Genomic DNA, 63,711 nt, shown 5'->3' with positions numbered 1-63,711 from the left:
GAACCTGGGGGAAATATACACAGACATTTATTTATCACATGTGATTACCTCTACTACAGACAGACAGACAGACAGACAGACAGACAGACAGACAGACAGACAGACAGACAGACAGACACATCCCCACTCAAGATCCCCACTCAAGATAAAATCTCAGTGAAGAACAGAAGCTGTGAATCATTTAGTGACATCTCTTTCCTGTGACTATGCATTAATGAGTACAAATCGATCATATCCCTCTTCAGTGTTAAAATCTTTCCTCTTCTCATTCAAAATGCATTAAATGCACTGTCACCACAAATGTCTTACAGAGATTTAGTTAAGTGATTTCTGAGCAAGTGTATTTTCAGTGATGATATTGTTAGAGCAGATTTGATGTACTAAGTTAAAAGAGTCAAAGCGTTAAACTGGGTCTGAAAAGAGAGGCCTACATTATTTCATGTGATGCAATCAAATGGGAAAGTCCTAACCATTCTGTTGGTAGAATAAATACAGTCTGATGCCTTTGCCCTCTCAAGAAATGTAATCTAGTTGTGAAGGTTGGCAGGATGTGTTCTATACATTTTGTGTATATATTTGTGTGGGATGTTACCTCCACCAAAGTGTGAATAGTTTGCCCAGTTCTCAAAGCAGAAACATACATCAACTCTTTATATTATGACCCACGTCGCAATGGTGCCTTTGAGCATTATCATCCATCCACAGCGTTTGAATCACAAGTAACCCTGTGACCTTGCTGTCGCGTAATGCAGTCAATGAAAAGCTCTTTGGAGGATCTGATGGGAAAGAGCTTCTTGATGTGTCTTTAATGAGCCTTGACCATACAAGCTGCCCCGATCCTATCTGACTCACTCAACAGCTGCCTTCCACACAAACGCATACACTCAAGCAAAGAAATATACTGTATTTATTTGGTATCCTTTGGTATACAGGTATATCTTTATTGCATAAAAAAGGGCTGTTGACTTGTTCATTGTTCTTTGATTAAATTATGCTCTGGATATTACTGCGACCAAAACAAACATTACTGTTTTTCTTCTCCCAGGCTGTAATTTTAGTAGAAGAGGAAAATTAACTTGGAATGACTTGCTTGTTTTATTTCTCCCTTAAATTAGACTACCTTATTTTTTCATGGTAATGCAGACTTTTTATGTTTTTCTGAGTTATGGTCCATTTATGTGCTGGCAATACGTTCCATTATTCTAAGATATAAGCATTGGCTGCCAGTATTGCATTCATAAACTATGCACATCTTTGAGGAAGAAAATAACTTGTATAACCAATATTTAATTCTGAATTAAATTGGTAATATTTTCTGTAAATTACACTTCAGAGCTGTGTTGGGTTCTACATTTCATACCTACACTCAAATATTGTATTTATTAACACATGATGTGCTGCAGATCTTACAATTGCACTGTATTCATAGATTGTGAGTTCTCACTGAAAACCATTCATTGCTCAGCTCCACTGCTGGGCTCTAATGATCTTTTAATGTTGTAAAAAAGCAACGCACACACAATAAGAACTCGTGTTTGACAGCTCATTGCATCAAACATGGTGGTCGTCAAAGGAAAAACACGTTTTGCAGTTGATCTTTATTTATTTGTTGTGATAAAAATCGTTATTGCTATTTATCTTTATGAAATATTTACTACAAAAGTTTCAAGTACAACCAAATAAACACTAGGGACAAGCTCAGGGTAGTAACAACTACGAAACATCATGCACCGATATTACGAGTTTGTAGAGTGAAATGTCATTCAATCCTTAATTTGCAGCAAAAGATGAGTCCTCTTTCATAGCAGTTGTTTGCATTTGGCTAATGAGAAGTTTTTAAAGAGCAACCGGAAGCGCCTTCCTGTCTCACCACTCTCATGGTGATTTCATGTAGGTCCAGGTTTTTACAGGTGACATTTATTCACAAATGATTAGGCTAAAGGTTAGCCGTACCAACCGTCTTCTATTCCTGACCAAATGTCACATGCTCTAAAGCTCATACATACGCACTTGAAATACACTTAGCATAATCATTTTTAATGAGCCAATGGGCACCCAACATTTTGTTTCTGTTGGTTCAGAATTGCAATGAGTTCAGTGGCAGCACAATTCAACAGTTCAGTCAATGAATTTATTTAGAATGACAGAAATGCAAATCAGTTTTCACATTTCTAGTAGGGATGCACTGATCCAATTCTAGTTGTTGGTATTTGGCCAACATCTTATAAATTCTGGATGGGCTATCTGTGTCGGGGAACAATGGGACACAATAGGCAATTCAATTTTCAGTTAAGCATTGCTTTGTCTTGCAAGAGGCTAGAGCCAGAAGCACACAGCTGGAGAGCCATTCACTGAGTCTCATTTATATTTAATCATTGGTAGCAGACACACAATCCTCTTTGTACAAAAAAAGGTTTTAAATGAAGCCGTGAAACAATATTCTGTGATTTATCGTGTTTCTATCTCCAGATCTGGCCCTGAGCCTGAACTGTAGTTGGGATAACCCCTTGTAGTGGTAATTAGTTTTACACATCAAAGTAATTTCACTCAAGATTATTCATTGTTCATTTTCTGTCTGCATTAGTACTGGCGAAGAAATGTTTTCCTCTAATAACAGTTATATGTTTTTCTTAGATTAGAGATATGCAACTAAATGTTAGATTCAACTTTTTTTAGTGAGTATGAGAGATTTCCTTATCTGTATTTATATATATCAACTAAAAAGAGATATGTGCCTCTGTATCTGTATTCAGATTGAAGACTGGAAGTGGGCGTTGTTTATACATATAAATCAGGTATAATTTCGCACATGTGCAACATTTGCATAATAGTATTTGTTTAATTTGTTTCCACATCTTCATACTGTAATACTCAGCTCAATCTACTTAAACTAAATGTTATGAACTCTCTAAACCTTACTGCCACCACCACCACCCACTGAACAAACCTATTTCAGATAAATACAACACGTTCGATCTTAAACAGATGATTATTCCAAAACCTTGTTTGGAGGCTGTGAAGACAAAGAGAGATAAGTGAATAACTTTAGAATGTTATGGCCTTATATCATCTGTGATCCCACCTTGTTATATTATGCCTGCATCAGTAGTAAAATGGATAGTGGTCATCATGGTCTGTCCGGACAAGAAGGTCCACTTTCTTTCCATCCCATCTTATTATGCTGTGAGAATTATTACTGTATTTGTTTTCTCTCGGCTCACTTATAAACTATTACCCTCCATTTGTCTCCTTATTTGTTGTGTGTCCCGGGAACGGGAGACAGCCATTTATTTGGCTTTGAGCTGGATTCTAAAGACAAATCTCTGGCCAGGGGCATCAGTTCTGAGCTCGATCGATAGCTACTCTGTGGATGTCTGATCAAAGCCTGACTAATATGCATTACCTTTTGGGGCTGGTTGTTGTCACTGCAAGCAATTTAGGGACTGAGCCAGTTGACAGATCACACCAGCACTGCACCTTTATCACTGGGTCAAGATCAATGCTCTGTGTTTTCAAAATCAATATCTTATCAATGTGCCACTGTGTTTTTGTTTTAGAATTCTGATATTTTTTCGAAACTTTCTTCAAAATATCCCCTTACACAGTTCAACAGTGTAAATGGTTGTTTTTCACTATGCAGGTGCTCCGTGTGGTGCGTTTGATTAAGATTTCGCCGGCTCTGGAGGACTTTGTGTATAAGATCTTCGGTCCAGGTAAAAAGCTGGGCAGCCTGGTGGTGTTCACAGCCAGCCTCCTCATCGTCATGTCGGCCATCAGCCTGCAGATGTTCTGCTTTGTGGAGGAGCTGGACCGCTTCACCACTTTCCCCAGGGTAAGAATACACTCTCACTCACTAGGGTAAATATAACAACTAGTGCAGGTGATCTATTTAAAGTATATAACAAATGATCACAATATGAAGAACAACAAGTTGATTCATTGAAAAGATTTCTGGAAATCTGTCGTCAGGAGTCTAAATAATTCAATCTATTGCTATGCACAATGGACTTTACTCTTTAGTATAATTACCTTGTCTGTATTCAGTGCATGTATGAATACAACAATGCTGGCACATTTTCAACCACTTTCATTGTATAATGGGGCTCCCTGGAAATGATTGATTGTTATCAGATACCGATGTATTGCCCTTCATACCCACACATGCTCCTCTGCATTTAGAGATTAGTAGGTCTTATTTTATTTAGCCGGAAATATCAGCTGTTTTAAAGTAAGAGCCATCTGCTGAAATGAAGATGAAATCAGGACACACAGGTAGAAAAGGAAATCCACTGCAAACACATTAAGAAATGCCTATGAGCAGTTCTAGAGGGGCACCTCAGACGAGCGATGCCGAGGGCTGCAGATGCTGATGATGAGATGCATGGTTGGTCGACAGATGTGGTACCCCCTTTGATTTCTAAGTGCTCATGAGCTTCTTTCTCTCTCATTAGCCTCGCCTTTCGAACTCCCATATCTTTTTTTCTCCCCTCCAACATCTCGCTGATCCCCAGCACAGCGGGAGATGAGGGGTTGCTCGTAAACAGATGCCACTTGTATGCCATGTTACCCTCCTCGCTCTCATTTTCTCTCTTCGTTTTTCTTATTGCTTGTGTCTCACACACCCACCCACATGCACAAAGACGCACATCCCATCATAGTTAATGATGTTTGGCTGTCTCTCCAATGGGCAGACCTGTTGCTGGGTTTATCTTTATCTGCAGTGACAGGGATGTGGGAGTAGGTGGGAGGGAGTGGGGGGGGAGTCTGTCTGGAGGTGAGATGCTAAGGAGGAGGCACAGGCATGTCATTTGACTCCAGGGGCCACAGTGTCGCAGCTAGCTGTTCCCTACACTTTAATCTGACCTCTACCAAGTAAATGAGAGGGCAGCAAGACAGTACAAAAATAAAGGATTGTTATGCTCTGACTTCTTCTGTTCTTTTTATGGCTTGTATTTCAAAATATCACAACCTCCAGCTAGAGAAGGATGGTCGGAGCGGGATATGTGCATCAGTTGTGTGATATTTGCTCTCATGTTTCAAATGTCAGATCTGTCTGTTTCTCTGTAATTTCATCTCCAACTCTTTCTTCATTGTTTCTCCTTGTGTACTCAGTTGCCCTCTCTTGTCTTTTGCCTCTCTTGCTTTTTATATTCCTGTGCTCTACCCCCTGTAGGCATTCATGTCCATGTTCCAGATCCTAACCCAAGAGGGCTGGGTTGATGTCATGGACCAGACTCTGGTGGCTGTAGGTCATATGTGGGCTCCGGTAGTGGCCATCTACTTCATCCTCTACCATCTGTTTGCTACCCTGGTGAGAAACGTGTTGTGCTTATTCAAATGTACAAGACAAACATGTTGAAGAGACTGTTGTATTACATTTCTTAGCATTTTGGTTGGTGCAGTTCTATAGTCGGTAAAAGCCGGTTGTTGGAAATAAGTGGCAAAAGCATACATGAGTTGTTTTCTTAATGCTTTCAATTTGTGCCATCACCCCTTCAGTGTTCCCTCAAGTGTTACATCTAATCACAGTTAATCAGACTTGCAGGCGTAAGAAGTGCTGACATTTCAGTGTTTGGCCTTCTTATATAGGGAGCATGCAGTCTCTGGATGAGTCACACTTCACCGCAGACAGGCAGGATCTCTTCCAGAACCGAGCAAGAGACACATGCAATTACTTAGCGGACTTTGTATTTTTGAAAAAGTCTTGTTTTATGGTAATAGGGATAATGACATTGACATAGTGTAATGTGATCAAACTCGGCAGACTTTCTCATTAATTTCCTCTTGTTGCATTTTAGATTCTTCTCAGTCTTTTTGTGGCTGTCATCTTGGACAATCTGGAGTTGGATGAAGACTTGAAGAAGCTCAAACAGGTAAGAAGCTTATGTGAATTATGTCCGTAGTAAAACAAGATTATGCTCAGATCTATAAGTGCGAAAGAATCTTGCTATCGGTACCCACAGGTACAGTTCATGTTATTGCATATACAGTGTTGAGATTACGAATTAAATAAGGTAGTTTTATAAATAATGAGCCTCTGTCTCTGAGTCAACAGACATTAAGAGGATGCTGTGACTCAGCAGCTCACCCACCTCACAAGCCTTGCTAACTTTTATCACCTATTTAAATGAGGTGTCGCTGATTTCACACAAAACCTGATTCTCCTACTACAATGGGTAATTTTCATCTCAGAAACTCACTTTGGTGGAAAGTCTTGATGGATCAGACAAGGTTTCTAGAAGTGTCTTGTTATTTTCTGGATTGAAAGTCAGAAATTATTATTCATAAGCAGTGTGAAGGCTTTCAGTTGCGTATTGGACAGTTTGCTATTTCTTTATACATGAGAAGGAAGAGGACTGTCAATCATCTCTTGAGCAAAGCCAAAATGATGAAATGGCATAACCAGGCTAAGCCACTCTGGCTGGTTGATCAACAATATTAATATTCCACTCTGGTCCTTATATTTGGTGCCTGTCATTTATTTAAATGACCCACCATTTTTTTATTTTCTTAATTAAAAATGTGACTGCATGTATTTGATTAACATAGCTGCTTTATTATTAATCACGGAAGAATGTGGCAAAAATAAGGACAGTATGTATTCTTTTACACTTTTATTTTAGTAGACTTATTACCAGTAAGAATAACAGTAAAGGACATACATGTATGCAAGACATTCAAAAGCACCTTTTCTCTCATCATATCTTAAGTGCAAACTGATTTGTCTGCTGCCTGCGTTTTATTCCCTTGTTGTTTGCCACTGCGTTTTATTTAAAGTGGAGCACTTTCTGTTAGCACCCTGGAAAGAGTGACAGAGTTTACAATGTGTTCCCACATGTGGGCAGGGCTATTAGTAATTTCGGTTTTTTTCACCTTTTTTTTTTTTTTCATTATAGGATTTGATTAAATGGGCAATTAGCTTTAATAAAGCAAAACCCTGTTGTGTGAAAAAGCTTGAATACTCAAAGCCTTGTTGCTTGTTATTGCCCTACGGGTCAGTTTCTTTCTTAAATTGCAATTGCAGATTCACTTTATAAACACAACTCGTTTTTTTAACAGTCACCGAGAGTGATTACTTTTTTTTAAGTCCTTGGTCAATTTATGTTTGTAACTATACAATACTTTTACTTATGTTAATTTATCGATCTGTAAGATCACTGACAGGAAGGTTCACACACACACACACACACACACACACACACACACACACACACACACACACACACACACACACACACACTTAGATCACCGATGTGCGCTCACAGCTGGCTGGCAGGTTATTTCCAACCCACAGCTGAGTGATTAGGCGCAGTGACTGTAAAATTGCCTATTTTACAGGTGCTTCCATCACGGATACGGAGACTAACTATAAATAGACCATAGACTGTGATCACCCTCCCACAAGAGAAAGCTTCTGCAAACATTTGGCAAAAGCCCAATGACATGGCCTACCTTTTTATAAAGAAATACACACGTGGGCTGTGAGGGATGAGAAACAAATTACTCTGTATGTGATGAATCATGTTGGTCTGCTGTTTGATGAATGACTTCGTTGGGGTGGTAATGTTTGTTATTCGTCCTCAATGTGACCATGACAAGCTCTTTAAAAAAGAAAAAAGCAGAACATATACAGAACATGGTATGACCTATATTATTTATTTTCATTTCATAAACCTTGTGAATTTGACACACAAAAGTATAAATGGGTGTGTGTCCCCCTCGAGAAATTTGTAATCCTTTCTTCTTCACAGTTGGTCGAACACAGACAGTTTCTATGTTCAATTTAATTGGAAGAAATGAAACAACAAATTGAAGCCGAAAGACATTCACAGAGCGGTTTCATGCCTATTATAGAATTCTCTCCTGGTATTATTTGAAGTGAAATTAGGGATGATGTGTGTACGTTTTTTGTAGAAAGTGGAGTGCTATGCAAAAATATATAAGAAATTATGTATAGAACACTAATTATGCAAACATTGTTGGCATTGGTTTGCGTAGTGAGCTAATCTCGGTTACATTCATCTTCATACTGAACGTTTATTTAGTAGCTGCTGTGGAGCAAATGTTATTGTAGGTAGTTGGTGACAATTTGTCTTGCTTTAACATCCTTCTCCCCGTCATGCTCCATCTGCGTCAGACATATCAGTAGAAAAAAGAAAAGGAGACGTGTGTGGTTGCAGGTGTGCCAGCAGTGTTTTTATGTGTATGTTTGGTGTGCGGGTGTCACAATAAAATGAAACTGTGCAGCCAAGCTTTGAGTAATAATATTAAATCCCTCTTCAAATAATGTTCTGTATATGTTGGTAAGTCACTGTCAATGTCATGTTCTTTATGCCAGCCATTTTACTTTTGTTACAGAGTCCCTTCTCACTTTAACATAAAGTAATCATCATCAGCCATCAGTGAATGTATTTACCCACAGTCAGTTAGGCTCTTCTGATCTTTGACTTTAGGGTGCACTAGCTTTCACTTTTACACCATTCCCTGTTTTTATTAAAGGGGCTGTATTATGCTTTTCTAGTTTTCCCTTTCCTGTAGTGTGTATAGGTTTTGTGTGCATGTAAATGGTCTGCAAAGGCTTAAAGTTCCTTCCAGAGTTTCTTTCCCACACAGACATAAGGACATCACTATATAACACTCACGCTTCTATTGGCTAGCGCTCCAACACATTGTACGTGATAGGCTAAGGAGCAGGACATTTCTAAGCGGTTGTCCATCACAACAGAGCTAGCCAGCTGACCAATCAGAGCAGTCTGGGCTCTGGTTTCAGACAGAGGGTGGGAAGAGGTGCTGAAGCACAGTCAGTATGAGAAAGAATACAGCACTTTTTACTATTAAAATTATGTAATTATAACTACACAAATATGAACCTGAAAATGAGCATAATAGGCCGCTTTAACAATGTGGATCAGTTAGCCAAAAGTTTGACTGCTCCCCTCCACACCAGAATCCTGTGAGTATGCCGCTAAAGTGTGAAGGGATTTATATAGAAAGAAAAATACCTGACTTTTATAGAACTACCCACCTTAAAGGCCAAGTAGTCTGTTTTTCTGCTGTTATGACAGAATAGCCTTATGACTCAGAGCTGAAAATAGAGCCTACTGTATGTGGTTAGACAGACATATCATTCATATATGTTGTTTAAGGCTATACTTAGACCAGGAAATTAAAGTTTAAACTTAATACAATTGGTAATGTTAAGGCGACAATAGTTTAAAACTCCAAGGATGACAAATATCTGCTGTGTATCTGGGTAAAGCAGCAGCACTACTGTTTGCATAGGTCTGCTGATTTGATAATGACATCACCAATAGGCATATATCAAAGATCATCTGTCATCGTTTGTATGGTGATTGCGGCCCCACTTTTCGGGGAATGACTCGCATCTGTCAGCCTAGATGTGCCATTTGTCTTGATTTGTTTCTTTCATCTAAGAGTCAAAGCTTGAAACGTCAGGAAAAGCAAAGAGGCTTCTGGGTACTCAAACTGTGATCAAGCAGATCAGTGTAAGCTTGCTGTGCTTTAATATCTCGGAAGTATGTTGGCAAGTGAAACAGCTCTGAATCCAAGCATTATTACATACAGCCCAATAATCTACACACACGCACACAGACTCTTACAGACACAGGTGCATGTGCATACACACCTACATGTATACATACTTTACACATAAAGAGTGGTCAATAATAATTAGTAAGTGGGAGCATGCAGTGGTGTAGAACTGGTTTATTCCACCATACTCTATATGAGCCAGGAGCAAAGAAGAACTAGGAATTCCTTAATCATGGCAAAATCACTAACACACACGCTCACACACAGATATATGCATGTGTGCACCAGTGCATGCTCAACTCATCAATGTTGATTAGGATAATGCATTTATTGCATGAAATTAGGTTTGCTAGGATTTTTTATGAAATGAAGCCTAGGACATGAGAAAAGCGGAAATCAGAAGGGAAAAGAGGAAGTAGAGACCCCCCCCTTCAATGCAAACACACACACACACACACACACACACACACACACACACACACACACACACACACACACTTCAGCCTGGTAGGTGTTTTCTGTTTGAAAGCTGTTAAGAAACTGCTCATGAAACCCTTTACAGTAGCTTTGGAGAAGCTATGAATGTTAATGCTATATTTATTGCTACATGTATTGCTTCTCCTTTGCCTTTGTCACCTAGAAATACCTTTGATCTACCAGAGAAAGACAGCATAAAAGGGAGCAATAGCATTGCCGCACGTGATTTGGAAAACAATTTTGACTATTGGATGTTGTTGCTGCCCATTTTTGCTCCTCCTTCACCTGCTGTGTCACAGTTTGATGGGCTTTTTGATAGAAGAGACTGATGGTCCATCTCCATCTCACAAATCCTTATTGCCCACAGAGAAATGACTGGAAGACCAAGGGGAGATGCAGGGAGAGGGGAATATGTTTACCCTATGCCGCTAGATATCAACCAAATAGAAAAAGGTGTTTACCCCTAAGGGCAGTGATGATGATGATGATGATGATGATGATGTGGTTGTGTGTATTCCTGAACTTGTATGGGCATGAATTGTCAGTGGTGATAAATCTATGTGTGTGTTATTCTGCATACACACTCATTTTTGCATTTCTGTTTGTGTGAAAGTGGCTATGCCTGGCAATCAAACAGGTCCTCGGGCAAGGTGGATGAGTCATGAGGAACACATTGGGGAAATTGCTCAAAAGAAGAAAGTAGATGGCTTGGCAGAGAGCGAAAAAAGCTAAAAGCGGAGCCGTCATCTACACTCTGTTTACAAAATGTATGAAGACAAACTGACATTTGAATCCGTTGCTCATTGAGCTCTGAGACCTCTCACTCTGTCCTTTGATATTTGTATATTTTAAGTCTACCAGACAGACTCTAAGGAAAAATGGAGATGATGGAGATGATGTAGCTGTGACAGTGCTCAGCCTGCATTGGACAGTTGTGCGCTACAGGCTCAGATGATTTTTGTTTACTGAGTAACCTACTTACTTTGCGATAACAGTTAAATGTGTCTTTTCTATTGATATTAATGTCGTTTTTGTTATGTCTAAAAAATAGCAACAAATACATTACCTACAGCAGTGGTTCCCAACCTGTATATAATTGTAACGCAATACATGATTGTCACTAAGAGCCTTGTCTCTACATTGCAATAAAATATAAAAAATAATTGATTAATTAATTTGAATACAAATTCAAGTTAGTAGCTATTAAAGGCATAAAAAGACAGCAATGCGAAATGTTTCTTCTGCCCGTAAAGTGTCCAAACCAGGCTTGTCTGGATAACGATAAGCGCATTTCTAAAACATAGTCATTGTCCATGCCGGTTCCAGTTGGATTATTTGTCACAGTTGCTCCGATCAGATCGGTCTCCTCCATTTTGTAGATTATTTACAACTTTTGAATCCACATAAACACATCGGCAAAATCCGGCTTACTTTGAGCATGTGTTTTAAACAGTTTAATCCCTTTGTGAATCTTTTCCACTTGCTTCGTCCTTTCATTTCTTCATACAGCGGGAATCCAAATGAATGAATCCTGAGTCCAATAACCATCAAAGTCACTCCAATAGTGCTCCTTAATTACGCTTTCATCCTCCTTTAACAAAATACTTCACATTCATCCAGTTTGTGACAGTAGTTGTAGCATTTTTGAGACTTTGAAACTTTAATTACCGCCGTTGCGCCCCCCCACACGCACACACACACACGTGGGGTGGCGGTAACTTCCAAACAGGAGTCATTTGGGGGGGCTCTTGGGAAAAAAGGTTGGAAACCACTGACCTACAGCATGAGCACGAACCCTGAGTACAAATACTTGGAGTAACATACAGCGTTTTACTCAGGCAATGGCTTTGTGTTTATTTTTTTAGATTAGAGCTTGGATGATGAATTGAACTGGCAAGTATACTGTATAAGCAACTATAAGGTTATTCAGCATTGGTAAAATGTTGAGAAGTAAATAAATGACATTAATTTTCCATATGAAACCCCCATCAAATTATTAGTATTATTCACCAGAAAAATAACCTATTATAACCAACTTACTGTATATCAAATAAATATCAGCAAATTTGAGAAATCCTAATCGGATAAGTATGTTTATAAAATAACAGTCTACGGTTATAATGTTAAAAAACTAATGTTAGCCAACATATCATTGTTTGATTATTTTAAGTACAGCACCATTATCCATATTATTATTGGCTGTTTTTATTGGGAAAGAAAGATGAAATCAAAGGATAAGAGGACATGCTCGTACAAGTACATATCATTTCCTGACCCTGGTTATACCCCATTAAAATGTGTCAAAGTGTTGCCACAGATCCGTTGAACCGTTCATGTGTGTCCCCAGTAGCCTCTGGCCTTGTTATTTTAGTCCCAAATGGCCTTGGGAAAGGATTTCCTCTGCACACGTTCAAGGATAATTGTTGCTGTAAATATTAGATCCCCAGATTATGTGACTGTGCTCAGTTAAAAGCTCTAGAAATGATAAAGTAGCCCGGTGTGTTTCATAGGTTTTACCATCTACCCACACTGCCATCTAGTGCAAAGACCACACATGCAACACTTGAATTATAATCTGTTGTTGCTCAAAGATTTATGCCTGGAGAAGACAATTGTTTATAAGTGGGTGCCATCGAGGTCTACGTGCGCAACAGTTGTGGCATGATGGATGATGATGGATGATGATGGATGACCTCTCAGATCCCTAATATATTATCAGTTTAACAGGCATTATTGTGAGCGAGGCCCATATGAACATCCTTGGAGAAACACTGTGCGGTGTTCCCCAGGGCACAGATGGAGGGTGTGATGCTGCATCAGTTTGATGCCCCCCGTGTGTCAGGCCTGTCAAAGCTAGCATGGAGAGAAGCATGACAGTGACAGTGTGTGGTTGTCTGCTAAGCTGCGTCTATCCTCCCATTCCATATTTGTCAGTTGAACTGAGTAGCCTATGATCTGGCATTGACTGTGAGAGATCAAACGGGAGAAGAGGGAGATGGGAGAGGGAGATGGGAGATGGAGTGAGCGATAAGGGTGGAGGAAGAGATTAACACATGGGGAGGGAGAGAAAGGAGAACAGAAGGAGAGGGAAGATGAATGTTTGCTTTGGGTACAAATGAGGTTTAGGATGAGTAGTCACTGCTCCATGGCTGTGACTGGAACATATAGTGTCACCTTGGCAACAGTTACACAATCGGGGCTTTTCCCTCCAAATCACTCCTGATTCTTCTGAATATCGATGTGGGCATCTGTGTGCATGTGGGATGGCTTGTTTATGCATTCTGTCTGCTCTCTGAGTACTGCAGAAGGCACTCAGCTTGAATATACATGTTGTTATGGAGAATTTAGTTTGATCAAATGTGTTATAGAGGGTTTGTTCTATGGCAACCCACCAAGGATTTCATTATTTATGAGTTAAACTAAAAGCCTGTCCTCCATGTATGTGATTTAATGGACCAAGGACTTATTTGGGGATTAAGTGGAGGAGAAGAAAGGCGAGGAAGACAGAGGGAGCAGAGAACAGAAAAGCGTTACCCTTGAGAATCCCAATACAATGTGTACTTATCTTGTGAATGTCATTTCAGTTTCCTATTGGAGACACTCCAGGCCCTGTGCCATGTCTCTGCCATGTGCTTAAACTATCAAGAACACACACACACACACACACACACACACACACACACACACACACACACACACACACACACCAACATACAGTCGTCATGAAATTTCTGTTCACACAACTATTTTTGCAAACAAAAATGGAAAAACAAAGAATTGAGGAGGCTGGCTAAAATGGAGGCATATGTTGAGCAACTATTTGAAAAGGTTGGAATCAATTATCTTCCAAGATGTTGTACTCTATTGAATGTGTTGAACAGGTACAGTTAAACATGTGTGACTTGGTTTGTATTATGGTAAATATCCACACAGATCTGACATACAAAACAGATGGAAAATACAAAAGCTACTGGAGGAATATATCAGAGAACATTGAAGATGTGACATCCAACAAAGGTTACCACCCAGGGATTTACGATTATTTGAGATGGTATCTGCAGTTGTTTTGGGTGTTGGTTGGTGGTAGCTATTAAAGGTTTACAGGCCATGTGGCTTTACAGCAGCTCCATAACATGGCTCATTACCCAGCTAATGAGAGGAGCGGGTGACCCTGCTAACTCTCTCTCTCTCAACACTTCCACCCCTGGGTATCACAACTGGACTGGCCCAAGGCTGGGGTTAACCAACCAAGACTGTAAGGGAATGTGCGGTGCAAATAGGCATTTCTACGTGTACTGTTTATACATTTTGGTTTTTATAAAGATTATGGATATGACTGTCATAGGAAACACAGACAAATACACAGAAACATACTCACTTTGTTTGTCTAAGTATCTACAATGCTGAATGAACGATTACTCAGAAAGTAAGCCTGTATTGTATTAATACTAAAATGTGTAGTCTATGATCACACATACACACTTTCTCACACATACACAGCTGTTGTCTGGTGTTGTAGCTGAATGGCAGGCTCTGATGTCTGAATGGTAAAATGCAGATGACTGTACGTACATCCTCCCACAGGCACTTGGAGAGTGTGTGTGTGGGCAGCATTTTTGTAGGCGGTTGTTCATCAGTTTTCCATTGTTCCATTGGCTAGCCTCGAATACACTTGTGCTCTATGCTTGCATTTCTCTGATGCACTTTCACAGGACTGGGCAGTGGGTTCAGATGAATTACACAGTGGGAAAACATGTATTTAGAACTGGTACTTGTGTTTTTTTTTTTTTAATACTCAGATTATCAGAATGTTTAAAAGAGAGATGAGGATCTTGCCTCTAATGTTTTGAACTGCCATACCCGTGATGTCCAAGTTGTTTTGGTGCAGTTGGAGGATCCGTTCTAAAAGGGTTTTAATTCAATATTTTGCTGCTTCTTCCAATCAGATTCAGTTTTCTGCTTTCTTAGTTTAATTTTCTACTACAAATGTTATGATTGACTATATTAAACAGAAAAGGGTAAAAGGAGGAGTTCAGCTAAATGTAGTTGCTACTGCAGCTGTCAAATCAAGCAAAGTACATTGTATGTTATCACACTTGTTACATGGAGGTCTAGATACTTAGAGCCAAAGTGAGCAGGGTCTCCATGGAGTGGTTTTATGTGTTTGACCCATGTGTTTCCTCCCTGCTAGTTTTCACTCCCCATCGTATTAGACTCTCCAGTCGCTTGTCTGAGTTCATTTTGATGCTGACTGTTTTATCTTCTCCCCATGCTCCCACTGAACTATGGCCATGACTGGATTTGGTCTAATGCTAATGGTCAGCATTAGCTTTTCTCCATCGCTCACCGTTGGTTAAGGAAAGCTGTGGAAATCCAAGATGGAAAGCTCCCTAGCTTAGCCGAGCCTGAAATTGGCTTGAATGGAGGGGGAAGCAGTGGCAGGTCACCTGAATGGGTCTCAAGGCAAAACACATTAGTCTTGGCTCTGTTGTTACACCACTATACACTAAATCTCATCTGTGGCAAGCGAAGCGGTAGTTTTGACTTATCAACCATTCACTGTGACATATAGAGAAACACCGGCATTTTCCATAAAAAACACAAACACACACACTCGGGAAAAGTGCTTATCCTTAAACACTCAAATGTGGAACAACTGATTTGTTTTGCCACACATTGATGATGGCAAACCCTTTAGCAAAGTTGCCTTATCACACATCTATCAAATACCGAGCAACATTAGCATTCATTGGAGCCTTGTTTGTGTCCCCCTGGCTCTTGAAAGTCCAATATACTCTCTTAGTGTGTTCATTACCACAAGTGATACCTTTTACATAGGCTATAATTATTGATCCTTTGCTCCTACAAACATATTGATTACAGCCACTTTAATTACATTGACATATAGAAATATACTGGGTGCATTTAATTACACAGATGTGCATCTACATCATTTAAAATATTGTCATGTGCGCACGTAAAGGAGAAAGTAAATTATCTTCTATAACACAGCAACACCTCAAACCAAAAGTCAATAGATAATATATTTTTACTGGTAAGTGCTCTGTTCCTGAGCTCTTCCATGTGTGCTCTATTGATCCTTTGACCAGACAGAAGGCCCAATGTGTTGGCGTGTAGTTAATGGTTATCTATAGTACCTTACGAGTGCATTTTCTCAACAGGTAAATATTTTACAGGTTTACACTGCGTCAATAATAGAGGAAACTAAACGTTGGTATTGTAGCAGACAAACACTTCAGAAATTAGCATTCTAAATATTTTGGTATAAAGTGCAATAGCAATCCTACCTAAAAAGATATTCTAAATGTTCCATGGAACAGTGGATTCTAATTTATTTTCCCATGGTAAATTGAAATGAAATTGACTGCATGGTAGTTGGTTGGTCCCTAGATGCAGTATACAAATAAATAAACAAATATATTGACTTACAGTACAGTGTGCAACACCTACGCTACACATTTTTTATACATTTGAATAGCAATTATTTTTTAAATGTTTAGTCCGTTCCTCTCCCCGCAGATCCTCTTTCTCCTCTTTTGGGAAAATAGAAAGGAAGGAAGGATGGGGGATGAAGACGGTTTTGAACAATCGGAAGTTGAAAATAAGATTCTTAGACTGGGGCAGTCTTTCATAAAGAGATGTGGAAAGATGCTTGCTGTGGTGGGGAAGAACAAAATCTTCTGAGAGTTGGAGATTAAGACATAGATCAACAAAGGACAATACATGGCACAGACAGTTTTGCTGTAATGGGATACTGCTGCAGATAAGGGTGTAGAGACTTGGCTAAACTGAACATTTCGCTGAGTTGGCCCAATTGATTAGGACCTTTGGGAATAGTATGGTCCATATAAATCCTGCACTCTATGTGTGCATTCTTGTTTGTGTGTGTTCTGCTTGCTGGGAATTCAGCAACATACTGTAATGTGCAGGTACTATTTTGAGATGACTGCAGCACTTTCTGCAAGTTTCAGCCGGAGAACTGCAGCACTGGAAAGAAGATCAATATTTTGCTCCACTCGTTTTTATTTTCAATACCACACTGCTGAAGCAGATATAGTGTAAGGTGGTGTTTTGTTCATTGCTATAAGTCACATTAAAACCATAATCTACATGTCTATATGTAATCATCCTTTAAGTTTTGTCTCATACTTTATTTTCTTCTGCATTTCTCTTTTACTTTTTTTGGGCTCATGCTCAGTTTCTCTCTGTTTCTGCCTTTTTCTTTCCTGTCTATCTTGGGAGACATAATATAGACAGAAAAGCTAGGCAAGCAAACGCTGGCACATAATTCCATCTTCACAGTATGCCACTCACTTCTCACCCACTCAGGATAAAAAAGCAGCTCCCACATTTTAGTCTGTTAGAAAAAGAAAACAGACAGATTTCCATCCCGTCCTTTGTCGGGTCTCTCCTTCCCACCGGCTGTTATCCCGCAGATACAAGGGGCTGTTCCAGTCATTCCGGTGCTCACATTCAGACAAGCGCAGACAGAAAGACCAATATACACGGACAGCGTGGAGGGACGTCTGCATTGGTAGACAGGCAGGCAAACGGCATGACTGACGGAGAAATATTCACCACCGAGCCCAGTCAATATGTTTCACAGCGGTCTCCTGCTCTGAATGATAAGATGCCACTCACCGTTGCCCCAAATGCATTTTATTTCCAAGCCTAATCTGCTTTGCACCAGAGGTTATCTCCCGGCACCCAGACAGAGAATACCTGCAGGGGATTTCAATCAGCCTCCCTCATATGTAATTAAAAGGAAATAATTGGTTTCATTTCTTTTGTCGTCTTTTTATTTCTCCAACGTGTGCCTGCACTCATGCACATTGTTCCAACTGTCGCTACCTTTTCTTTTCTCCATTAACCACTCCAAAGTAATCTTTCCTTTTTCTTTTGTTGCCTTCTCCATTATTTTCTAAAAGTAAGTGGGATCTCATCCTAAATGTGGTTGTCTGTACTGTATTTGCTGTGTGTGTTGTAGGTCAGTGTGTTGCTGCCACCATCAGGCAGAAACATACAGCTACACTCCTACATCCTCGAATACAATCTGCATTTCACAGTTGTCTCATGCATTACCAGGCTTAGACTCAAGTATATTTCTCCATAAATACCAATGGTTACTTCATGCAGTTCTCAAAAATCCCTAACTTCCCAAACACAAACTACTGTGACAGTGTCCTTATTTCCTTTTGTATCCTGTTGTAATCTCTTCTTCATTCACATCAAGTGGCTGACTTTCCCTTTCAACAGTGACTTGTCTTGCTGTGCTGTGCCTGAACTGATTCTCTCGCCCCCTCTTTTAGCTCAAGCAAAGTGAAGCCAATGCTGACACCAAAGAGAAGCTCCCTCTACGCCTCAGGATCTTCGAGAAGTTCCCCAACAGACCTCAGATGGTGCAGATCTCCAAGCTCCCGTCTGATTTCACCGTGCCCAGGATAAGGTACACAGTCACAGGCAAATGAACGTATACAGCTCATACTTTTGGGATGACTAAAGTTGAAATATAACGCAGCAGTATGAGTGCCAGTTTAATTAAACAAAGTTGGATTACTCTTTTAAATGAAACTTGACGAAACCAATAAAAACACAAAATGTTGGCACTTTTTTTATTAGCCCTAACAGAAGAAAGACTGGCTCATCACATTGAACAGTAGTAGTTTGTGAGAACAAGACTGTGACTTGAGCATTTTAAAAGTGTCGATGTTGACACCATTTTTCAGCAGAATCTAACATACTGACAAATATTTCAGATTTGCACCTAGAAAATAGTAACCAATTTTGTGTCAGAAAGCTTCTGCTACAATATATTATATCAATTTGCACCATTATAGTTTGTTTTTATAATATAATGTGATAATTTCTTCATGTTTAAGGATATCGAGCTCTTAAGTAGGAAACGATGCCATACAATTCATCGTGTCTGTGTGTGCTGTATTTTTGTGTACCTTAGGGAGAGTTTTATGAAGCAGTTCATTGATCGTCAACAGCAGGACAACAGTTGTTTGTTCCGGCGTCTCCCCTCTGCATCATCCTCCTCTTGTGACCACTCCAAACGCTCAGCCATTGAAGACAACAAGTATATCGACCAAAAGGTACTTCCACACACTTGTTCTCTAACTTACACAAACAAACACAACAATAAGTTGAAACAGTTTTGTGTATGTTGTGTTTTTGGATGGTACACTACAGTAACAAACTATCAACTGATGGACTTTCACTTTGTGCTCTTTCAGCTTCGCAGGTCAATATTTAGTATCCGAGCTCGTAACCTCCTGGAAAAAGAAAATACGATAAATAAAATCCTACGGTAAGACCAGTCGATAGCCCCCAGCATTGTTAAAGTGATTTGCAGGTCAAACGACTACCTTAGAAGTGAGCTGCATTTGGTTAAATTGTATGTTGTTTTTTAAAATAACATTTCAGTGGCTGTAGTTCAATGCGTATTCAAGGCAGGTTTTTATTACACTTTCCTGCTCCACCTTTCAATGTGGTCATAACTCAGGAGATCATAAGATTTTGGATTGACACCATCCTTGGAGACCCCAGCTAGCTGTGTATGCATCATCCCTACCATGAAATACTTCCTAATGTGGGTGAAACGAATATTATACTGTACATGCTTGCATATAATATTATGTAGCTATACAATGCTTTAACAGCACTCAGGCTTTGTTGATTCTTCCCTCTCTGTCACACACACACACACACACACACACACACACACACACACACACACACACACACATATATATATATATAAGTGTTTCTTAATCACACCTTTTGTTGTTTATTATAACTACCAATATTCATCAAATGCCTGTATTGTCTCTTTTATTTCTGAAGCATTCTAGTACAGTTCGCTATCGTAATGCACAGAGAGAAGACAGTGAGATCAAGATGATCCAAGAAAAGAAAGAACAAGCAGAGATGAAAAGGTATCCTCACACACTTTGACACACTATCAGCCTGTACAGAAAGGTTCTGATGAAAGGAAAGTATGTTGTGCATTCACTGCTTGTTTTTAACCTACTTAACTGGTCTTTGTCTCATCTCTGTGTAGAAAAGTCCAGGAAGAGGAATTGAGGGAAAATCATCCTTACTTTGATAAGCCTCTCTTCATCGTGGGGCGGGAGCACCGCTTCAGGAACTTTTGCAGGATGATTGTCCGAGCTCGCTTCAATGCGTAAGATCAGCATATTATCTTTATATGTTCTAAGATTCTATTGACAGCGTTTCCTGGCCCAAAATGGTAACAAATTGGAATTAAGCTATTCAGTAAAAAAAATCTGTAAACTCTCTGTTGTACCAATTGTTGCTTTGTTTAATTTGCAGCATACTGGCAAAAATGGTTAATGTCTTGTCGAAATGTTGAAATGTTATTTCATTTGTATGAATTCATATCTAGATCCAAAACAGACCCCATTACAGGAGCAGTGAAGAACACCAACTACCACCAGCTGTAGTAAGTGTGATGACTTATTGATTCCTTCACTCTTTATTGATCTGTTCATTCTACAACAGTGGAATACTTATTAATTCTGCACCTTATTACCTGCCTGTTGTGCTTGCCAAAAACTGGTGGTAAGGAATGAAAATTGTGAAGTGGAGCGCTGTGAAATAGATTCCACCTATTATGCAACCTGATCGTAATCCAGCCGAGCGCAGGGTCTGATCATTAAAGTAAGAGGCAGTCCTTTGTATCAGATACTGTTTGGCGACGGGGGATTTTCACTGACATCTTTCTGTGGGAGAGACGGGCTGCTCTCACAACACACACACAGATTCTTTCACTCACTTTCTGATTCCTCTTCTCACAAATCCTCCCTCTGTCTTTGTCTGCTCTTCTCTTTTTTTTTTTTTATTATCCCTGAGTGCAAACCAAATATCTTTCTTGACCTATTTACAGTGAATATACTATTTCTCTAAAGGTTAATGTGTGTGTGTGTGCAGCGATCTCCTGGGCCTCGTCACCTATTTGGACTGGGTTATGATTGTTGTCACCATCTGCTCCTGCATCTCTATGATGTTTGAATCCCCCTTCACCAGGGTCATGCATGCCCCTTCACTGCAGGTAATAATAAGCAGATGGATCAATGGCTGCATGAGCAAGCGAGCAGATTCATAATTGGACAGATTGTTGATACATCCATGCCCTCTGTTTCAGATCGGGGAGTACGTGTTTGTGATCTTTATGAGCATCGAGCTCAACCTGAAGATCATGGCCGACGGTCTGTTCTTCACCCCCACAGCCGTCATCAGAGACTTCGGAGGAGTCATGGACATCTTCATCTATCTCGTGAGAAAACTCATCTAATATAAACCCTCGGAAAAGCTCTTTAAGCACAAGTCTTTTTTTCCTTTTTCAATAATAGCTGAGAACTATTATTATGTAAATAACAGCAGTTGTGTGGCCTCACTGTCATCCAGTTTATAATGTTCTTGGATTTCTGAAATGTCTGTAATTTACATGTGGTTTATTCAAAAGACAGTTTCAACTTTAGTATATTGTTCAGTGGGGTTGCAGTAGAACATAGTCTCATGGTTGGTTCTGATAAGGGAATTGGAGGCCAACAGGGGTCAGCCCCCTTAACATTGGGCTTGGACCCCCTGTGGCCCCCCTCAGAAAGATAAGTCTATGTAACTGACCAAAATGATGTTACTGAAACAAAATACCAGCATGTTTTTGTTTTTTAGTTGTTGTACTATGACTTTATATACGCTAAAATTGTTAAATATCTTGATCACTGTCTTTGTCTCAAATGTCCCACACTAAATGTGCCCCTCTCTCTTAATATCACTGGCCCCAGCACGGCCCCCCCGGTTAATTTGGTCTAAAACTGCCTCTGATGTAAATCACATGGTGAACCTGTTGCATGAACACACTGCACGGTCTGTAACATTATTTCTTTCCACTCACCCTCATGGCTGTCCTTGCTGTGTCTCTCTGTAGGTGAGTCTGATCTTTCTGTGCTGGCTGCCCACTGACGTCCCTCCTGAGTCGGGGGCTCAGCTGCTGATGATGCTGCGCAGCCTGCGCCCGCTCAGGATCTTCAAGCTGGTGCCCCAGATGAGGAAGGTGGTACGGGAGGTCATCAAAGGATTCAAGGAGATTCTGTTGGTTAGTGGTTAGCTATGTACACTTTCCACTTGTGTGTGGTCAAATAGTGCATATATTAAAAAAAAGCTTTTAATGTTTAGTTTTTTTTTTTGTACATCTTTGCATTACAATATTAAAATCTTAGAAGCGAGAAAAAACAATGTTCTCTATTGATATGCACTACTGACATTTGCAGATACATTTGCATAAACAGAGCTCAGTCTTGTCCATCTTTAGCTTACTTCTGACCACTCAATCAAGAGAAAACTTAAGGAAATTATTTGAAACATACCTGTGTTTCCATTGTCTAGCAGGTAGTTTATTTCTTGGACTTCGGTGCAGTATTTTATTAAACTTCCAATGAAGATGCTTGAATCCAACACTTTAAAACTGTAAAAATATCTGTAAAACAATACATATTTTTGAAAATGTCCGGCAGCAAAAGGTTTATGATTTGTAGTACATGGCTTAAAACATGTAAAAATACAACCAGAATTTGTACACTAACATCTTATTCCTCTTTATTGGATTCTGCTGATGTTGTTATCACATTCCATTTCCGGGTTTTGATTACCTTTTGCTTTGCCTACCTGTGATGTTATTATATTATCAGAAGCCTCCAGTAATTACTGATTCTCCCCAGGTCTGACTTGGATTTTCACATCAGAAGTCTCTACATGTTGCTGTCTGACATCCTTATCCTGCTCTCTAATCTCACAGGCTTATAATTATGTTTAACCTTAAACTCTTGATCGATTCTCTTGCAGGTTTCCATTCTGCTCCTCACACTGATGCTGGTGTTCGCAAGCTTTGGAGTTCAACTGTTCGCCGGAAAGCTTGCAAAGTGCAACGACCCCCATATCCATGTTCGGGTATAGCAAGAAACATAATCTCCTCAGTAAACCCCCCTCTCATTGTACGCTCCCTGCTGAGGAAATACAAGGGATATCCAAGTCAAATTCCAGTGGTTCCTTTTATATACTCCTTTTAGCATGTGCCATATATTATTATATAGAAAACCACTTAGAGATGTTTAACAGTATAATGCTCAAACAAGTCTCTACATGTTATTTTTTATTTTGGCTATTGTTCCTACTAATAATAACATCATTGTACTCACCAAGATTTATGTTGAGAAATTGTATTTTATCCATTAACTTATACATCAATAGAGAAAAATATAACTTGTCAAATGTTATGACTTTTGAATTGTTTAAGATGAGGGCTTCTTATTAACGCCACTTATGAATAATTAAAAAATACTGTCCAGTGTTATTGTTATATTATAAGATGGTTTGTTGCTAAATTAATTGTTTAAGTTTTCATACAACTTTTATCGTAAAGCACCTCACTAACAGCCACCTCTTTTACTTGTCGTGTGTTTCCTGTAAACTGTGCTGTTGATAATAGGACGATTGCCACGGTATATTCCGGATAAATGTCAGCGTTTCCAAGAACCTCAACTTGAAGCTAAGGCCTGGAGAGAAGAAGCCCGGTTTCTGGGTACCAAGAGTCTGGTATGACTTATTGCTTCTTTTTCTTTTATTACTGCCTGATTTATGGTTGTTTTTCTTCAGCCAGTGATTGATGTGTCCACTCTGTCCTTCCCTAGGGCCAACCCTCGTAATTTTAACTTTGACAATGTGGGAAATGCCATGTTGGCTCTGTTTGAAGTGCTGTCCCTCAAAGGCTGGGTGGAGGTCCGAGATGTCATAATTCACAGAGTTGGACCGGTACTGAACCTCTTGTTACTTTGACTTTTAAATCACCGCCATCAAAGAGCTCTTTTTACCTCTGACTTCTATTTTATAAGAACACTGTAACAGTTGTAATACCTCTGTTTCTGCAGATCCATGGCATCTACATCCATGTCTTTGTGTTTCTGGGATGCATGATTGGACTCACTCTGTTTGTGGGCGTCGTTATTGCAAACTTCAACGAGAATAAGGTGAGAGGCGTTTATAAAGATACAGATCCGTAGGTTTTAAGATTACTTTGCAGGTGTTTTTTTCTCTTTATGTTTCAGTAACAAGACTAAACAACAAGACATGAGAGAGCAACGTTGATGCAACAGTTACATTGTATTCATTTTAGACCACCAAGCTAGCAAAAACACCTGCTTCAGTATTCAAAATGTGTGTCTCCCACCACCAGGGCACTGCTCTCCTAACGGTGGACCAAAGGAGATGGGAGGATCTGAAGAGCCGACTGAAAATCGCCCAGCCTCTCCACCTGCCCCCCCGCCCAGGTGCTCACACACAAGATAACACACAAAGATTTACACCAAATGGTTTAAATTCTGTAAAACAAATCAGTGACAGAGTATAATGTTGTATTATTTTTTTATTGTTTTAAGTGTCGGACCCCAGGAAGAGTAGCTTTTGTCGAGAGCAAAAGCTAATGGGGATCCTTAATAAACATAAACATAATAAACATAAACATAATGTAAGCCAAAGTATGAAAGTCACGTCTTTGTCGTGTTCCCTGATTGATGGTGTGGTGTGCCTATGCATTGTTTAGCAGCACTTTCATGATTAATCCATATTTAATAGTCCTTGTTTTTCATCGAGGATTGATGCCTTGGAGGAGTAATCACGACACCCAGATGATGACTAGCAGCAGTAATAAAAAAACGGAACAGGAAGACTGATAACGCGGATATACCAGACACTGAATCATAAATGTCACAGCCCTCGTCAGGGAATCTTTCACTGAATGTATCAACATTTTACATGTTCAAATATACTACCAGTTTCTTCCACACTGGATATACATTTACAGATGAGCATGAAAGTTGAATACAATTAAAGTTACAGTTCAAGAGCTAAAAACACTAAAACCAATATTTGCCACCGACTCAAACTCTATCTTGCTAGCAATTAAATTGGAACACAGGAATAATGAGCATTTAAACTGTTGTTTTTCCTCCTGTGAATAGAGTCGTGAGAATAGAGGCATTACCCTGGAGGCTGTGTGGGAAAACGCTTGTTAGTACAGTTGAGAACTAACAGAAAATCAATGGCTTTAATTCTAGTAGCAGTGCTGCTGACTCCAGCAGTATCTAGCTGACTTTGATCCACATCCAGAGGCCCTCTGCTCTGGCTCCACTCACTCACTACTGGCAGATCATTACAGCACTGAGGCGGCCTTTACTCCCACGGTTTTAATCAAAGTACTTGCAAGAATTGTTTCTATGCTCTGGAGTCATATTCAATCATGGAGGCTGCCACTGGATGTAACATTCTTAAACGTGCACTTCATGTCCATTAGATATTCAATTTTCTGCTATGATGTGGACACATGGGGACAGTTGACACATGAAATAAGCATACGATTAAGAAAGTGCATTTGAAAGGGGAAATGCCATTTTGGAAAGCTGTAGAGCAGTGATATTCCTCCTGGGGCAAATATAATATAGTATCATTAGGTAAAGTAAGGTTGGCCTTCAGTAATAGCCAATCCCATTAGTTCCATCCCATTCCTTTTTAAAACAAGCTTCAGTTTCCTAATGGGCCCATCTTCTGTTTAAGCTACATTTTTGTTTTAGGAGCTGAAATACAGAGTTGGCCAGTAATGTTACAGTAACTACTAACAATATAAAGGTACATTTTCACTGTGATTGTTAGTTTTTAAAAAAAAAACTTTTTCTTGATACAAACCATCTACATATATAAATGCGTTTGAACCCTGCGACACAATTGTGTGTAAAAGGAACACACAAACAGTCCATTAGTGCCATCTGCAGGAGAATAAGGGGTACCACCACAAAATAAAGCATCAGCTGACTTTTCAGATGTATGAATTTGATCATTTACTCTGTCAAAGAGTCACATGCTGACTGAATGTTAATGCTGAAAATGTTGTGGTCTTTTATCTGCTTGACAGAAAACGGGGGGTTTCGGGCCAAGATGTATGACATCACTCAACACCCCTTCTTTAAACGGGGCATTGCTGTTCTGGTGCTGGCACAGTCGGTGCTTCTCTCAGTCAAGGTAATGCCTCATGTCATTATATTATGTAAATGTGTTATTCACTTTTCCTTTTTTCTATGACTAATGTATTTTGAATGACAAGTTTAAGCAAGCTGCCAAACACATATAATATGTGTTAATATGCTTTTGTTACAGTGGGATGTTAAAGGTGACGCAACATTTCCCCTTGCCACCTTGTCAGTGGTCTTCACCCTTATTTTTGTACTGGAGGTGAGCTCATTTTTCTACTCATACATCCGTTTTAACGTTTGACCATACTTGCGCCCTCTTGGAATAGACGTCTGTCTGATGACTTTGTGTTGCCGTGGTTACCCAGGTGACCATGAAGCTGATAGCCATGTCTCCAGCGGGTTACTGGCAGAGCAGAAGGAATCGCTATGACCTGCTGGTCACAGTCTTGGGCGTCATCTGGATAGTCCTGCACTTTTCCTTACTGGTTAGACAAATTGCTGTCACATTAACGGAACATTCAAAACATTTAATCAATGTTAAGTATTTTAGCTAATACTACACAAATAACTAATTATTTCCCCCTCTAGAATGCATACACCTACATGATGGGCACATGTGTGATCGTCTTCAGATTCTTTACAATATGTGGGAAGCATGTAAGTATTTTATCAAATACAACTCCAAAAAATAATGTGTATTTTATCAACACAAATATACTAATAAATGTGTGTGTGTGTGATAAATAAAGGTGACTCTGAAGATGCTGCTGTTGACGGTGGTGGTCAGCATGTACAAGAGCTTCTTCATTATCGTGGGCATGTTCCTCCTCCTCCTCTGCTACGCATTTGCTGGCGTTGTGCTCTTTGGCACTGTCAAATATGGAGAGAACATCAACCGGTAAAGATGGATCTTCTGTTTATCGACCAGACCCTCATTCTGCTTGTTCCCCCTGAAGAGCACTACATGCTGTATGCAGTAGATAAAGTCAAACTAGTCCTTATCTGATGCTGTCTTCCCTCATCGCAGGCATGCCAACTTCTCCACAGCTGGGAAGGCTATCACCGTTCTCTTCCGTATTGTCACAGGGGAAGATTGGAACAAAATCATGCACGACTGTATGGTAAGATGAGCTGTAGATCCAGCACACAAACCCACACACACATGAGCAAACCATTCATTCCCAATAATGAACAAAACTGTCAATTGTTAACGTTATATGTTGCGATGCAAAGGTCGCTTCACCTCAATTTTCTGCCGCTACCTCAATACAATGGGGGCCAATAGATGTTTCTATATTGTTCTCACAGCTAAAATAAAATACAGTTACTCTGGTTACTCCCAGTTGTACATCAAATGTGAGATACTCCACAGACCGCACTGTCAGCAGTTTCCCCCATAACTACTCTTTAGCAAAGTAATAACCCAAAACTGCTGACATGGCTGTCTGCATGGCAATATGTATCACTCTATGTTTCTGTTGTAACTTTGGTGAACCAAACCATTTACTGTGATATTTCAGGAAGCATTTGTTATGATTTATGTTTTATTTCCCTGTCCCCAGGTGCAGGCCCCGTTCTGCACCCCCGATAAACATCGCTACTGGGAGACTGACTGTGGAAACTACGCTGGAGCGCTTATCTACTTCTGCTCTTTCTACGTCATTATAGCCTACATCATGCTCAACCTACTCGTAGGTCAGTGTGTGTAGATTGATATCATTTTAAGGCCTTTGAACACCAGGAAAAGCGCTATATAAATGTCATGTATTATTATTATTATTATTTTGTGCACCAAATCAGTTTACCCCCATATTATAGGGCCTTGCATTCAACTTGGGCACAAAACTGTGTGCCTGTCTGAAAGCAATTCAAAAGGATGACAAACTTCTGGAAGCAAACAAACAGCAAGGGCTCTATTTCATACGGCTTTTTATTGCGCAAGACTGCAGCTCATAAAACACAGTTGTGGGGTTTGTCATCTCTCCAAAGAGACAATAAAAAGTTTCTCCAGAGAGTATAATGTAGTTTATTGCAGCTTATTATCAACGCAATGATCAAACTCCATCATGCAGAAATAATTATTTTTTTCTAACGTCACAGGCCATCATAGGAAGAGGGAGAGAGGCAGAATGACATGGAAGAAAAGAGTCTATTATTTGGTTTTGTGGACTGTATCTGAATATAACTCTTTTGTATGGGTGGAAATCTTGTCTGGAAAGACACAGATGGTGACTCATAAGTTAACCCTCAGATACTTTTTACAATAAGAGAGCACCTTTTATAAAGATCACTTTCTTTACAAAAAAATATCTTAAGGTCACACACAAAAGAAGCAATAGATGATAAAAGCAAGAAGAGCTCGAGTGATTGTTGTATGAATGAAACTAGGCTGGAGAATCGAGTGGAAAAAACGGTGTGAAAGGAATTATCCTTTTCTTAGGCTCTTATCAGCTTTATTATTGAAAAAGTCTGGGTTTCAATCAAGACATTATTGTGAAACATCCATTTAGTCTCAGACTCATGGCATCATAAAGACATTTAGAGCTATGAAGGGTGACAGAACATTTAGCATCCATTGTTATACTATTGCGGGTTATGCAGTTTAAAATGAAATGCTATCATTGAATATTTGCATCCGTGAGTATTAATATATTTTGCTTTTGCTGCAGCCATCATCGTGGAGAACTTCTCTCTGTTCTACTCCACTGAGGAGGACCAGCTGCTGAGCTATAATGACCTGAGGCACTTCCAAATCATCTGGAACATGGTGGATGACAAACGGGAGGTGAGAGATGTGCTATAGGACACCGCAGAGGAGAGAGGGTGGTGATCATATGGCTTGGAGCACAGGATAATATAGAGAGAAAATAAAAGCAGGATGATTGCTAATGAGTAAGGCTGAAGGGAATGAAGTGTGGCATTGAGAGATAGGAGTAAAAGTAATTATAACAGTGGGTGCTGGATTAAAAAGGTAGGCCCCCTTTCATTCATCCATAATGTCATCCGGAAGTACCGTAGGCTTTTCTGATGAATTATTTGTGGAAGCATGTACACTTATAACATACAGAGCAATATGTATCTGAGTCACTATGTAACTATGGCCTGACATCCCATAACCAATGCATGAAAATAACGAAACCTCAAGGACAAAATAAAACAGGAAATGATTGAAAAATAATAGTCACATGTCATGCTTTTCCGGTTATTACCCGTCCCCTTGCGTGTTTATGAAGGTTTTTCTGCATGTAAACGGTCTGCAGAGTCAAAACCCTCAAAGTACACCCTGTAGCGAGTAAAACTCTAACACAGAAAATACCTCCCCAAAACGCCTCGTTGGAGATACGTCACTGTACATTGATTCTTCCGGGTACGCATGATGTCAACCGTACCCGGAACCAAATGGACCAATCCGTGGAGCCGTTACGTTACGTCCGTGGAGCCGTTACGTTAAGCCCCCGCTGATTGGTCCAAATTGACCAATCCACGGACTTCCTCACACACACACTCAGTGCAGGCAGCTCTGCTGATTTCTCCTCCCTGGCTGCAGGCTGATAACAGACAGTTGGGATCGCGGCGAAATTCTCTCTGCAGACCCATTCTCACAGCGTTTATCAACCTTTTTCTTACTCAATATCAAGCCACACTTATTGTTTTTACTTCGGCTGTGAGTTTGTGTGTGCTCAGGGTGAGTTTGGCTGTGTATCGCTAAACAAGGAAACTACACCTCCACAGAGCTCAGCGCGATTCATAACGTCCCGACCAATCAGAGCACACTGTGCTCACAGGGAGGGTGGGGGCTGGAGCTATTGGAGCTACAACGAGCCGTTAAAGGCAGAGAGTGAAATTCAGTGAATACACGTAGTTTACAGAGATGCTGTATGAGAAACCAAAGTGATTTTGGAAAATTGCACAATATAAATCTATTCTAGTAGACCTCAACAATGGAATTATGATCAGTGGAAATGGCCATGAAATGGGACCTTTAAAATAAATCTAAAAGTATATTTAGAATGTAATGTAATGTATTTTTCGGTAAATAAAAAATATGCAGCATTTTAGACTTGAATCAGGCCACTGCCTTGAATAACCCAATTGTTTCATGATGTTTCCCCAGGGTTTGATCCCCACATCCAAAGTGAAGTTCCTGCTTCGACTGCTCCGAGGCCGGCTGGAGGTGGACCTGGACAAAGACAAGCTGCTGTTCAAACACATGTGCTATGAGATGGAGCGCCTGCACAGTGGAGGGGACGTGACCTTCCATGATGTGCTCAGGTGACAATGCAACACCACAACCACCTGACGTAGATACAGTGTAGAAGTGTTTAAGGCCAACCCACTAAGATAACCCAATGTAACGACAATATCAGGCGCCAACCCACTGCTGTGTAAAGTGAAGCCTATGTTGAATTAAAAATCTTAAAATGGCTTTCTTTGTAATATGAAGCAGGAGGCAAATCCACTAATTACTTAATCAATTGTCTTACATACAAATTGATGTTCATTTAGCACATTTTTGATCTACTTCGAGTAAAATAGACAATAAAGCAGTGTATGTATCTTGTGATTGACACAAATCTACCTCAGTGTTTTCCAGTGTCACTGCTGCTTACAAAAAAAAGAAAATACGGCAAAAGCCATTAAAACTGTAGTCCACAAACCAATGATTGATATCACAGTGACTGCAACCACTTCTTATTCAGAGTCTATGGCTAATACTGAGCAGTACACTCGTACCCTCCTTCACTGAATGTTTTCAATGACATATTACAGTAACTCTCTACTAGTCACGTTTTTTTTAATGTACATTTATACCTATTTTATCCATATAAAATGTTCAAAATTTCAAAAACAACAAGGAGAAAACCTGCTTCTAAAGAGAAATGGAGACTGATTTTCTTCACTATCTTGATTGCCCCTGAAAACAAATAATTTAGGGTTTTAAAGTGTAGCGTTAGTCATATAAAATCCAATCATTTTAGACTTTAGAAGTGTTCTTGTTGGTTTGGTGCTGCTTCTGTTCACTTTTGATTTCCACAGCTTTACATGTGTAAGTAGTGTTTACGCTTTAAGGCGCCGATAATCTTTGATTTTAGAAAAGCATAACTAATTCCACTAAATATGTCCCTCTTTTGGCTGTTTGTCTGTGTGTGTGGGGTGTGTTGTATGTGTGTACAGCATGCTGTCTTATCGCTCAGTGGACATTAGAAAGTCTCTCCAGCTGGAGGAGCTGTTGGCCAGGGAACAGTTGGAGTACACCATTGAAGAAGAGGTTGCCAAGCAAACCATTCGCATGTGGCTCAAGAAATGCCTGAAGCGCATCCGGGCGGTAAGCCTCTCAACAGAAATCACACAAATATGAACTCGTTCCCAGGGGAAGTTCCAAAAAAAACACATGTACAGTCCGCCGTACAGAATCACACACTGACCACATATGTCCGTATGCCCTTGCAGAAGCAGCAGCAGTCGTGTAGCATCATCCACAGCCTGAGAGAGAGCCAGCAGCAGGAGCTCAGCCGCTTCCTCAACCCCCCCAGCATAGAGACCACCTTGCCGAGTGAAGACCACAATACCAACAACCCGGACAACCCCTCGCAGCCTGAGGTAAAGCCCCACATGCATAGCAGCCCTGTTTACACACTCACACATGCTCACAGCTTGATGTACAGCAAGCGCATCATATAACCTGCAGGTGTGCGCTCGCAGTGGTGTAACAAAGGATATCTCTGCTTTGTTTAGATGAGTGGTCTCCAGCAGCTGCTGAGCCCCACGTTGTCAGACAGAGGAGGATACAGGCAGGACTCTTCAGACCTGGGGAGACCTCAGAGGAAGCTGGGACAGTGGCGGCTGCCTGCAGGTGTGTATTGAGCTTCATACTGTCTATTGCAAGCAACTCAGAGAATGTTTTGTTAAAGGGAACTGGAGAGAAGCTTTATGTGACCTTATATTACATTACATGTTAGACACTTTTATCCAAAGCTACTTACATACTCAATACTGTGGACAATCCCCACTGGAGCAATTTGGGGTGAAGTGTCTTGCTCAGGGACACAACGACATGCTGACTGCTGTGGGGTTTGAACCTTTTTTGACCCCTGATCCGAACACCAACGCACAACCCACTGTATCACACGCCTCCCACAGAGAGGGGATTTTTAAACAGGTCACTTAAAAACAAACTAATATATGGCAAGGGCCCTCTAGTATTTACTTGAACTTCTTTGATATATTCTTTTATTTGTATTTCACATTCTCACTTTAACTTTTGATGTTTATATATATTTGTTATTGTGTTTTAATAATGTTCTTATGTATCTTATATTCCAAAGTGGAGCAACTGTCACACAACTAATTTCTCCCAGGATAAATAAAGAATTCAGATTCTGAGAGGGAAAAAAAGAATACTTAAGTTGACATGACAGGACAATTTCCGACTGTGTAATCTCTGTTATTTGTGTTTGTTGTGTGTCAGGTCGCACGAGTGTCAAGTCCATAGTGTGCAAGATGAATCCTGTCAACGATGAGGCTTCTTCAGGGTCGGAGGTGAAGAAGTGGTGGACCCGTCAGCTGACTGTGGAGAGCGACGAGAGCAGCGACGACCTCATCGACATTTAAGGAAGAGGTGCAGCCTATCCTGCGGCTTTCTTCAGATGAGACGGGAAGCTTGCTGGCTGACTCAAGTCGTTTCATTTCCTCTTGCTCTCCCCTGAAAACAACACTTTTTCAAGTGTGTTTTGATCAGAGCTCTCCAAAAAGTATGGTCGGCTGTGCGTGCAGATACTGCCGCTGAGGAGCCTTTTTGACATGCAGGGAGGATTTTGCACCTCCATGTTAGGTATTACTTTTCCTCTGTGATTTCCACTCATTAAGAATGCTGAGGTTTTCTACGCAGGCACACATGGTGTTATGGCGGCCTGAGACACGAAAGGACATGTTGCATTCATGAAACAAACCAAGCTGCTGCTCTAAACGTTTTCTACTGTTCTGCTGTTTCATGTAAACTCTTCGGTAAATCCGGTAATCACGTTGGTGCAGCTACAATAATGTGTGTTGTCCTATCATGTCAATGCTTTCTCTCTGTCTTTCTGTTTTAGTCCATGTTTCTGATAATGTCTCTTCTGGTCTTCAGTATTACTCTTATAAATATCAATTTTCTTACAGTCACTTTATACCTGTTCTTAGACCAAACACATGAAAGCAACTTCTAGATTTACGACTGTGAATGTAATTAAAAGTCAAATCTATCTTCTATGTATTTGTGAAGGTCAAAACATGAAATATTTTGTAAATTATTATAAATCTATTATACAAATATTCTAATAAAAGCCTATACAGGCATTTATGAGCAAAATAGTGGTCGGATTTGATTTCCTTTACATATCAAACTTTGAGCAGACACTTCACCATCCACACTTCATTATACAAAGAATTGAGTTCAATCCCAACTGATGCTGAACACAAACAGTTTTCATCCAAAATATTGAACTATATGGTTAAAACTGTTTTCCCGGTAAAGGTTCGGCTCTAGTACAAAACATAAATCTTTTGCTAAATGTTTACCTCCCTACATGCAGTTTATAGATCATCCAGCATTCTGTGTGTCCCGCGCTGTATTAAAAACTGGTCCTTTGGTCACCAGTAAGTCCTTTAGAAATCATGTGACTTCACTATGACTTGTTCCACACTGATTCAATTTATGGGGAATTTAATTACCCCTTTATGAGTTTAAAAAAAACCTGGGATTAGACTAACGAAGGGGGTAATTGAGTGGACATATGCTGTTTAATGATTCTCCTCGCACACATCTGCTCAGATCAAACACAGTCCTCATCCCTTCCCTGGATAACACTGCCCTCTCCTGGATACATGCTGAGCTGCCCTGAGAGCTGTTCAGCATCTTTTTTTATATTGTCCCAACTTCATTCTTTGCTAGAAATACAACCAAGTGACCAAAGTAGAATTGGATAAAATCTGAGGCTGAGGTGCAAGACTTTCCCCCTTTGATTACCATGTATTGTACAACCTTTTCCTGCTGTTAAGTCATTGCTCGCCCCGCGCCCAGCACTTTCTCTCCTTCACAGCGATAACCTGATGTCAGTCCTGTCATCCGCTGAGCAGCCTCCTGCAAACCTAGATGAGCTCAGTTTGCAACCAGGCGCCCGGGTCAGAATGAAATGTAGTTGATCCAGTGGACAAGCGCTGTGAGTACTCACCACCACGCACACAAACAAACAAACTAACATAAACAGAGCTGTGTGTATTAGCCTCTCATTTATCCCCTGTGTTCCTTGATGATGTATTTCTTTCTTGTTAATTTATCAAACAATCATCCGGGGTTGGATCTGAGCTAATTGACCAAGGCACTCGACTGGTGGCTGCACCTAAAGCATTTTTCCTTAACAAGGGCCCTTGTTAGACACAGAATTAGCCCATTAAAAGAGACGGGGTTTTCATTTGTCCATTTCAAAAGCCCGCTAAGTTTCACAGTTGATGGAGTGTGTATGGGGTTTGGCTGGATAATGAATGTGAGGGAAAGCAGAGAGAGTGTAGAGAATCGGCAGCCTGTGGGATGCCAACTTGCTCTATAGAAATCATGACTTACTCACACATTCCGGTCCCTCGATGACTGAGTGGCCCCCCCGACATATGGTCCTGTAGGGAAACAGTGTGACATCAGCCCTCTTGCCAATCAACTGTCTTTAATTTCTCTTTTCTCCTTCTTTTCTTCCTCAACTATCGCCCCTTAAGCTCCACTTAGCTCAGAACTATAGCTCATCAAAAGGCTTCTTCTATTTTTTTTCATTTTCACCCTGCGTGGTAGAACACTTTTTTGTCTTATAATAGCCTTTGCATCACACCAGCTCCTACAGGACCTGTTGTTTTTACCCTCCCTATTGTAATTTGCCCATCTCCCCCGTGTGCGTGTCCACTGCTTATTTAGGGCCTAATTGAGGCACTTTGGTAATTGAGGAGGAAGTTCTTAAGAGCGAAGGGAGTAGAAGAGTGTCTGTGAGTCGAGATTACCTGTAATTAAAGTACATGATGGCTTTGATGGCTTGGTCCCCTCCTGTTGAGATGTCGCCTCCAAATCACATAGACATATAAAGTACTTTCTTTGCCTATAGTGCAGTACAAGAGCAACACACTCATACGCACACAAAAGCTGTTTGCATGAGCCACTGAGCAGAAACTCTTACGCAAAGACACACACGCTTCACATAATGTACATCCCCAGCACAGTTGCTAATGGATTTCCACACAGCTAATTAGAAACTAGTTCTGGAGGAAGAAGTTTTGAAAAGTAGTCATAATTGAGAGCACATTTGTCACCCTCCCCCAGAAAGTCTGAATCTATCCCTCTGAGAGTTCACACAGAGACATTGTGACAATGTGATCTGATTATTAATTGGAAATGAGGTGTGATTGCCTTTGAATGTGAAAGTGCTTGCTGTTTTGAATTAAGTGGTTGATTTCTCATGATATGGTTAACTTTCAGCTGACCATTTGCAATAACTTTCCTTAAAGCAAAAACAATACTCTCTGCTTAATTATCTTACCATCCCCGCTGCAGCTACTATTCGTATCTACTGACTTTGATTCTTATGTCAATGCATGTTTCGGTATCAAAAGCATTGCGGTGAAGAAAGACTTGTGAAACAATGAAAGCAAACTCCACACACATTTTTTTTCTATGGCTGCATATAATAGAAACACAAAAAAGGGGTGCAAAATCATAAGCCCTCCCCTTCACTCTAATACAAGTTACCTGCAAATCATAAAACTGTTGAAAACCCGCGTCCACACGAAAGAGAAGGGCAGAGGTGTTTTTTCTGCTCATCCGTACAAGCATTGATGTGTGCCTTAACAGTGAGACTGATTAGAGTAAATATGAGGTGAAGCAGGGTGAAAGCTTTCTCTCACTGAGCCCCTCGTGGCTATTGTCCATTCGAGACACTATTGACACTTTCTGTCTGCAACTAAGAGCAATTAAGGGACACGGACAGGGGTTAAAAGAGGGTGAGCCTCATAAGGAAGCCTTTGTTCTTTAAGGCCAAGATGAAATCTATTTCAAAAGCAGCACAGTTTATCTGGCTGGTGCAGTTGAGCAGAAGTGACTAGTCATTTATCGTTTTAGTGTATGACTAAATAATGAAGTGAGATGCATGGAGGCCCTTTTTTATGTGTTTTCTAAAGATAACTGTTCTACTCTCCATTTTAGATCCTTGTTGTGAGTCTTTCCCTCCTTTCCCACACATTCTCAGCCTCATAATAAAGGTGGTGGCAGTGCAAATTAGCCGCCTGTATCTTATGTCAACATCCACCCCGGGTTTAGGCCTGATTCTGTCCCTGTGTTTCGAAACAGATGGCTACTACTAAAATAAAAAAGTAGCAAATTATTTTAGCAGCAGGCGGCAAAAGCAATTAACAACTGGCATAATGTGTTGATTAAAATCCATTTCAGTCTCAATGAAGGGAGAAAAAACTCTAATGTTCCACTCAGTCAATTGGCGAACGTCCATCGCTTAAAATATTCTGACCTTGACCTGGCCACAGCTGTTGTTCACTCAGCACCAATAAAAAGTTGTTTGACCTCATACACTTGATATTGAATATGCCAAAAAAAATGCCCACTTCTATGTGTTGGTTAATAACAGATTTAAAGTGAAAGTAAGCTAACTTTGCTGCATGTTGTTTCGTCTCTCTAACCCCCTCCTGTGAGTCTTGTCTATCTATTATTAAACAAAAACAAAACCCCCAAAAATATCTTTAAACTTCCCATTTTAAATAAATACATACAATTGGCGCTTTTTCCCCAAACTTGAAGAACACATAAGTATTGGTTAAACTGCCGTGTAGGATAGTATGTTATTCCCATTAAAGCATTAGGGTGAGATGAAACTGCCTCAGCTTAAACTCATATTCAAATAAAGTCTCACCATCCTACAAATATTTAACATTTGTAATTTTACTGTTTTTCTCTGTGCTTCATAATATCCACATCTGATCTGGGACATGCTGTTTTCTGCCTAATTAGAACAAACATCTTCTATATTTCCATATAAGTTCAATTTAAAAGCCTGTTTCATGCTTGAATTGTATCCCTCATATTTAGACTATGACACTGTGGCTCCTTTGTAGATGTGATGAATGCAGAAAGTCATTTTTCAGGTACCTCATCAACAGCAGTCAATTGCCACCCCACCGATCACCGAGCACCAAGTGAGAGGCTGCACTTTGTCTTTGAGCCAGAAAATCTCATTTTCACTAAACACCTAATCAGTCCCATTCATCTGACTATGCTTCCCTAGTTACCCAGTTCTACACCTGGCTTTGGCGTCTTTAATTACTGGGAGACAGGCTTTGTCTGATCTGCAGCCAAGATAGGAATATGAGTGGCAAATTCGGAAGGAAATCATACGGGCTCAAACCAATTCAATTACCCACCAATCAAAGTAGAAAGGCCTGTAATTGCAGTGAAAGGGTAAGAGCCTGCACTTCAGTCCGAACATTGAGGGTATTACTGTATTAGCAAGGAATAATGCCCACCTGCAGGGGGTGCTATGCTCCAACTATCAAATTCACTGCAGCGAGCAATCTTACAGATCACTGGGAAAGCATTCTTTAATGTGATTATAGCCCTCGGTGAGACATTACCTTATAATTTCATGTTTTAAACTCTGCCATTATGTCAAATTGTGCATGAACATGGTGTTTGCGAGCAAGGGAGCAGAAAATGGATATGACATTATGAGGAAGCAAAGCATTCACACTGCCATTTAAATTAGGAACTCCAAAGCAATGTACTAACAATGACAGAAAAAGCAGCATTGTAAAGGAAAGATCAAGGAAAACTCCATGGACTTGAAACAAAATCTGTTACCTAACAATTTTTTCCAACTCTGAACAAATGCCAGAACATCTTGCTCTGTATTTCTGGTGATTTTTGTATTTAACCATTAAAGTGTTTCTAGCAAACAAACAAATAGAAACCGGCATCAAATGCTACATTCAGGTCAAGCTGAAGAAGAATGGCTCTCCGTCTCTATCATTGTGCGCTGGAACATTGTGCATTCACACAAAAGAACAACGTGCTTCCTCCTCAGCTCAATAAGCATCCATACGTAGTCTCTTATTCTACTGAGATCAAAGACTGCCTTTAATTTCACTCAGACCGCACCTGCCCACACAAATTATTCTGGAAATTGTGAATGATTTTAATATATGTATTTGTCATCTGCCCCTTCCTTTCTCCATGTCCAACCTAGTCCTTTCAAGCCCCAGACCAAGAGATGTATTAAAAGCCCAGACAGGGAAATGGAATGAGCTTGACAGAGTCAGAGAAATGTAAAGTCTGCTGCCGACTGACAGAAACCCCCACTGGCTGCAGAATGGGATAGTTTGGGACAACTCAGGTACAAACTGACAACTTCAATTTTGCCTTTCCTTTGTTTTTCTCTTTTTATTCCTCTTTGTTTGGCTGCATTTGAAGATTGCCAATCACAATATCAAAAGAGAACGCTGTTGTCATATAGTTTGTTTTTCCAAACATAACCTTTCCCTGCTCTGCAGTCACAATCCATTTTGTCAGATTCCAGAAATTCTAACTCGTGTGCCGTGTATGCGCATGCATGCCCGCACCATCACACTGCTCACACGTGGGTACGTGTGCTAAAAAGCAAACAAACAAAATCAAACGACATCAAACAGTATCAAAGTGAAAACCAGTGTCTTTCATGGGTTGTATGATGTTACTGATTAGTTTCTGCTTTTCTTGGCACAGTTCGGATTTTTTAAGACAGTGTAGATCTGATTTCAAAATAAAGATTTTGATATTTGGCATGACAACTTCACAGCAATTAATTTCACACAGGGGACAGGACTTGCCAGGAACACCTTAGTGTCTGGTCACAATATTTTTTCGGAAACATCTGTTTTAATTGGTTACCTAATTTAAATGATCAAAGTACACCTTAACACCCCACTTTTTCTAGATCATTAAAACGTATACACTCTTTTAAAAACAAACAAGTTGGTGAATGTACCATCAAATGGTTTGTTGAGATCGTTGAGGATGAAGTCACAGTATAGTCCTCAGCACTGCCAGAAACCGGCCTCTCCAGTCTGACTCTGCACACAATTCATTATTACTGATGTGGCTCCGCAGGGAGTCTGTCTCTGTTGACACAAACACACACAATACCACAATTGTAGGATTAACAGAATGTTGTGTAAGTTTGCTAACTTAGTACATGCTGTATATAAGACAGTGGTAGGTTGTAATGGAGGCCAAAGGGATCCAGACTCACTGGAGCGCAGACGCAGGCTTTTGTTGTACGGGTCTCTGGGTGAGAAGCATCCCGGAGTTCAGACTGCCTCCATTTCTGTCCCTCTGACTGCAACAGAAACACACAATCTTCCCTGTGCCTCCATTTGTTTGCAAGTTTAATCTTCCAAAGGGTTTATAATGAGGATATCTGTAGTACACTGAGCAGACAGTTGCATATGATTAGCTCTGAATAGTTTCCATATTTGTTTATGTACTTAGAATTGACAAAGAAAGGAGCTCCACCTCTGGGATTTTTTTTGTTTTTATAACTTTGCATCACTGAAGAATTATTAAGTAGGAAAACTCTTTAATGTCAGATGAATAAGAAATCCCCCAAAACAGATCCACATTTGGTTCAAAGAGTAACAAAAAAGTATGAACTCCCTTTATGGTGTTCTTAAATAATCTTCAATGGTGGGGCCTGTTGTTAGAAATCACTGGAGATCACCTGTGTGTAATACATGTTGATCATTCAAATAGGTCATTACATTTTTTAGAAAATCCTTAAGCTGGTTTGTAAGATGTCTGGCACGCCTTGCAAAGATAAAGAAAAACGTAATAGTGGCCGTACTGCTGAAGAGAAGTATCCCCAGCTTTATCCTGCCTTTTCCTGACCACTCAATGACCAAACAAAGAGGAGAAACATATAGATATACATAAGCACATTATCGATCATATTCGTGCACAACTCAATCATTTTATTAAAAGTCCCCTGAGGAGTAAGTCTGTTACCCTATTTGTTCTATCGTGGTATTCATTATTTGTTTGTGTTTAGTTAAATTCTATCCTTCTCCGCTCTCCCACAGAAAGCAATAACATAAGAATTAAGTCAATATATTCTTAATTATCTGAGTCGGCATGCAATTAAAGAACACTGTTTATTTTCCATTTGTTTGTGTCTCTGCTGCTTTTTGAATAAAACAAGTGGCTAAAACAATGGGAGGAAATGCTGTGAATACTAAAGACACATTTAGGTGGGTTTAAGGATAGTTCAGTGATGGAAGCAAATCCCAGCATCCACTCAGACAATATACATAACAGCAATACAATGTACTGAAAACTGAAGAGAGATATTTAGTATTACACTTAAAGCGTGTTTATCAGAAGAAAAAAAAACACATCATTAGAAAAATCAATGATAAGCATGCATTATGAAAAATAACGTTAAGATTGTTAACTAAAAAGCTCAAACACATTTTCGTTTCTTAAGGTATCTAACCACAGAATATTTACTAATAAATTAACTCAAATCTGTTCAACTCATATGCAACATATTTATATAAAATAAAAGATAACTGCAGAAGTTGTCACAACTGGTCTGAAACAAACACTGTTTCCAATATGATTTAATTAATGAATAGCTTTTGAAGTAATTATTAGCGTATGTGTAAAGTATAACTTGTGTGATTCTAATTTACATTAAGGAGTTTTTAATGCTTGATCAATGACCTCAGGGTATTCAGATTCAGAATACTTTATTGTCCGTAAAATCTACATAAAATTGAGGTTTGCATCGGCAAATAAAACAGCAATCACCGTACACAGGAAAACATTTGTCCTCATCATCCCTCCTCATGTTGGTTCTTGATTATTTTTTTCTGAATATTTAGTTTCCCAGACAAACAAATGTACTAGAAATACTCCAAAAGTTTTCAGGAACTTTAACAGAGACTTCTTGGTTCTTCTTTCTTTTCTTTGGGGAAAAAAACATGAAAAAGTCTTGGGGGATTGGCACAAAGAATACTTTTTATAGGCACTGAATACGACTGTTCTTCGTTTATGCTCATTGTAATATCTCTGATGTATTCCCACTGCATCTCATTGTTATCAATGATGACTTCAAAAATACTTTTAGAATAAAGATGCACTTAAGGCATAACCTACATACCCAGAATCACATTTGGAAACACATCAGCAACAAGCTCCCAAAACCAACAAGCAAACATACACATAAACGTATGTGTTGTCTGTGGCTAATTCATCATAACAACCAGTGTTTTATTGGAGGAAAACAACATGTATGTATTAATAGCTTTGAATGGAAGTTAGTAGAATAAGTCAAAATGTGTTTGTTTCTGAAATATAGTTTAAAAACTGTCTCGGTATTCATTTTGTGTTCATAATGGCCCCAGATAATGTATTCAAAAATAGGTACCGGTAAATTCCATATAATGTGCACTGAAATCCATTCTTTATAATGAATACTATGCAGACTTTTTATTATGTCCTTTTCTCTTGTCCAACAAAAACAGGAGGAGCTATAACTACACAACATGACCTCTTTTTGACTGTATCAGGGAAGTGCATGACTCCTGCAGCATCTATCACTCTGCATGGGCTAAAGTTTAACAGTAAGTGCACCGGACACTAAGCTCCTCATTGACCCACAGCTTTTCTCTTAACAACACTTCAGATTAAGTAAGACCTGCTACGTACCGCTTAATTCATTCCAATAAACATTGATTGTGTACCAATACCATACATACACTGATACATAGATATAGTGTAGATACAGGTAAAATACTTAGAAAGTAATTAGGTTACAGTTTACAATGAAAGTATTTTTCAACTACCAGATACTTATTCTATTATTAAGGTATGGCCTATTGAGCAACAGTGGTGCACGTTTGGGAAAAAGATGGAGTAATAAGTTCTGTAGCATTTTATACATACTGTACATTATTTTCAAAATGACAGTGTACCAGAGGATGACAACAAGAGAAAAGGCAAAAAGGCCCTTTTTGGGGGGTATTTACTTATTTAATAAATACAGGGTTAATTTGTGTTTTTACTTTGGAAGCAAACTAGAATGGCAGAGAAAGAGTATTGTCAACATATTGCTCCAGAAACATGAGCAAAAAGCTGCTACAAAATGACCACTATCCAGCTCGAGGTGTGCTTTGACACTAACTGCCACTGTGAATTGGCACTGTGTTCGATTTAAGTAATCTTTTACTTCATGTTGTGTTGAATACAGAAAACACAGAATTAGCACAATGCATGTATAAGGGTGAAATAAATCATTTTATTTAACGTGGCAGTTATGATCTTTACAAAGACTGCTCCCATGTACAGTATAATAGGCGACCCCAGGCTAAGGAACTCTCAACTGTACCCTGAACGCTAATGACTCATAAAGCCTCACTGCCACCTCAACTTGACAAATGGCAAATGTCAGCGGCATATTCTCCTGGTAGGCATAATTGTATTAAGTGCAAATATCACTGTGCTCCTTAGGAGACACTCAAAGGTTAGACCAACAGCTGTAGCAGCTTCATGTGTATTAGCTGGGATTTTGTACGGAAAGTCAGGCTCCCCTGAGCTGATGGACACAACCAGTCGAGCATGAGGAGGGATGCTCTAACTAAATGCAATAAAGAGAAGCTCAGGCTAAGATCATGTTTATTTAAAAGCCTGGGACAATAACCTAATGGATGTCACTAAGGTAAGGGGGAGGGAAAAGGGAGTAAAACAGTAAAGGGGAAAAGAGAAAAGAGAGAATAAGAGACTGGTGGCATATAGAGAGGCAGATCATTTTTCCCATTTATTGGCTGTGGTAATTTGTTGACTCACTCATCCATGAAGAGTCTTTATGTTTAATGCAGGCCTCCAGAGGGGAAAAGGGGGTAAGAGAGAGGGGGGGTAGGAAATGGAAAGACTGGCAATAGGCGGTTAGGGGGTACCATAGGAGATTAGCCTCAGTCTCTCAGTGTGAGAGACGGAGGTGGATGAATATCAACCCTTAAAGTGGGCCCCTCATGCTAATGGGGACTGCATATTGGACTGACTCTGCTCAATACACCTGCCAAATAATTGATGGGGAAAAATGCATCTCAAAATGATTTGCCAATGACCGGTTTAGTTTACAGGTGGTAAACAATACAACCAAAAGTACTACATTCAACATTCTGTAAAATATCATATTTTTTGGTTTATTGGAAATATACTGGGAATAAAGATGACCTCAAAAACTCCCAGTTCAATGTCATCCAGCTGTCAGAAGCTTGTCTGGGTTTTGACGTGTGCTGTGGTGTGACACCCATCATCCTAACCCAGCTGTTCCTGGCCTGCCTGCCCTGACCTGGCCCTCCAAAGGGTCATACTCGTGTGGACAAACATTGGTGGCCCACTGCTGGCAATGGCTCCCTGCAAGTCCCATTTACAGAAAGGGTTACCACTGTCCGTTCTACTTAGAGACCTGAGAACATCAACCTGTCCGTACCAACGGCTGTCGAAAACTGAAGCCTGCAACATATCATATTTTTATCGTATATCAGTGTAGAGTCATACTGTGAGGTTTCATGGTAAATAAGTGTTAAAATAAGTTAGTTGTTGAAAAACTGTGTGGCAGTTTCGGATCTACTTCCAGAAGTTATCAAATCTATCTATTGTGAAGTAAAGAGAAGCACACGTAGGATATCTGCATGCAGCCTTGACCTGGCTATGGCTGCTCAAACAGTCCCAGAAAGGGAGAAACTCCAAAAACACAAATCAGGAAGAACAATTCCCATTGATGGGTATATGCATAAAGATTAGGCTGAAAAGTCAAAAGCAAAAACTTTGTTAAGAGGGACCGAATTTGCTACAACATCAAGATGCCTCTATATTCCTAATGAGCAAAGTCTCCTTGGGGTGCTGGAACCAAAAGCAAAAATAGTTTTTCTGCCATCAAACTGCAGGTTAAGTTGCTGGGGTTCCTGGAAAACTGTGTGCAAGGGTCAGTTTAAAGAAATGAAACAAAAATGTACATTCAATTAGATCGAAGATATGAATTTTGCATCAATGCACATAATGTAGCCCAATGCTTTGAATATGCATTCCCAAGCGGCAAAACTGTTTGTCTTGATGCTTCACATCAAATTAACTTTAGAACAAAGATGCGATCAACTTTTAACTCTCTTTGCTTGACTTTCATCTATTTGTAGTGCTCTTTGCTGATTTACATCTCCTCAGCACGTATGCCAGAGATGTTACATTGCTATAATGAAGCATCTCTTGGGTACATAATGACATAAATAAAAGCCTGGAGCTACCTCCAGCCATAGGAAATGATGCTCATCTCATAAAGAAATCAGTGGACTGTACCATACACCCTGCTGCCTAAAATAGCACGTCTCTGCATCAAGATGTACAAAACATCTGCGTCCCTCCATGAATCTTCCCCAGTGTTTGGTAAATTCTGCCTCTGGAGCCTGAACACATACACACACACATTCACACACCATGGCTGATATGTGCTTTTAATACACAGCTCAAGTGTGTGGAAGCTCCTTAGGATGTGTTGTTTCTACTGTATTTGTAGGTGTGTGTGTAAGCATGTGTGTGTGACTGTGTGTGTTCAAGTCCCCAGCCACTTCCCAGTATCACTCCTCAGCACTCTCTCTCCACCAGCGCTGTCATAAGATAATGTGACAGGGTGTCAATCATGGCAGGGCCTGGGGTGCCAATGGCGACGAGAGGGTTTTTGGCGGAACACTTTTGTGAGCAACACCAGGGAGAGGGCACCAGCAGGGACCACAGTACAGAAAAAAAATCCACCTAACCACTGCCCAATCTCACACATCCTTTTTTTTTCTTTCTACATCCCCCCTCTGGTCACACAATTCATCAAACATTACCCTGGTCTATATCCTGACCCTTGTAAGGAAGAACCCTGTGGGGGTCAGATGCCGACAAAATGTTCTTTCATTCCCTAAAAGTATCTTCCCAGGCATCCAGCGATTGACCTAGCGCCCACCCCATCTTCTCACCCGGGGGGCCTTCGATGTACAGTAGGCTAGCTGGGCGCTGCCACTCTTCCTCTCTGAGCTGTGATGTGTTATGATGGCTCTGTCACTCTCCAATGCAGGGCCATAGACACCTGTGGAGGCCCTGGGTAAAGTTGATGGAATTGGACAGTACTTAATATCCGTCTGTGTCTAGAGAGGAGCTTTGACTACTGCAGGTGTTGAGGAATTGTGGCAGTTGTTGACTGTCTCAAAGTTTAGTTATGACAAGCTGTGACAGTGTGGCTGGTATTGCTTTTACCTTGTCTGTGTGTTGTTGTCATGATGAAAACATGTGGTCCTGGAGACACCTGCTGTAGTGGGGACTATAACAACGGCTGTTTTGAGTAATTTGCTGGGCATTCATTTCACAACAATGAAGCCACAAAACATTAAAGGTGTGTATTTGAGATCAAAAGTTTGAAGATGGGTGTGATCTTAGCTAATGTGCAAAAAGTGCAGTAGTAGGAATAAGAAAAGCGGCCCTGGCCCAATTACAAGTATCGGATGGATGTTTTCATGATTATAATTATGGTGACATGTTTTTCTGAATATGTCTTATATATTTGAATACTGGAGCAGTACTGATAACATTCTCTTGCTTAACTTGGCCAAATGTATTTCCACACTACTTACAGAACCTTTTTGTTTTGTTTCTGCAGAATAATACATTATTCAATACATGCTAAAGGATCAGTGCTGTCATCAGCCTGGTTTGCAGGAGCAGACAAAGCGCACGACTTGCTAGTATTTTGATAGCAGAGATGGTGAGTTCATATATCCCACATCTCCCATTTAGGATTGCAAACCATTTTAATTTAAGAACTTTTGAACATTACTGTCCTTCAACATTATCCAGTCTCAAACCGCCTGGAAGAATCTTTAGTTTATGCTCGATGCAGTCGAGGCATGATTTGCTTATTATGTGTTTTTTTGTATTGGCTGGCTGGTAATTGGCTCCAGTTTATAGAATATATATAATTATTAAAATATATAATTGTTTGTGATTGTCATAGTGGTGGTCCTATAAGGTCAAAGTCTTGCCTCTGCTTCCTAGAAGAAAGGAATAAATATGAATATAAATATGGTATATTGCCAATAGGCACAATAACCACCTTGCATGCTATAGTTTTTACAGAGGATTCATTTCTTGCGCCAACACATTTCTGTTTTAAGTCCAGTACAGCTTTGTTGGTAAAGCCTGATGGAGACAGCATGTGATTTTCCCACACAATATGTATGTGACCTTTGTGACATGCATACAGAGATATACTGTAAAACACACCACACAAGTAATCTGTGCTGGAGTGCAGTCAGCACAAATGTGTAGCTATGCCATCACAGCAAAAAATGTAAATACAATAAGAACAGATGCCTGCCTGCAGAGGTTCTCAATGGTGACTGCATGATGGACGCCAGTCTCCTGGGTGGCTCATGTTGATGTAAAAAAGCCCTTATCATAGAGGATCACCATCCCCACCTGGCTGTCCTTCGGCCTCATGTAGAGAACAAAAGATACCATCCCCACCAGCCATCTACAAAGTGCACAGAATCACACTCACACACACACAATTCAGTGTGTAGAAAGCTGAATCCATTTTTTACACAGATGTAAGGAATGACACACGCAATCATGAATATGGGAGCTTCATAAAACATGGCGTTTATATGCATATTAAGTGAGATACGGACTAAGGCTAACACAGAATAGTGTGTAATTATTCCTTCTCTTACCTTCTATTCCCTCAAGTACTACACCAATGTGTTCGCGCTGGATTTGTGTTGTTCGCCCTACGCTTCAAGATGAACCCATGACTTCAAAAGTAAAACGCATAAAGGACTAGTGGCATAGAAAGCATAGTTTACATTTTCATTTCTATAAATACGGCTATAAGAAGCATCTTTAAACTTGTGCATTTATAATTTAGATAATACATCTTATTTAGTTTGTATCATCCTCTGCATTTTCCACACTAAAATGAAACAAGCTTATTGCTTACAAAGGAGATCTGACTGACGTCCAAAGGTCCAGGAAAAACACACAGACTGCAATGCTAAGCGTTATGAAATATAATAGACTCATCTTCTCCTCTTGCCAAAAGGAAACAGCAAAATAAAAGAAACAGCAAAGACCAATTTCCTCTGAAGTCTTTGAAAAGAATGAAGTTCTCTGTGACACATTGGCAGCCTAATGAAGCTGCAAACTTTTCAGCAGAAAATAGTACCTCTAGTTAGTCACACATATTCTTTAAGAACAAATTTACCTTGTTTTACTGTAAAATGCTTACTTTGCAGTTATGCATCATTATTATAATGTGTCACCTCATCGCTTTTTTTTCTTTAGGCAATGGATATTAGCGGCCATCTTAGCTCTTAAAGTGATAGTTTCTTTGCTCCTGCCTGCTGTGTGTCCCCTCATTAATGCAAGCTATTCTCCATCAGCGTCCTCTGTGAAGATACTCTCCTCATGCAGGCCACACAACTCTGACAAGGATGAAATTACTGTTAGCTTTCACACCTAATTAAAGAGTAGATGGATCACCTTCAATGGAGTTTACTGCATTGATGTCATTCAAGGCTTTGACTGTAAATAGCCGCACTTATGGTCGCTGGATGGATCCTGTGAACGGTGTTTTTGAAGGATTTGTAGGTTGTCCTCCATCCGTCAGACAGAGTCCAGCTGTTTTCCATTCAGCTGTAGAGTGCATGCATTGCCTAAAAAGTTTTTTCCAAAGATCCTGAAATTACAGCACTGATATTAATAATGCGAATGTATGAAAGTTTCACTCAGGTTCTGCTACATTCATTGCATGTTATCTTCAGAAGTATTTAAGGGAACAACATATAGGATAATACATGTTAAATAAAAGCTCTGTTTAACTCAAACATTAAAAGAAGTCAAAGATTGTATTGTCATTTAAAAGCTAGTTGTTTGCAATGAAAAGCCTGAGTCCCAGGGCCCGCCAACATACATTATACGAGGAAAAGTAATAATAAGTAAAGCCACACAACGCTTTCACATCATGTTTACCTGATAGTGATTTTGAAGGTTGAAATGGTGCATCATCTAACTTTGGGGAGCTTGCAGCATTCAGTTTGAGAGGTCAACTGATTTAACAAAAGACTGAATTCTCTCCAAATCCCAGTATACCAATGTACAGTATGCCAAACTAAACTCTGCTTTCGTTCGGCTAGAAGTAGTTTTTTGAAATCCTTCACTGGTCTTGTTATATAAATGAATTTTCAATGTCTGCAAGAACATGCTGTATTTTTCCAAGCTGCTGAACAGAAGGAAAGGAGAGTGAGCTGAAGAGAAACTGTTACCATCAGCTGTGAGATGAACACTCAGGGATATCAGAGAGGAAGGACTGGTATAAATAGGATTCTTGCTTAAAGTCAGTTTTGTGCATGTATCTGTGTCTACGTCTTGTGTAATTCTGCACACTCTATACAGTGTGTGTGTGTTGGGGTTTTGTGTGCTGCATATGTAAGTGAGTGACAAAAGGTGGGCAAATTAGCAGTTCTTACATGCAGGTTGGCAGGGGGAGCTTTAGAGAGCCTTGAACATCAGCAGCTCCTGATGAAGAGCTTGGAAGTGCTTGAAACAGCGTTTGATTTTCCACGTGAAGTCCCCGTGGCTCAGCTCAATCGTGTAGAGATTTGGATTCAGCACCTTTGAGGTGAGCATTTCAAAAGAAGACAGTTCAGCTCCACCGCATCAATAGTCGCTTACAAGAACTTTAGAGGAGATGAAGCACGTATAACGATACAATACTGTCTTTAAGGATAAGTTTTGAGGGATAGTGATATTAAGAAACTTTTGATCAGAAAAGGTGAGGCTTACAGCTTTACCAAAATAATGAGTGAAGAGCGCCTTTTAAAGAGGTTCAGACAGGGCTTATGACAAGCGGTGACTTAGTACTTGGTTTACAGTCAATTATATCTCACTCACCTTTGTTGTAGATGTCTGTTCCACCTCTGTCACCCAGACAAAAATAGGAATGTTTTCCAAGAACACTTTGGAGACCAGTCTCTTTAATGAAGGGGAAGTTGTCGACAGTCAGAAATGAAATGCTTCTCGCTTCGAAAAAGAGAGCAAGCAGAACAAGGAGTTGGTTTTACCTTATTCACTGGGCTGTAAAAGACTTACTGCATGCCTAATGCAAATATGCAGCATTCACCACTCCTAAATTATAAAGGACGCCGTTCAAAACCACCGGTTTGGCTATTTGTTGTTCTGTGTAAGGTCTTGCTTTACTGACTATGTTTGAATGACCATTGCAGCAGAAGAGCACCTTGTCCAAGGACGAGTACTCACTTTGACTCTTAGCATGGCCACGTTCCAAGAAAGAAAATGTTACGACTCACAAGATTTTTTGACCGTTTTCTTCCTGTGTAATTTCAAATCAATCAATTTTATGCCAAAATATTTCTCTATTATGTCCACCACCTTCAAATTAGGTAAGTTCTTCATTGTCTTAAAGGGCCAGTGTGCCGGATTCAGGAGGATATATAAGCAGAAACTGAATATTATATGCATTCCTGTGTTTTCATAGTGTGTATTCACTTTAAAATATGAATTGTTTTGTTTTGGTTAGCTTTGAATAAACCCTTCATATCTACATAAGGAGGGACATCTTCCACATAGTCTGTCTTTTTTCAACAGAAGCCCAGAATGGACAAACCAAATACTATTTCTGTGATGTTCATGCAGAAGAAAATCTTCAAAGTAAGTGGATATTGTAAGTATGTCAACAACACACCCAGAACAGAAAGTAAGGTTATATATTTGCATATCCAAAAGTTGTTCACTCTTTGAGTTTAAGTTCGACTGTACTCAGTAACAAGGCAGAAGTCAAAATGTAATACAATGCATTTTCATTGGCTTAAACCCATACATATTTCATGTTTAAGGTCTGAAGGGGATAAACACACATTAGCCCATGAGATTATTTTTGTCCCGGGTGCAAAAAGTTGTTCTAGTACATCTATTTTTGCCAGATCTGTAATCTTTAAGAAATGTATAATATTTCACACAAAGCATGTTTTACAAGTATACATTTTGCTCTTCATTAGTAAACATTTTCTTTCATAAACAAAGCTTTGGAGTATATCGCTGTATATCTCCCGCTGAGATCAGAGAAAAGACAATTGTTCCAACTGAGATTAACAGCTAATGATGAAAAACACATGCAGGCTGCATCATTCATTTGAGGACATTGCGTGATGCTTAACCATTTCTTCGCTTTCACGCCATTTGACCCTGACCTTTCCTTTCTGCTGTGATTCTCTGTCAGACTGCACACAATCAATGTCTGTCACCTTCTGCGTGATCACAAAAACAGTAGACCCTCTCTGACAGGGACTCCACTGTCAGCCCTGTCTCCCTGCATTTGGGCCACTAGATCTTCTATTGGTGGTTCTGGGACATCCTCCCTCATTATCTCCACTACCCCGCCCTGACCAGCCCACTGGAAGTGATGCTAATAACATGAATACCAACTGACGGACATGGGTGAAGAACCAGGAGATGAAATCCATACTTCATGCATTTTGCATGGAGTGGTAATTAGGGATTTTTTGGGTACTAAGTGTTTCTGTTACATATCCATGTTCTTGCTGGGAAAGGGAACATTTAGCTCCAGCTTGTAATATTAAGGCCAGATGCAAAAACGGAGTAAATTCTGTATAATATGAGCGCTCTGAACTGATTTGAACATTTTGAGTAAAACCTTGAAGCTTCACCCAACTGGTAGTTCCCATAAGTATGATGTTTTGAAACATGGCCTGAATTATGTGCTTTCTTGCTGAATAAGTGTCTGCTTCTCTAACCAACCCTAAGACCCATTTTTAAGGTCTGAGAATGTGCCCTTGACAACATTTCCCCCCTCGTCGCCCTGGGCCCCTGGCTCTGGCCATTAGGGAGATTCCTAGTCTTCCTTAAGCAATGACAGGTGAAGTGGAGCACAAAATCCTAAGGCCTGCTATGGGCCTCAATAACATAAGCACCTCTAATTCTTAAAGACAATCATCTTTCCATTACCACTTCTATCCATTAACATATATGACAGACAACAGATTACTAGTGTTTGAGACTTCAACCACGCAGTCTATGACAGAGGAATACAGACACAGAGCCATAATTCTTTCTGCGCACTGACTAAGTAAAGCATGGCACCAACACTGACAAACACTTTCACTTTCAGTTGAGGCCAATGCAAGATAAAAGCTGGCTAAAGTTGAACATTCTCCGTCATTAAAGAAGAAGCTTGTGTATCAGTTTCCTTAGTGAATAGATTATGAATTTGAAATTATGTTTCAAAGTTATCTCTCTACTCTGCCTACCCTGTGAAATACATATAATGTAATGACACTTGGTTTGTCAAAGGACATGATATTTGAAAAAGAGATGAAGGAATGATTTATCTATGGCCAAATGGTTAGCTATATGCATGTTCTCTCCTCTGGTGTTGCATTTTTGTTGTGAGACTGAATTTAGCATAGTCCTAATAACATAATCCCATGTCAAAAGTAACATAATTGTTCATGTAAATTAATTTTTTTATTAGAGTGTACAGATTAAAAATCAAGGACAGATCCATGCATAACATGGAGATTATTTGAAGCTGAAAATCTTGTTTACAACAATCTACATGAAACAGTTACTTCACTGCGGTAATTATTGCTCCTGTAAGTAGATTTATTAAAGCACTTTGTCATTTTATACATGACCAAGTTACCATGCATTAACACAAAATAAATCACTTGTCGAGCAGTTAACACAGCTTTAAATCATCTTGTAATCTGATGTGTTGAGTTCCTCATATCTAAAGTGGTTAGCTTTAAAGTGGTAGGATTGAAAACAAATTAATATGAAAGACAGATAATAACTGAACTTTGTTTCATGCTAAACTGGGAAGCTAGTTGTAGGTCAAAGAGAAACAGTGAGAGGTGGAAGGTGTGGCGAAAATAGATCTATTGTAAAGCAAACTGTTCTGATTAAGTAGACCATTAAGATACTATGTAAGTCCTTTTGAAGGACACATGCGCAAGACAGGTTGAAGAGCTTTTATCTTTTCATAATAACTATCAGTTAGATTTTTCAAATGTATTGTATGAGCAATACACGTTACCTGACAGACTAAATGGCATCATGTGCTAGTTTTTCCCAGTTAAACCTGTAAGAGCTTTCAAAATATGCTCAATATGCAGTTTGTATGTGGCCTATGTGAATCTACTCCACTTACTGCACAGTGCACACCACAAGGAGGAGGAGAAGAAGAAGAAGACTACAGCATTCAACTATTGGCTGAAAATGAACACGTGACCGCTGGACAGGAAGTGTTGCAGCCCGAGCGTGATATTTGTTTACAACGGTGAGTTGCTCCTCGGCTCCTTGCAGGGGCTGTATTTTTTGACTGATGATCTTCACAAAATATTAAGAACAGAAACCGTAGAACGGATATTGCTGTTACCAAGTGCATGTCATGTTTATGCCGTATTCATGGTAAATGCACCCGATAAGAAGACTTACTAGTATGCTAACACAGGTAACGTTACCCTTCACGTTACAGCGTCATGTGTCACTCATCATGCGTAATCATTAAACCTCTTTGTAAAAAAGTGCAAAGCTAATCTCCATGTTTGTGTGCAGGTACGAATGTTGGCTCATTTTGTGGTGAGTTAACATTTGCTAGTTAGCCAGCTGGTGAAGAAGCTAACATGGGAGTTAAAGAAGACACTGTGACCTCTCACAATATGCCTCTCAAAAGATAAGGTATGAATCAACCCATTGTAAAAAGACAGTGTTTCTTTATTATGCATGTTCGCACTTTTTTATAACACACGGCTGTATCAGCTGTATAATATGGCGGTGTCTCTCTGCACTCACTCCCTCAGGGACTAGGTGATGATACAGAATGACCTAAGACCCGCCACATCATGGCATTGTCTGAAGTTTATTGGGATGGCCAAATACCCCTCCCAAAGCTCGCACCAGTCCAAGCCAGGGTCACTGTTGCCCTGGTGGCACTGCTGTGCTTCATGAACAGTCATGACGGGGAGTTTGTGTTTGATGATTCTGAAGCAATTATCAACAACAAGGTAGGTTGTTTTTTCCTGCAGTAATGCAAGCATGTTCACATTTGAAAAAAGAACATTGATGTAATCTCTTGTATTGCAAAACTTATATTGTTTTTATTACATTGCCTTTGCAGCATTAACAGTGGCGTTCTGCACATTTTAATGTCAAATGTTATGTTTTTGTTCCAGGACTTGAAACCAACAACACCCCTGAACAACATCTGGAGCAATGACTTCTGGGGAAGCAACCTGAGTAGCAACTCTAGTCACAAATCCTACCGACCTCTCACTGTCCTTACATTTAGGTAAGGACACATATCTACTGTATGAGTGCAAACACTAATGATAGACCAAAGTTACCAAAAATATACTTGTTCCTGGTCAGCTGTCAACACTTAATGAGTGGTGCCTGTTATAGAAGTGCTGTATTCCCCTAGCAATTTAGGAAAACAAGGACTCTGGCATAACAACCTATATTTTGAACTTCTTACAGCTCTCCAAATACACATGATTTGTATATGATTAATTTCAAGTGCTTCTAAACAAAGCAAGTAGTTGAATGGACATTTCATCTAACTGCACATTGATTTTAAAATTGTACATTCATTTGTTTTGAGGTTAAAAAAGCTCAGGCTGGCAGTGGGTATGTCTGCTTTTTTGGCCTTATTCAGTTGGTTTTCCATTTACAGCAGTCTGTGCAGCTGTAGTGGTGCTTGCTTATGACCTAGCTGCCCCATAATATGCAAAGGCTTTTCCTAATTCCTTTAAACACTTGCTTAGGCCCTTGGTGACAAAGTTGGTGGTTTTAGTCCTGAATGAGCAGCTAAGTGTGCTCTGTGGGAAAGGTCAAGGACTGCGTGGCGTCGTCTTCCTCCTGACACATATAAGCTGCACATATTCGTCAAACTCTGGTGCAAGGGTAAGCATTCAGTTTGTCACAGGTAATGACGTTCTAGTCACTGTGGATTTTGGAGGGATCACAGAAGTAAGTCATCTGTCTCTCTGCCTTTCACCCCAGATTTAGCTGGGGCCCTATCAGTCCACTCTCTCTCTCTCTGTGTTTGTAGGGGAAATAAATGGGCCTTGGTGCCACTGGTGCGGCCCGGTCAATTCTGCTAATGTCCTACCTCAGGTTTTGTTGTGTGCAAGGTTCCTAGGAGAGTCTACATATGCTGAGTGCGCAGACCTGTCAGCTCCCTGTGCCCACAGATACTTTCACGTGGATAGATTTAGCCTTCATCCACGTTAACACTGTGGTTGCATTTGACCACAGGAGAAAGACAATAGTGGGCTAATTTTAAAGCAGCTTGCTTTGCAACGTTTAGCTCCATTTAGGGAAGCATTTAACTCAGGGCTGCCTAGGGGTTCGAATGACCTTACTTTGACAAAGGTGACCACGATGCTGCCCTCCTCGTTCTCTGTGTAGGTGGGAGACGTGCTCAGAGGCATCACAGAACATGTGTATCAGTAAACACTGGTCTGAGTCTAGTGCTGCATGGAACTGTTGCAGGTTGTCACATGGATAAGTCTCTTATAAGGACTCTTTTCCCATTCTCTCTTACTGCTTAATGAAGTCTTAGTGAGGTGCAGATGTCAATTAAGCACACTTAAGATAACTGTGCTATCCGCTGACAGCACCAAGGTCACTGTCCTTTATAAAAGTTCCTACAAATACAACACACCTTTCCACACTTCTTTTTTTCCCACACTGCCCTATCACTGCTTTCACTTAGCTCTTACCACCCTCAAATATATCTGTACTTTCCTAAATCTGCCATTCACTTATGGTCAGGTATTTCCCTCTCTTGCTCTTGCAGGTTGAACTACCTCTTGGCGGGAGGCTTGCACCCTGTTGGCTTCCATGTGCTGAACATCATCCTCCATGCTGTCATATCTGCCCTCATGATTGACATGTTTGCTATACTGATTGGTGGACTGGCCCATGATGAGAATGGTAGGATACTGAACAACGCTCCCAAGACCTCTCTGCTTGCTGCCCTCTTGTTTGCCGCACACCCCGTCCACACAGAAAGTGTAAGTGGAGTTCAAGTTGAAAAAAAATATGTTTTGTTTATTTATATTAAGTACATCCTCATCCTTCCTACATGCAGGACGGACTATATTGTTAGTACTCAAAGCAGTAGAATAATTCTCTAATGTCAGTAGAAGATTTATACTGTATGGTGCATACTGATTCACATTTACAATTTTGTTATCTTTCTTTATATCTAGAAAAAATACAGCCATATCTGAAGTCGGCTGACACAAAAACCAAAGCTGTTTTTAGTTTGAACAAAATCAAATGCTTGTCCTCTCAAAACTTTTCAGACAACCCAGAGAATTAAATAATGGTGTCATAAAAGAAAATGCTGCAAAGATTCACTAATGAACAAATACAGCAAAAAGAAAAACAACATACTTTTTTTGACACCGTTCAATGTTTCAGAAATGTTTCAAAACATTGTTTTATAGAAAAAATAAGCAGCATGCTGGACGGGCTTGGAAGCTCTTTTGAACATTTTCTCTTTAAGTAACACAGTATGACAAAACCTGACATTGTGCAACTGTTGCCCTTTATAGAAACATAATGTGTTTTTAACATCAATGTTTTTATGATTTATCCTCCAAGCAATTTATATTTTAATGTGCAATTTATTTTCAAATTCATTTTAAAGATGTTATATTATATTGCTTCAATAGATTTCCCCTGCATATTCTCTCACATGTTGCTTTGCCTTCCATTTCTTTTAACACAGTATGTAGCAAATGGACCATATAACACCATAATTGGCCACAATGCATTTAAAAAATGTTGAAATGTTTCATTAATCATGGTGAACCAACAACACTCACACGTGTTTGAACTCATGACACATCAGGGCAAGTAGAAACAGTCATATTTACATCAGCTTATTCCCCTTCTATATCCTGATGCACCAGTTGCCAAATCATGTTGGCTCCAAATCTGGCTTTGAACGTGGGCTGGGTCACAACATGCATGTACAGCTCCTTGAGACAATTCACTGTTTGTGCTTTTGGGCTACATATACACTTTTATTATCAACATGGATGCCCTACAGCAGCCCATCATGGCATCTTGACATGCTAGTCGGGAGGTTTTAATACTAAACATGCAGTGGTTCCATGCCAAGAACAAAAGCCTGGTCTCAGCTGGCAGTGCAGGGCCAAGGTGCGAGTGGTAGCACGGCCTGATTATTAGTTGTGTTGGGTAGGGGTGTTGAAAAATAATCGTTTCTACGATGCATTGCGATGCGGACGTGGACGATTCGGTATCGATGCAGTGACGGAAGATAATCGATTATAGCGTAGTAATTTTCCGGCCGCGGCTTTACTATAACGTTTTTTTTCTGTCACTTTAATATCAAATCGGTCGGTGACGCAGAGATCAGGGAACAGACGTGACAGCAACACCAAACACGGAGCAGTCTGCTTTATCCACCAACACAAGAACACCAGTCCAGAACCAACAGAAGGACCGGCTCTGAATCACTCCGTGTCGCTGCGGCTCAGAGACACAGGGATTTATGTTTTTCAAAAATAATCGAGTTACAATCATGTCAGGTTTTTGGTGGATTTAATTAAGTCTTGGATTGCAGAGTATGAATGTCCTCTAGCAATTTTCAGACGATATATACAGTACGTGTGTAAAGTTTGTGAAGGAAGGAGGAAAAAAGCTTCCGCGATCACCGTCTCCTCTCCGTTCCTCCAAACCCCGCCCCCTCCCTGAAAATAATGAGTGACAGGCTGATAGTGAACCGATAGAAACTTTATTATTCACTTAATCACTGAGATATAATGAACTTAATCTCATACATTCATGGGATTTATGTAACAGTAAGACAGATAATGTAAGTGTGTACTCACATGCAGTATTTTTGTTTGTATATTAATTATGCTATTGTAAATACTCCTGTTGTCTGCTGTGTTCGGACTCAAGTCCTGTGTGTGATGCCACATTCAGGACATTCAGTGTCCTTTTTTTAACAGAAGACTGTTGCTAGAAGCTGCAGCTAGACTGCAGAAGCATTATTTTTTTGTTTTTGAGGATGGAACAACTTCACACACAGATATAGGGAGGCTAGACCTATACAATTCATTCATTTTGGTTTATAAATTAATGTCAAGACATTTATGTTATTGATTTCTGAAGCACTTTCTAAATAATAAAAAGAGAGTTCATATGTATTTACTGCATGTATGCATTGATGAAAAATAAGCCATGTGCAGTAATATAGAAAATTGAGGATGCAACGCATTGGTATGCATCGGGATATCGAATTGAATCGAATCGTTGACAGGATAATCGTAATCGAATCGAATCGTGAGACCAGTGAAGATGCACAGCCCTAGTGTTGGGATGCTTATTAACCAGCCAGCACGTGTGTGTTTGCTGCAAAGCCTGGCTGGAAAGCAGCATTCCCCCTCTCCATTCTCTTTAATCATGCAGGTCAAGGGCTGGGTGAGACCTGGGGGGTGGGAGGCAGGCGGACTGTTGGCTTAGGCCCACTGTATGTATCAAAGCAGGCAACCCCGGGATGCCTACCATACTGTACCCACACACTGTAAACAACACACACACCTACAGGTGGTAATGCTGGTAATGAGAGATGTTTCCTATCTCTGTTAATAATCTTCAATTAGTAACCGGATGCCCTGTGCAAAATAAGTGGTGTGATGTAAGGAATGTAATACATCATGTGGAAATTAATGAAGGGATGCATATGATGATGATGATGTTTTCCAATGTATACTTGGTAGAGAAACTTCTGCCTTTCATATCGCATCTTTAATTATGTTGCTCTTTATGTTTATTTTTCTCGGTATCACTAGGTGGCTGGTATAGTGGGTCGAGCAGATCTTTTGTGCGCTCTGTTCTTCCAGCTGTCTTTCCTCACCTACTGTAAAGCTTTCAACCGAGGTATTTAACAAGTTTGATTCTTCATGTACACTTTAATAGTGCACTTCAAAAGCCTGTCCATATCTGCCGTAGTGTCAGAATCAAACATCGTGGAGCTACTTCTTTTTAAATCCATCTGTTTGAACTCATGCAATTTGAGCCCTAACTGTCCGTAACGGGCTTGGTTTCGGCTTTGTGTTCACAGGGAGTGACAGAGATGACAGGTTTTCTGTCCAGTGGGTTGTGGTCAGCCTCTTGCTGTGTGCTGCAGCGATGCTCTGTAAAGAACAAGGCATCACAGTCTTGGTAAAACAAATATATATTTATTTATTTCAAAGCCATTTTGTTGTGAGTTGATGATTTTATCAGATCCAGTAAGAACAATGTTAAAAGAAAATCCTTCCAAATTACACATGATAAATATAAATATGTTACCACCTAATGAAAACACCAATTGATGTCTTCTTGTTCTTCTTGCTCACGTGAGCAATGTCATGTTTTTCACATGTATGATAGGAGCTAAAGATCCTTTACTTTTGCTGACCTATATACATTTTAAATGCCGTTTCTGCTTCCTCCTTCATGTATATTCCTTCAGGGCGTAAATGCAGCCTTTGATGTCCTTCTGATCTGTAATGTTAATGTGTATGAACTCAGCCAGAGGCTACTCCTCAGGAAGAACCCGCTCAATGTGAGTTACAGTTTATATACCCCCCCCTCTCCTTTATGTCATAAAGTATGCACTAATGTCACATCACATACATTTTCTATGTAAAGCAATATGATTTTGACTGAATTGTAGTCCTGAAATGGCACTTACAAGTAACTACGAAGCGTGGATATTTATCTGTCAATGACATGTGGTTATATTTTCTGACAGGTAAGTGAGATATTGCGAACGGGGTTGCTTACACGATTAGCTCTCATGGGTCTTGGAGGACTCTCAATGCTCTATGCACGCTGGAGGATCATGGGAACAGGACCACCAGCATTCACTGAAGTAGACAACCCTGCCTCATTTGCAGAAAATATATTTCTAAGAGTAAGTATGATTTTCTTCTTGAGGTTATTTAATGTGAAAAGCATTATTTAATCACACACTAAAGCTCGACACAATTTGATCCTCATTAGAAATACGTTAGGATCTGTGTTACAATGAATTGTCCAATGAAAGATAGTGATTGGATTTGAAATGCTTTTCTTCTCATGTTTCCTTACTCTCTCCCATTCTCCACCCCTCCTGTTCCTCTTTGATTGGCAGATAGTGAACTATAATTACTACTACTCTCTGAATGCCTGGCTGCTGCTGTGTCCCTGGTGGCTGTGTTTTGATTGGTCCATGGGCTGTGTGCCTCTCATTAAGTCAGCCACTGATTGGAGGATGGTATGGCTGCTGCTGCTCTGGTGCATCCTGATAGGCTTGATAAGCCAAGCCTTATGCTCGCAGGACAGCCAGAGGAGGAGGTAAGCGAGAACAGCCATCTCACCCTCGCTGTAGACGAGAGGAAGTACATGTTGGCCTCTCCAGACTCACACTTGATTATGAAAATTGTACCATGTCTACTGCAGTGTGACCAGAGCTCCACGTCTCGATTGAGTTTTAAAAATTCTCTGTTGGTTTAGAGACATACCAACGAGTGTGTGCTTCACAGGGAAAGTTTCTATGTTCAGGATGATTTTTGGAGTAGTTTTTATTGAACCTGAATATTTTATCCTAACTTAATTCTTCACCATACACTGCCCTTTTTGAGTGTCATTGAATGTATATAATCCTCACTCTATGTCCTCTTCCTCAGGACACTGACCTTGGGCCTGGTGCTGCTGGTGGTCCCTTTTCTGCCGGCTTGCAACATCTTTTTCAGGGTGGGCTTCGTCGTTGCTGAGAGAGTTCTCTACCTGTCTTCAGCTGGATACTGCCTGCTGCTGGCCTACTCTGTGGGACACTGCTGCTGCCGCTGGCCCAAATACAGGGTAGAGCTAAATCATACTAAGATAATACACTAAAAACAGGATTCCACACCCTGTTAAACCTCAGAGTGTAATATGACAACTCAGTGACCCTTCTATTTATACAATCTAACAGGTCCTGGTTTCAAACTTCTTATTTCACCACCTGTTTAGGCAGCTTTATTGATTCAGTGATGCAGAGCAGGTACAGGCATGAGGAATGACTAATGACTCACCTATAAAGGGAAGATAACAGCAGGTGGTGTCCATGTGTCCCATAGATATATTTGCAGGCTGTTAACTCTGAGTCACAGATAATTGATTTTTATGCATCAAGGCTATATTGATTAACACTATATGTTAATACATGTTGTCTTTTTCTGTTTGTTTCTTTCCTTTCCCATTCAAGAAGCCACTGTGTGTGTCGGTGCTCGGACTGTTGTGTGTGTATGTAGCTCGCTGTGCTCTCCGCAGTCACCAGTGGCGGTCAGAGCAAAGCCTCTTCACCAATGCCCTGTCTGTCTGTCCACTCAATGCCAAGGTAAATCTTTTCTTTTTCACAGCATTGGTCAATACATTGAGGCCACACAATTCAAGTCTCTCTCTCATGCCTTATCACTTATTCCTCAGGTGCATTATAATGTTGGTAAGAACCTGGCCGACAGAGGAAACTCTACTGCTGCTATCGCATATTACAGAGAGGCAGTCAGGTATGTCTCCTCACAAGAAATCAGCTGGATGTATAATGGCAGTACATGTGAGTGAGGGCTGAGTCGTGTTAAGTGCATTTTTCTGTGTCTTTCAGCCTTCATCCTACCTATGTCCATGCTATGAACAACCTGGGGAACATCCTGAAGGAGAGGAATGAACTGATCGAGGCGGAGCATCTGCTGTCCAAAGCTGTTTCTATTCAGTATGTCGCCCAAAATAATCTACTTTTTGTTACAGACCAGACCTTCATTTAATTGATTCCAACATGGAATATCTTTAAAAAAAAGCTCCCTTCTTATAGCATTGTATTTTTCTTATTCCATGCAGGCCTGACTTTGCAGCAGCTTGGATGAATCTGGGTATAGTTCAGAACAGCCTGCAGAGGTTCGAGGCAGCAGAGAAGAGCTATTGGAATGCCATCCGCTTCCGCAAGAAATACCCAGACTGCTACTATAATCTAGGACGCTTGGTGAGACTCCAGGGTCTAATCATGGTTAGGCAGTGCTGCTTTTAAAAAAAACAGAGTCTCTCCTTTTACAAACGGAAACTAGATTCATAGTCAGTTTAATGGTGCTCCTCTACAACCAGGACTCTAACATGTACATACAATTACACATATACATCTGTTTGGGGACCGATACATCAATAAAGGAGAATTTTTATAACGATATTTCTCTCTTGTCTTGACAGTATGCTGACCTGAACAGAAATGTGGATGCCCTGAACGCATGGAGGAACGCAACCGTGCTCAAGCCAGACCACAGCCTGGCATGGAACAACATGGTCATACTGCTGGACAACACTGGTACTGACAACATGGGTACACACACATACATGCTTGTCGTACAGTATAAAAATGTGTAGTGATTTAATATAACCTTCACACATGAAGATTGGAACCTGCTATACCTATTCGAGAGTCTTTTTAAACCCAGATTGACACTTTGTTCATGCTACTAAAGAATGCTTCACATCAAACATATTATAATTAAGTAATAATAAATATAAAATGACAAAATAATAAGCTTTATCCATTTGTGAATTGGTTTTCATGTATCAGTCTCTTTACTTTGAAAGATCTCTCTGTTGTGGGTGCAGCTTGTTTCAGCATTAACAGCCAAAAATCACAGCGTTGTTATTCTGGAAAGGCAGGAAATCTAAATAGCCAACAAGATTAGACCGGAAGAGCAGGAATCAGCAATGCTTGAAATTTATGTATTAAAGCTTTGTGTTGTGAGTTTTGAAGGCACTCTTCCCTGCCGTGTGGAGAATGCTCTGATTTCCAAACGCTCGAGCCGTTTTGTCAGAAGCAGCTCCCGCGGGGGCGGAGTCTCCCAGGAGGGCACTGGAACCGTCCAATCAGCGTCCAGTATGTTCCTGATCAAACGTGGGCAAGCACAGCCAGAACAGCGCCCCCTCAGAGTCCCCCCTCCGCATTTGTTCCCCAAATCTGACATAAATAATTCTACCCCTCTCCCCTGTTCCCCACCAAACAAACAAAAAAGAGAGAAAAGAAGAACAATAGGTGTCATTTTCAAAAAGCAAGGAATTGGGAATATTCTTTTCTCTTTGTTGTTCACGACCGCTCTTTTGTTTTGATCATTACACAAACAAAAGGAGGAATCAGTGTAGATTCAGGCGCTCAGACACAGTCACACATGTACTCACATGTTGGCACGCTGTGTCTGAAGGGCACAGGCCATGACTCAGGACGTGACGGCCATTGTCTTTCTGTCTGTCTCTCTTTCTGTCTCTCTCTCTCTCTCTGCCTTTCAATTTCTGGCCAGACATCAGACGGGTCTGTGACAGAGATCAATAACCCAGTGGGCCTTGTGTTCAACCTTAATTAGGAGACTAAACCGTGGAGGGGGAAAAACTCTCCTCTAGACACTGCTGACAAATAAAATCAGATTCTCGTCTCAGCAGCTCTTATTATAGTATTATAGTTGTTAAATGTGTATGAATGTTAACACAGCCGTTTAGTTTACCATGATATGTAAGTCACACTCATTTTAAGTGTTTGTACATCCAAGCTGTATTTGTAGTGTGTGTGTATTGACATATGTTGGTCCTTGTCTGCTCTGTCTTTAAGGTAACCTGGGTCAGGCTGAGCTGATCGGCCGAGAGGCTCTGAAGCTCCTCCCCAACGACCACACTATCATGTTTTCATTGGCCAACGTCCTGGGGAAATCACAGAAATATAAGGTCAGTCACTGTCTTAGAAACATTTCAACACAGAATATCTATATATTTATATTGATGATCTTATTACGAACATGTCTTCCAAAAGTCAGTCATAGTTATAGTAATAATAAAACAGTCTTTTTTCTTTGTCCTCAGGAGTCTGAAGGCTTCTTCCTCCTTGCACTCCGGATCAACCCAAATTCTGCTAGTTGCCATGGCAATTTAGGTAAGCTACTTGGTTGTACCACACATTTTTTACAGAGTTCATGAAAGATTCTGGGTGATCAAAAGATAAAATAACAACTGTGTTTGATAGCAGAAGCATTATTTTGCAGCCTACCTTCACCCTTTTATGAATGGCTGTAAACCATCACAATGGTTGCTCCTTCTCAGCTTTAATCTATTTTTCCTCAGCTGTTCTGTATCATCGCTGGGGAAAGCTAGAGCTGGCGAAGAAACACTATGAACTGTCTCTAAAGTTGGACCCTGAGGCTCCTGGGACCAGAGACAACTACAAAATGCTCCGACGCAAACTGGACCAGCTCAAACAGCCCACACCCTGAGGGAGCCTATTGGGACCCCTGCCTGCCGTAAAACACATTTTTACATTGTTCCACTTATTATAATTTACTTACCATTTAGAAATAAAGAACTTGATCTGTGTATCAGGCTCTTGTTTGGTTT

General features: G+C 40.1%; 2 protein-coding genes across 3 annotated transcripts; both read left to right on the top strand.

Annotated features, from left to right (window-relative positions):
• The first annotated feature begins 3,634 nt into the window (after positions 1–3,634).
• LOC104957155 (sodium leak channel non-selective protein) lies at positions 3,635–33,447 on the top strand. Its single transcript, XM_010784769.1, has 31 exons — positions 3,635–3,832; positions 5,174–5,311; positions 5,799–5,873; positions 18,360–18,496; positions 19,007–19,148; positions 19,290–19,363; positions 19,506–19,509; positions 19,900–19,991; positions 20,117–20,239; positions 20,462–20,518; positions 21,007–21,127; positions 21,221–21,352; positions 22,007–22,174; positions 22,921–23,025; positions 23,564–23,670; positions 23,766–23,886; positions 24,003–24,101; positions 24,308–24,401; positions 26,039–26,145; positions 26,281–26,355; positions 26,462–26,581; positions 26,685–26,753; positions 26,846–26,994; positions 27,124–27,217; positions 27,659–27,791; positions 28,766–28,881; positions 30,211–30,368; positions 31,272–31,422; positions 31,548–31,697; positions 31,833–31,950; positions 32,566–33,447. Exons 1-31 carry the CDS (start codon positions 3,635–3,637, stop codon positions 32,706–32,708), a joined length of 3,570 nt encoding a protein of 1,189 aa, XP_010783071.1. The 3' UTR covers positions 32,709–33,447.
• A 19,029-nt stretch (positions 33,448–52,476) lies between these two features.
• Positions 52,477–63,690, top strand: tmtc4 (transmembrane O-mannosyltransferase targeting cadherins 4). 2 transcript variants are annotated; one of them, XM_010784760.1, is made up of 19 exons: positions 52,477–52,561; positions 52,840–52,962; positions 53,085–53,288; positions 53,457–53,572; positions 55,085–55,301; positions 58,119–58,206; positions 58,391–58,491; positions 58,784–58,876; positions 59,066–59,227; positions 59,447–59,649; positions 59,982–60,156; positions 60,542–60,673; positions 60,763–60,842; positions 60,938–61,045; positions 61,171–61,312; positions 61,534–61,648; positions 62,936–63,048; positions 63,184–63,253; positions 63,442–63,690. In XM_010784760.1, the coding sequence occupies exons 3-19, from the start codon at positions 53,127–53,129 to the stop codon at positions 63,588–63,590; spliced, it is 2,226 nt and encodes a 741-aa protein (XP_010783062.1). In that variant the 5' UTR covers positions 52,477–52,561; positions 52,840–52,962; positions 53,085–53,126; the 3' UTR covers positions 63,591–63,690. The 2 variants fall into 2 exon arrangements, with proteins under 2 accessions (XP_010783062.1, XP_010783056.1); XM_010784754.1 differs by lacking the exon at positions 52,477–52,561 and adding an exon at positions 52,568–52,735.
• The last annotated feature ends 21 nt before the right edge of the window (positions 63,691–63,711 follow it).

Source organism: Notothenia coriiceps, unplaced genomic scaffold (assembly GCF_000735185.1).
Source record: "Notothenia coriiceps isolate Sejong01 unplaced genomic scaffold, NC01 NC01_scaffold00000724, whole genome shotgun sequence".
In the NCBI taxonomy this organism is placed as follows: domain Eukaryota; kingdom Metazoa; phylum Chordata; class Actinopteri; order Perciformes; family Nototheniidae; genus Notothenia; species Notothenia coriiceps.
The sequence above is the reverse complement of the archived record's forward strand: the minus strand, read 5'-3'. Positions and strand labels throughout refer to the sequence as shown.

Excerpts from the sequence above, each read along its gene's own strand:
- LOC104957155 (XM_010784769.1), top strand. The coding sequence starts at position 3,635 with ATGCAGGTGCTCCGTGTGGTGCGTTTGATTAAGATTTCGCCGGCTCTG. Across the intron at positions 23,026-23,563 it reads ACCCCCATATCCATGTTCGG|GACGATTGCCACGGTATATT; the intron begins GTATAGCAAGAA and ends TGTTGATAATAG. Across the intron at positions 31,698-31,832 it reads ACAACCCCTCGCAGCCTGAG|ATGAGTGGTCTCCAGCAGCT; the intron begins GTAAAGCCCCAC and ends TGCTTTGTTTAG.
- tmtc4 (XM_010784760.1), top strand. The coding sequence starts at position 53,127 with ATGGCATTGTCTGAAGTTTATTGGGATGGCCAAATACCCCTCCCAAAG. Across the intron at positions 63,049-63,183 it reads GGAAATCACAGAAATATAAG|GAGTCTGAAGGCTTCTTCCT; the intron begins GTCAGTCACTGT and ends CTTTGTCCTCAG. Across the intron at positions 63,254-63,441 it reads TAGTTGCCATGGCAATTTAG|CTGTTCTGTATCATCGCTGG; the intron begins GTAAGCTACTTG and ends ATTTTTCCTCAG.